General features: G+C 41.0%; 2 protein-coding genes across 2 annotated transcripts; one reads left to right on the top strand and one right to left on the bottom strand.

Moving 5' to 3' along the window:
• The first annotated feature begins 15247 nt into the window (after positions 1 to 15247).
• LOC103697233 (protein NRT1/ PTR FAMILY 4.2-like) lies at positions 15248 to 56246 on the top strand. Its single transcript, XM_039118745.2, has 6 exons — positions 15248 to 15338; positions 15839 to 15935; positions 40781 to 40998; positions 53637 to 54041; positions 54721 to 54809; positions 55343 to 56246. Exons 1-6 carry the CDS (start codon positions 15336 to 15338, stop codon positions 56070 to 56072), a joined length of 1542 nt encoding a protein of 513 aa, XP_038974673.2. The 5' UTR covers positions 15248 to 15335; the 3' UTR covers positions 56073 to 56246.
• On the bottom strand, positions 21930 to 23237 carry LOC149751448 (uncharacterized). Its single transcript, XM_089927006.1, has 2 exons — positions 22080 to 23237; positions 21930 to 21964 (listed from the first exon to the last, which is right to left on the bottom strand). The coding sequence occupies exons 1-2, from the start codon at positions 23024 to 23026 to the stop codon at positions 21943 to 21945; spliced, it is 969 nt and encodes a 322-aa protein (XP_089783132.1). The 5' UTR covers positions 23027 to 23237; the 3' UTR covers positions 21930 to 21942.
• Positions 56247 to 72089: the final 15843 nt, after the last annotated feature.

Genomic DNA, 72089 nt, shown 5'->3' with positions numbered 1-72089 from the left:
TGGGGCGCGAGCGATCCTTCGGCAGCCAGGCGTCCTCTGGCGTCACCGAGGCGTCACCCGCCCTTCCGCCTATTTAACCGGGGGCCCTCCCCCGTCCGCTTTTCTCTTCGCAGGCATCTTCGAGTTTCTCCCTTGCGCTGCTGTCGTTGCCGTCGGACTGTTTGCTCGCCCCTCCTTTGACGCCCTCGGAGCCGTTCTTCCTTCCCTTCCGGTGAGTTGCCCCATTCTTCAATTTAGGGCTCTCCACACTTTCTCCTTCCGTATTAGTGTACTTCAGTCGTTCCGGTCCTTTCCCCCTTCTTGGCCCTGTCCTGACCGTAGATCCACTGGCCATTAGGTATGGACGAAGTAAGAGCGGACCGCATTCAGTCGGATCTGGTCCCCGAAGACCTAGATAGGTTCGTGGCCCGGTACCACCTTCCCGAAGCCTGCAACGTTACGCTCCCGGGGCCTGAGGAGAGGATGTCCCATCCTCCTCCAGGGAAGGTCGCCATAAACGAGGACATCCTTCGGGCCGGGTTCCGCTTTCCCCCCTCGGACTTAGTTGTACAGGTGCTTCGGGGTTTAAGAGTGGCGTCGACGCAACTGGTGCCGAACTCATGGCGCGCCCTGACGGCCTTCCAGGTTCTCTGCCGCATGCACGAGGTTTCCGCCACCCTGAATGTCTTTTGGGAATGCTACGGCCTAAACGGCCACCCCCAGGACAGAGGGTGGTGGTGCTTTGCGGCGCGACGAGGGTGCGGCCTCGTCAAGGAGGCTCCTTCCTCCATCCACGGCTGGAAGGAGCGTTTCTTTTTCATTGACGTAGATCCCTCTTGGGGAATCAGGGCAACCTGGGAGACGCCGATGAAGTCCCCGATCGGCCTATCGAGGTTGTCGAGGGAGGAATCCGATGGCGTCGCCGTCTTGAAGGGGTTGGTTGCCGAGGGCCGGCTCCCCCCGGTGTCTCGCCGACTCCTAACTTTTGAAGTTCTTCCGGCGCTAGGCCGGGCATCCGAGGGTTAGGCCTCAGGAAATTCTTCCGGCACTAGGCCGGGCATCCGAGGGTTAGGCCTCAGGAAATTCTTCCGGCACTAGGCCAGGCATCCGAGGGTTAGGCCTCAGAAAATTCTTCCGGCGCTAGGCCAGGCATCCGAGGGTTAGGCCTCAGGAAATTCTTCCGGCACCAGGCCAGGCATCCGAGGGTTAGGCCTCAGGAAATTCTTCCGGCGCTAGGCCAGGCATCCGAGGGTTAGGCCTCAGGAAATTCTTCTGGCGCTAGGCCAGGCATCCGAGGGTTAGGCCTCAGGAAATTCTTCCGGCGCTAGGCCAGGCATTCGAGGGTTAGGCCTCAGGAAATTCTTCTGGCGCTAGGCCAGGCATCCGAGGGTTAGGCCTCGGAAAATTCTTCCGGCGCTAGGCCAGGCATCCGAGGGTTAGGCCTCCGGAAATTCTTCCGGCGCTAGGCCAGGCATCCGAGGGTTAGGCCTCAGGAAATTCCGCTTGTTAGTCGGCCAAGGCTGGCGCAAGCCGAGGCGACTGGTCGGGGCTTCAGGCTAGTCCGCTCCCGGGATGATCATCGGGTTAGCCTGGCATCCGAGGGCCGAGCCTCGGGGAATTCCGCTCGTTGGTCGGCCAAGGCTGGCGCAAGCCGAGGCGACCGGTCGGGGCTTCAGGCTAGTCTGCTCCCGGGATGATCATCGAGTTAGCCTGGCATCCGAGGGCCGAGCCTCGGGGAATTCCGCTCGTTGGTCGGCCAAGGCTGGCGCAAGCCGAGGCGACCGGTCGGGGCTTCAGGCTAGTCTGCTCCCGGGATGATCATCGGGTTAGCCTGGCATCCGAGGGCCGAGCCTCGGAGAATTCCGCTCGTTGGTCGGCCAAGGCTGGCGCAAGCCGAGGCGACCAGTCGGGGCTTCAGGCTAGTCTGCTCCCGGGATGATCATCGGGTTAGCCTGGCATCCGAGGGCCGAGCCTCGGGGAATTCCGCTCGTTGGTCGGCCAAGGCTGGCGCAAGCCGAGGCGACCGGTCGGGGCTTCAGGCTAGTCTGCTCCCGGGATGATCATCGGGTTAGCCTGGCATCCGAGGGCCGAGCCTCGGGGAATTCCGCTCGTTGGTCGGCCAAGGCTGGCGCAAGCCGAGGCGACCGGTCGGGGCTTCAGGCTAGTCTGCTCCCGGGATGATCGTCGGGTTAGCCTGGCATCCGAGGGCCGAGCCTCGGGGAATTCCGCTCGTTGGTCGGCCAAGGCTGGCGCAAGCCGAGGCGACCGGTCGGGGCTTCAGGCTAGTCTGCTCCCGGGATGATCATCGGGTTAGCCTGGCATCCGAGGGCCGAGCCTCGGGGAATTCCGCTCGTTGGTCGGCCAAGGCTGGCGCAAGCCGAGGCGACCGGTCGGGGCTTCAGGCTAGTCTGCTCCCGGGATGATCATCGGGTTAGCCTGGCATCCGAGGGCCGAGCCTCGGGGAATTCCGCTCGTTGGTCGGCCAAGGCTGGCGCAAGCCGAGGCGACCGGTCGGGGCTTCAGGCTAGTCTGCTCCCGGGATGATCATCGGGTTAGCCTGGCATCCGAGGGCCGAGCCTCGGGGAATTCCGCTCGTTGGTCGGCCAAGGCTGGCGCAAGCCGAGGCGACCGGTCGGGGCTTCAGGCTAGTCTGCTCCCGGGATGATCATCGGGTTAGCCTGGCATCCGAGGGCCGAGCCTCGGGGAATTCCGCTCGTTGGTCGGCCAAGGCTGGCGCAAGCCGAGGCGACCGGTCGGGGCTTCAGGCTAGTCTGCTCCCGGGATGATCGTCGGGTTAGCCTGGCATCCAAGGGCCGAGCCTCGGGGAATTCCGCTCGTTGGTCACGCGCCTGTCGCTTGCCGCTCGACGAGATTTCTCCGTGGCCAGCTACGATTGTGTTTCTCCTCTTCTCCAAGCGTCGCCTGGGGAACACCAGAAGGGTATTAAATGCTAATTGAGGCGTTACCTGGGAAATCGGATCGCCAGTTGCTGCTTGCAAGGAGTGTCAGTTAAGCGGCCGCGATACGCGCGTTCTTCGAGGCGGATGCGGCCTGGGCGCGAGCGGAGATACGTGGGCCGTGGGATACACACCGCCCGGAGTGTTCTGCATGAAGAATGCAATTAAGGAGAACGACGCTTAGGAGATCGTGGGAGGATACGCCTCGAGAGCTGGAACGGCTCCGGATTCGGTGCGCCCGCCTTTATTGGAGCCACCCGCATCGGAACGACCGGGGGGCCACAGTTTGGCTATAAATATAAGTGCAGGCGCGGTGGAGCCTGCCAAGCCGGAGCTATTCAGGTTACCATGGATCGTGGACCTCCTCTCCGGCGTGTGGCTGGGAAACCCCCGCCGGAGGAACGGGAGGCGCGCCCCTCGCGACTTCCGCCAACTAGCCGTTTCATCTGGGATCAACAAGGAGGTTCTCCCCGGCGGAACTCCGCTCTAGGCGTTTCATCCGGGATCACATCCCCCCTCCTTTCAGCCCCGCCTCCCGATTGAGCTCTGCGCCAGACGCTTCATCCGGGATCGCGCCTCCTCGCGCTCTTCTCCCTTGTATTCCTCCCCTCCCCTTCTCCTGGGGAGGACCGAAATATCCCTTGGAGGTGGCGTTTCTCTGGAGGCAGCGGGAACTCCTCCTTCGTCCACTTCTTCTTCGTCCGCGCCGGCTCTTCGTCCTTTGCGTGAGGCGTGGATGGCGCCTCCGGGGAGAAGCACCCACGCCCGTTGGGATTGCAGCTGCTTCGGATGGAGGGTTCGGGGTCCTAGATCTTCAGCTCCATGGAGTCTCCACCCCTTCCTTGTTTTCTTTACTCCCCAATTCCCCTCTGGGAATTCTTTGTAATCACACAAACACACCGTTGTAACCAGGAATTATTGAAATGAAAAGAATTGTACATTTTTCGAACTGTCTTCCTGGCTTTGTCGCTCTACTGGTGATATACCCGCAGGTTGGCGGAATTCCAGCTCCTCGGAATTTCTCGACCATCTAGGGCCTCCAACTGGTAGGAGCCAGGTCGGTTTACCCAGCGAACCCTATACGGGCCTTCCTAATTTGGCGCCAGCTTTCCACCTTCCGCGGGTTGAGATGCTTTGGCTCGCCTTAGCACCAGATCTCCGATTCTGAAAAGTTTCGGTCGGACCTTGGAGTTATAATATCGGGCCACCCTCCGCTGATACATCGCCATCCGAACCTGCGCCATTTCTCTTGCTTCTTCCAAGAGGTCCAGGTTCCCTCGGAGTTGCTCCGAATTGGCCTCGGGTCGGTGCGCGGCGACCCGGGGCGAGGGGAGTCCGAGCTCCACGGGAACAACCGCTTCCGTGCCATAGGTTAGGCTGAAAGGCGTCTCCCCGGTAGGGGTCCGATGCGTGGTCCGATACGCCCAAAGGACATTCTCGAGTTCTTCGACCCAAGCTTGCCCCGTCCGACCGATTCGCGCCTTAATTCCTTGGAGGATTGTCCGATTTGTGACCTCGGCCTCACCGTTGGTTTGGGGATGCGACACAGATGTGAACCGATGCTCGATCCCGAACTCCTCGCAGAAGTCACGGAAATGCTTGTTGTCGAACTGTCGACCATTATCCGAGATGAGGACCCGAGGTACCCCAAATCGGATAATGATGTTTTTCTTCACGAACTTCCGGACTTGTGCCTCCGTGATAGTGGCCAGCGGCTCTGCCTCCACCCACTTGGTGAAGTAGTCGATTGCAACAATCAAAAATTTTCGCTGGGCTGAAGCGACGAGGAATGGTCCGAGGATATCCATTCCCCACTGTGCGAAGGGCCAGGGCGCGGTGATTGGTGCCAAGGGGACAGAAGGGACTCTCTGGACATTGGCGTGGCGCTGGCAGGCGTCGCATTTCCGTACGTGATCCTTCGAGTCCTCCAACAAGGTAGGCCAATAATAGCCTTGCCTCATGATCTTGTGCGCTAAGGACCTAGCCCCCAAGTGCGATCCGCAGACGCCCTCATGGACTTCGCCGAGGACGTAGGCCGCCTCCTAGGGGCGGAGGCACCTTAAGAGGGGGGCGGTGAACGAGGTCCGATACAGCCTCCCTTCATAGAGTACGTAGTGGGCGGACTTCTTGACAAGTCGCCGAGCTTGATCTTCGTCTTCAGGGAGGATCCCTTCGGCGAGGTAGGCGACGAGCGGGTCCATCCAAGACGGCTCCGGATCAATCGCCATCACCGCCCCAGCCTCACCGATGCTCGGGGCATCCAGGGTCTCCAGGTAGATTGCCCTCGACAAGTTGTGGGCCTCTGTGCCCACCAAGCAGGACAACCTGTCGGCCCTGGCATTTTCGCTTCTGGGGACCTGCTGAATGTCGACACTGCCGAGGTCGGGAATGAGTGCTTGCACCTTCCGGACGTAGTTCTGCATGGTCGGGCTCCGGGCCTCGAACTCCCCACGAACCTGTCCGACCACCAGCTGGGAGTCGGTGAAGACCTTCAAACGCCGAATGCCGAGCTCTCTGGTGAGTTCGAGTCCCGTGACTAGGGCCTCGTACTCCGCCTTGTTGTTGGTCACTGGAAATCCAAACCTCAAGGCATACTCGGCTATCACTCCATCAGGACTGGTAAGGACCAGCCCGGCCCCTCCACCCTCGGGGTTCGACGATCCATCGATGTGAAGCGTCCAAATCGGGAGGTCGAGGCTGGGCGTTTCTGGCGGTTTAGGTTCCGCCTCCTGCACCGTGCACTCAGCGAGGAAATCCGCGAGCACCTGGGCCTTGATGGCGGGTCGAGGCTGGTAGCGGATGTCGAACTCACCGAGTTCTACTGCCCACTTCACCAGTCGTCCCGCATTCTCGGGGTTGCTGAGGATCTGCCGTAGTGGTTGATCGGTTAAGAGGGTGACCGAATGAGCCTGGAAATAGGGGCGAAGCCTTCTGGTCGCGGTCAGCAGCGCGAAGGCGATCTTTTCAGCCTTCGTGTATCACGTCTCGGCATCCCGTAGGACCCGGCTGATGTAGTACACAGGCTTCTGGAGCTTTGCCTCTTCCCGAACCAGCACCGCGCTGACCGCGGTTGGGGAGACCGCCAGATAGAGGTAGAGCATCTCCCCTTCTTGCGGCTTGGACAGTAGGGGAGGAGACGCCAGGTATTCCTTGAGCTGGTCGAATGCTGCTTGACATTCGGCCGTCCAGAGGAAGTCTTTCGGGCGTTTTAACACCTTGAAGAATGGTTGGCAGCGTTCGGCCGATTTTGCCACAAATCGTCCAAGCGCGGCGACCCTTCCAGCGAGCTCCTGAACCTCCTTTACTTTGGTCGGAGGGGACATACCTTGGATGGCCTTGATTTTGTCTGGGTTGGCTTCGATACCCCGCTGGTTGACAATGAAACCGAGGAACCTCCCGGCCGAAGCGCCGAAGGCGCACTTCGCTGGGTTCAGCTTCATGCGAAACTTCCGCAAGGTGGTGAAAGTCTCCTCCAAATCCGCGATGTGCTGGTCTGCATGGCGGCTCTTCACCAGCATATCGTCTACGTACACCTCCATGTTCCGGCCGATTTGCTCTTTGAAGATTTTGTTGACGAGGCACTGGTAAGTGGCGCCAGCGTTCTTCAGACCGAAGGGCATTACCTTGTAGCAGTACAGCCCCCGGTCTGTTATAAAGGCAGTTTTCTCCTCGTCCTGTGGGGCCATCACTATCTGGTTGTAACCGGAGAAGGCGTCCATGAAAGACAGCAGCTGATATCCGGAAGTCGCGTCGACCAGTTGGTCTATTCGCGGAAGCGGAAAGCTATCCTTAGGGCACGCCTTGTTCAGGTCGGTATAGTCGATGCACATCCTCCACTTCCCGCTCGCCTTCCGGACAAGTACAACATTTGCCAGCCACTCGGGGTAGCTTACCTCCCTTATGAATCCTGCCTCCAAGAGCTTGTCTACCTCCTGGTCGACCACCCGGATCCGATCCGGGGCGCAGTGTCTCTTCTTCTGCTTTATTGGTCGGTGGGTCGGGTCGACGTTGAGGGCATGAGAAATGACCTCTGGGTCGATCCCAGGTACATCGGCCGCCGACCAGGCAAATACATCGGCATTGGCTCGGAGGAATTCCACCAACCGGGCCCGAGCTCCCGGGTCGAGATTGGCGCCGACCCGAACCGCCCGGTCGGGGCGGCCTTCCTCAAGGGGGACTTCTACCGCTCCCTCGGCCGGCTCCCCGTGCCGTAAGGCCACCTCGTCTCTGGCATCAATGGACTCGACGCTTAGGGCTTCCACGGGCTTCTTCCCTTTGAGGGTTGCTAGAAAACATTGCCGTGCGGTCGGTTGGTCACCTCGGACCTCTCCGATTCCGACCGCCGTGGGGAACCGCATGAGCAAGTGGTACGTGGAGACCACCGCGCGAAGGGCGTTCAGCCCGGGTCGCCCGAGGATAGCGTTGTAGGTCGAGGGGATGCGGACGACCAAGAACCCGAGTCGCACCGTGGCTTCTGCGGGTGCGACGCCCGCAGTCACAGGCAGCTCAACGACACCTTCCGCCGGGACTGCGTCACCGGTGAATCCTACGAGGGGGGTGGACACTTTGTGCAACAACTGTCTGGACAAGCTCATCTTTTGGAAGGCCTCGTAAAACAAAATATCAGCTGAGCTTCCACTATCCACAAGAACACGTCTTACATCATAGTTTGCCATAGTGAGGGAGATCACCATGGCGTCATCGTGGGGAATCTGAACCCCCTTTACATCCTCATCAGAAAAGGTGATTACATTGCCGACCCTCTGCCTCTTTACGACGGCCGTCCCTGACGCTTCCGTCGAGCCCCCTGCGTTCCTCACGGGCCGAGAGCAGCCCCCAGTGATAGTGTGGATCACGCCCGCAACGGGTCGATTCTGCTCCCGAGGCTCCGGAGGAGCCGGGTCGGCCGGACGCGGGTCTGCGGGGGGACGCCGGTCGCTCACATACCGACCGAGACGCCCCCGACGGATAAGAGCCTCGATCTCGTCCCGAAGCTGGAAGCAGTCCTCTGTGTCGTGGCCGTGGTCTCGGTGGTACTCACAGTACCCCGGGAGGGCCTCTTTCCAGGGATCCTTCGTATCTGTCTCGGGGCCGGGAGGTCCTCCCGCCCCTTGATCTCCATAAGGATCTGGGCCCGGGGAGTCAGGAGAGGGGTGTACCGGTTGAAACGTCGGGGCGGAGAACGAGGGCGTGGGGCGCCGTGGTTCTTCGCCGGCGACGGGCTTCTGCGCCGACGCTGGGGCATCGGGCTCCTCCTCTGGCGTGCCTCTTTCCGCCTTTTCTTCCCAAGCTTTTGTGGGATCTCGGCGGCCTCCTTGCTCCGGTGGGCGGCCGCCTCCTCGGCGTCCGCATACTGGTTCGCCCGGGACAACAGCTCTGGGAAGCTCCGCGGCAGGCGTTTGTCCAGGGAGAAGGTGAGTCTGCCCTTCCGGAAGCCACGCTTCAGGGCTGAAAGAGCCACCTCTTGACTCAGGTTCCGGACCTCCAGCGTAGCCCTGTTGAAGCGGGTAAGATAATCCCGCAGGCTTTCTCCCTCGTTTTGCCGGACATCAAAGAGGGAGTCGGAGACCAGTCGCCACCGGCTACTGACGGTGAAATGAGTGATGAAGAGGCGAGTGAACTGGTCGAAGGACCGGATTGAGTCAGCCTCCAGCCCGGCGAACCATGCCCTCGCCGGGCCACGGAGGGTTGCCGGGAAAGCCTTGCAGAGAAGGGGATCTGATGCTCCGTGGAGGAGCATAAGGGTCCTGAAACTCTCGACGTGATCCCGCGGGTCCGCCGCCCCGTCATAGGGCTCGATCGCCGGCATTTTGAACCCCGGCGGATTCGGGGTCCGCAGGATCCTCGAGGCGAGCGCCGGCTGGGAGGAGATCTCTAAGTCGGCGAAGGGATCTTTGGAATGGCCCTTCAGGACCTGGAGTTGTCGGTGGAGATCGTCCACCCGCCGGTCCAGGGAACGCGACCGGTGGGTGGGAGACAAGGAGCGGCGAGAGGAGGATCGGCCGGAGCGCGGGTTCCTCGAGGACTGGGGGGTCTGGGAACGCGCCCGGGCCCGCCTCTCGTACCCCGCGCAGCTCCGGTGGGAAGGTCCCGGCAGAATGGAGCGTGCTCGAGAATCCTCCTCGCGTCGGCGCTCCTCCCCATGGGAGAGGAAGGAATGCGGGGTAAGGAGGACAGGCGAACGCTCAGGCAGCGGCGGCTCCTGAGCCTGCTGCGGCACCCGGGACATCGCACCCTGCAGATTCTGCACCGCCTCCGCGAGGGTGCGAACCTGCTGGGTTAGATGGTCGAACTGGGCGGCTTCGACCATCTGAATGGGCGGTGGGGCGGTGGAGTGTTGCTGAGAGCGTGTTGGGGATGCAGCGGCCTCCCGGCCAGTGGCGCGAGAGGCCCCGCGACCGGAAGCATTGGAAGCTCCACGACCACCTCGCCGTGCCATTACGATCGCTCTGAGATCCGGGCCCTTCCTCTAGCGCCAACTGTTGCTGGTGGTCCAAACCGAGAACGATTGGCACAGCGGTGTGAACGGGGTTCCCTTGGAGTTGGGTTGATTGCGCTCCACCTTCCACCGGGAAACCTGCAGGCAAGCCTCGCACCACCACTGGGGTAGTGGGGGCCCTCCGACGATCAAGTCAGAGGAGATTGAAGCAGAAGGAGAGATAGTAGTAACGGATAAGAGAATACTCTGGAAAACCTTCTTTCGCCCTCCCCCCAGCCCCATATATATCAGGCTGGGGGGTTTTTCCGGGGATTCGTCATCGTGTGGCACGATGGGGCTGCCACTGACATGGCCGTTACAGGGCGTCGTGGGGCAGCGCTGGGTACGGCCCTGGCAGGGCATAGTGGAGCTCCGCTTCGTACGGCTGTTACAGGGGATCGTGGGGCAGCGCCGGATTCGGCCGTTGCAGGGAGTAGTGGAGCAGGGGGCCGCGGCGTGCCTCAGAGGAACAGTCTGTTGTTGTCGAGAGATTGCCGACTCGGGGTCGGATGACTGGATCAGGGGGCAGCCGACTCGGAGTCGGGCTGCGGAGCCGAAGATATCCGACTCAGGATCGGATTGCTGGATCAAGGGGCAGCCGACTCGGGGTCGGGCTGCGGAGCCGAAGATATCCGACTCGGGGTCGGATTGCTGGATCAAGGGACTGCCGTAGTCTTCCTGGGCGCGCGTGCCGGTCACGTGGGGCATGGTGGCTAAATTCCCCCGTAACAGTAATAATTCGACCTGGGTATTAGATACTGAAAGTTCGTTTAATATTTGCAATTTGTTGCAGGGACTTCAGGTCAATGAGATATTTGGAGACAGCGAAAGATTTCTGAACGTTAGAGATGGAAGATCAGTTCCAGTTCTAGCTTTAGGAACTCTCAAATTAGTTTTCAATTCTTATGTAATTATCTTGAGTGATTGTCACTTTTGTCCGACATTTTTATTGAATGTTATTTCTGTAGGCCTTTTGGCCAAGAATGGTTTTGAAATTTTAATAAAAAAGAGTTATTATGAAATCATTATGAATGATGTTACTATAATGAAAGTCGGTGCATGAGTTAAGATGGAATTAACCCCTCCTGGTGATAGGAGATAATGCCCTTGTGTTTAATTTAGCAAAACCTTAGCCATGATAATCCTTGTGAGGAGTCACAGAATTTGTAAAGTTGAAACACATTTTGGATGCACTGTTTAAAGAGTTGACAGAACTCTGATATTATCCTAGGCATTTGGAGTCATAGGGATTAATTATACGGTAACTATAGTCCAAGGGTTCCAGAATATTGCTTTGCGATTATTCGGCCTATCCGGATGTCGGGTACCATTGCTAGAGGATCACTTCGATTAGTACAAAAAGTCGTTCTTGTGCTACCGACTTAGGTTCGAACCTATGGGCTCACACGCATAGAAGTTTCTAGGTTGATCAAATAGCTGATCGACGATTAAGAATCATCCAGGGATACATCGGTCAATTCGATTGACAAATTACCCTAAACAAAAGTTGCAGTAAAATAATTATTGAATTATTAAAGAATTAATTAGCAATTAGATTGTTAATGAACTCAATTGATTGAATGATTGAGCTTAAAGCCAAATTGAATAAAATTTAATTTGGGCTAAATCAGGGTTTGACCTAGTTGGATTGGGTTCGATCCGAGTTAATTAGGCTCGATCCAATTAATCGGAGTTGATCCAATTGGATTGGGCTTGACCCGAGCCTATTAAAAGTTCTTATTTGATGAGGATTCTAAGTTCAAAAATTCAAAAATTGATAAGAAGAAGAATCTCTAAATTTTAGGACCCTAGCTTTCTTTCTTGAAGAAGAAATACATCTCATCATAGTCCCTAAAATTAGTGGTGCCTATCCTCTTTATTTTTGGCTAATTTTTGGCATGAGGAAAGAGGAGGCATGCTGCTATTTTTCAAATCTTCCTAAAAAGATAGGAATCAAATTCTTAATTTGTAGGGACTGCATGGCGCATCAAGTAGGGTGGTGTGCAGCTAAAGTTTGGGGTGTATAAACCCCCTAATTTTTAGTGATTCATGGCACAAAATTGAAATAGAATTTGTTCATCACTTAGCTGCCGATTCACCAGAATTTTTTGAAAATTTTATCAGCCAAATTCGTTGGCTAAAATAGGTGTGAGGCGTGGGGGGTCTTTTGGCTATAAAAAGACCCCCACGCCTAGGGTTTGAAAGATATGGTCTTTAAAAAGAGTTCTAAATTCTGAAAGAAATTCTGAGAGCAGTCGTCCTCTCTCCTTCTTCTCCTTCATCTCCATCCTTCATCCTCTCGAAGAAGAATTAAAAGTTGAGTGCTTCGAGGAAAAAAGTTCAGCCACTGCAGCACCTCTGCGAGAGCTAGCACTCTTACAGTTGTGGATCTTTCTAAAGCGTCGCATGGACTATCCGTAGAGGCCGGATGCGTGTGCGGCTACACAAGGTGATCAAGGCATCATCAAAGTTCTCAAAGTAAAAAAGGTATGAGATCTGATCTCATTAGAAATTAGGATTAGAAATCAACTAGGTTGCTAAAATTCTGCATGACTACATGTTAGATGTAGAATCATGCATACTTATTTAGGATAAATGTTTAAAGTCCTGAATCTATTTTTGTTGTAGAGATATGATATCTAGCATGCATAGGAATTAAATAGTTTAATTCATGCTTCCGCTGTAAAATCATATAAAAATATATGCATGCGATCACTAGGGTTCCCAACACTTTCATCTATAGGCCTTATGCTGATTTGGTGATATCTACTCCTTAGAGCAATCTTTGAGAAGATGGCTGAGATGGCTAGTATATCATGCATTTCATCGAATCTTAGTTTGAAAATCAATACTTGACTGTGATTTTTTTCTAGCTCAATATCCAGTGTGAACTCTACAAGATCTATCCTTCTTGTGGGTGAGTAAAGTAGGAAGTCCACATGGGTTGAGGCTTTTTCTAAATGGAACATTTTCACAACTACCCTTCAACCTACTACTTCAGTTCTTCATGCTCATTGGGCTCTTCCTATAGTATGGTAGGTCAGATAATGGGGTTCCCTAACTCATCCTATAGTGTGGTACGTTCAACAATAGGGCCCCTTTTAAATATGATTATTGTAGACTAGTGACTAAGATAGAGTAGTTTCTACTTCAAAATTATCAGTTTATTGGTCTAGCATTAAAGTGTTATCTATAAATAAGGAAGGATCTTTAGGGAGTCTCTAAATAATTTCATAAAAAAGTCTAGCACATTGCTTTAGTGGCATTTTGTCCATATATTTGTCATGATCTAATGATTGTGGACCATAACTAACCACTATTAACTTAAAATAGTTAAGAAACTATTTTCCCAGTTATATTATTGCCTCATTATTTAAGCATGTTCAAAACTTAAACAACTGACCAATAAAAAATACAATAAGTTAATGATACCAATTCCATTAATTGGTTCTAGTTGCACATTTCTAGAAAAAAGAATTATTCACGCAAAATAAAAAATTTCTTATGAATGAAATTTAAAACAATTATAATGTTTGGAAAGTCAATCTTTCATAGTAGCTTTATTTGAAATGCTATTGTAAGTTAAATTTAAAAGTTAAAAGGCATTAATAGGGTATTTTAGGAGCTTTTCATATTAGTAGTATAAGAACTTGGATCAATGGCAATAGTAGCACATTTCATAGATAAGAGAGTAAGAAGGAAGCCATAGAAGACAAAGATTGGAAAAAAAAGAAAGGTCGAACCTTGAATTTCAAGCTTTGTTTAATTCTAGTTAAGAATATTATCCATCTGAAATAGCTTAATGATTGGCTCTCCTCAATTATGTTTAATCAAATAGGAAATGAATTAAGCTTGATCCTAAAGTTGAGACTCAAAACTAGTTTTGAGACAAATTTTATCAAACCTAATTTTGATCCGGCTTGTATTAATCTCTATGTAAAATAAATATCAAAAATAAAATAATAGTCAACTTTGGAAAATAAGGTAGCATGTCAACATAATAGGTGTATAAATGCTATAATAGTATTGTTGTCATTGCATTAATTTTTGTTGCATTTAGGACCATGTGAACACATGTAGAAAACCAGCGTACTTTTAAATTCAACCTAACTAAAACCAAGATTTTAAATCTCATGGGAAGAGTATGCCCCAATTTCTTCGCAATGGCATGCCTCACTATTCCCTCCTTGTCCTAGCCATGCGTCATGATAGGTATCCTCCCTCTCTCTCTCTTCTTTTTCCTTTATTTCTTTGTTTCTCAATTTGTTTCTTTTTCTTTCTTTTTTCTTTTACTTTCTTCTTTCTTTCTTTCCTTTCTTTTTTTTGGTCTCCATTCCTTATTTTCTTTTTTTCTTTCTTTCTTTTCTTATCCCTTCCTTTCTTTCCTAATTTTTCTTCTTTCACTCCTTTCTCTTTTTTTTACCTTTTCTTCTTATTTCCTTCCTTTTTTTCTTTCAATTTCATCTTCTTTCACTATGTATATAGATTTCTAGGTTCCGACCCCATCCATGTCCTATTTTCTCACAAGAGTAACATGAGACGACTGGGACACCCTCCATGCATTGAGGATTTAAAATATTAATCAAATCACTATTTATTCAAGTTAATGTTTACATGTAATTAGTTGCATTTTTTTGTCTTCACTTCTTTTAAACATGTGCATTATTCAAGTTAATTAACTTTTCCTTCTTTAGTTTATGTGAAAAACAAATGATTGCTTGTTTGTCCATATACTGGCACAAAGCCAGTAACATTTGTGGGCAACAAACACAAAAAATGTGCCTATTTCATTGTTATCACCAACTACTTTATCGTGTCTTTGAACGGTGTGTATCTGTACTATTTTGAATCAGCATCTAACCAATACCAAAATTTAAACCTTTTATATATGTTATAAAACAAAGATACATTCTACCTAACTAAAGTAAAATTATATAACCAATTGACTTAAGATTTTTTTTGGTAGTTCCACAAAGGAAAAAAGGTGAAGAAGAAAACAAAAACAATGTACAAATCATGAGGACTGAGAATAGTTTACACATTCTAATTGACTTTACTTAAGATCAATAGGGTGTTATTTATATGGTTTATTTGCATGAGTATACCAGCATGTATATGATTTCAAAAATAAGTACCACATTTTGAAAGGCCAAACGATAGAGTGAAAATGTTGTCCATGGCTGTTTACATTTTAAAGGGTTTATTTGTGAATTATAATTTATTGGGTGCTATATGCAAACCATCTAGTATAATTACAAAGTGAAATGTAAGGGGTTAAGGTGGAAAAATTCACTTTCATGTTGTTGATGGCAATATTGTCATAGAAATGAAAATTTGAGCATTAGGACATGACATAAAATTGAGTACTATCTAATATTATCATGCATAGATAAAAGTAGGAAAGCTATTATAACCAAAATGTATTTCTCACCACATGCCTTGTGGTCTCCCATTCATTTCCCTTTCTTATTTTTTTGAATATTTCAAATTTGAAAATCCATTGCTCACGAGCAGCCTAAAACCTAGAACCTATGTGGGAGGAACATCGATCAATATAACATCTTATGGGTATCAAAAAGTATAAAAGAAAAAATATTATTCTATTGAATGAATGCCAAATATCGTTCTGCATATTTAAAGAGATAACAATGAGCATGTCAGAATTTATTGCTTGGAGCCACTTTTATACCCCTTTCCCCACCTTTATATATTTGACCCCTGCAATTGTTTCATGTGGCAATCAATCCACCTCATCTATTCAGAAAATTCCTCTTTCTGGTACCCTAACAGGTTAGGTGGAGAACATTAGCATCACTCTTCTCTGACTTCATCTACCATCTCTCTTTTGCCCCCCTTCACCTACGCTTCTTGTCAAGTCCTCGGCGAGGAAAGTTAGCCGTCTCCTTCAACTACAGTCCATCATGGTATAGTTTATGCATACGTTTATATATATATATATATGCTCTTCTTGTATCTCTATGGCAAATCATGAAACGTTTGGTGTTCTTTATCTGAGACATGTCATTTGATTTTTACGATGGAGATGAACGTTTGTTTATATTTTGATTTTTCAAAATCTCAAATTTTGAATAATAAAAATATGTTCTATTTGGTTTGATTCACAAAAGCAAATAAAGGACTCTTATGGTTTAAGGAAAATTGAGATTCTAGATTTGATTATCTTAAAGTAAAAATCAACCTTTTACTATTTGATATTTTCTCTTTTTTTTGTGTTGAAGCTTAATATTAGATTGCCACACTATTTTTCACTAGATATGTACAACTTAGTATCTTGGATTTGTGCGGATGTATATTTATCTATTTATCTATATGTTTATTTATCTATCTATCCATCCATCTTTCTGTGTCTATTTTTTTAGTTGAAAATTCTTTTAATTCCTTTTCCTTTTTGACTATGGTGAAGGAAATGAACGTAGACCATGGTGAATATGTGGATTGGAGAGGGAGGAGTGTCCATCCAAACAAGCATGGCGGGAAAAGAGCAGCTGCTATTGTTTGCTGTAGGTTCTTTTTCTTCGTCATCTATGATCACCTCTATTTAGACTGTTTATAGCTATTAATTATTTTCACCAATATTTATCTTGTTTTTTTCCATGATAAGAGATGCACTACCATCTCACCTTGTCTTGATACTTGAGACAGGGGATGACCCATTAAGATATATTAATCAGGATGTTGGGATGATGGTGAGACGGTCGTATCCTAATACTTATGACAGTAACACATCCTATCATCCCTTAGGACATCCCATTAGGATTTGAAACCATAATTTTCACATATATAGCATGTGTGTATTTACATCATTGTATTATTGTATGAATTTTTTATTCTCTTTTTTTTGTTTCACAACCTCAATTTAGTATTGAAACAAAAATTGTTATTAACTATTCAACCCCCAATTTAACTGTACAATATTTTATTGAGCAGCTAGGCCTACCAAATTCAAATTAGAATTGGCCTTGCCCAATGAATAACCTTCACTTGATCCAAGAAAGTATAAAATTTGATTTGGTTACACCTATATGCTAAGAGAAATCCAGGCAGATGAGATCAGAATTTTAGTGTTAGTTCAAAAGCATGCATATGATGACATCAAAGCTTTAGATTTCTAAAGAACATTTTGAGGGTGCGTTATGTGAAAGTTCATTATATTTGATTTGAATGCTAACAAGAAGCCCAAGTTCTAGTCTCCATCTAATATTTTCTAATGTAGCAACTTAGGCCAAACTGGATGTTGTAGTCCAAATAGCAATTATTTAACACCTGTGAATTACCCACTTGATCTATCCTGTTTTCCTGTAACATTTTTGGTTCCTTTGGATCCTATTCTAGGTTTTGCAAGCTACATCTATGTTATGTCCTATCCTTGGACAACATTCTCAAAAGGACTAAGAGTGATACAGTCTATTTCATACCCACAATTGCATTCAAGTTCTAATATTACTATAATCCTACCCTGTTAATCAAGAAGGGAATGGACAGAGTTCTTAGTTGATAAATAACAAATATCTTCTTCCAATACTAGTTCTAATTAATGAAATCCATCAGCAATCCTTTTGGTGGTTCACTGGTTTAGAGGTGCAACTTATATACTTTCTTATATATAGATATATTATACTAAAGTTTTCATGTATTACATCCACCCCCTAAAAAAGTTTCGTCCTTGAAATTGACATACCCGAGTCTTCAAAAATTTTGGGGCATTTATGCCTCTTTTCATCCTCTAGATCCCAAGTAACCCTTCTTAGAATGGTCATTTTTGCAACTTGACATATCAAATGGTATGACACGGCAACACCTAGTCCTTGTCCACAATCCTCAAAGGGTGCTCCTCACATGCCAAGTCCTCTCTAAGATATGAAGGTCCAAGATCCATAACATGGCTTGGGTTTCCTCACCACAAAAACATAGAAAAGATCATGCACAATAGCTAGCGTAGGTGGCAAAGGAACTCTATAAGCTACCTCACCAACTCTCTTGAATATCTCAAATGGATTTACAGACTTGGGACTCATTTGCTCAAATGATCACCCACCAGAAACTATAGTTTCTGTTTCCTCTCATCCACAAAGCTTTTCTATCTAATGCGAGCTACAGGAAATCCTTCTATGATTAGCCAAACCTTTTTCACCATTTGTTATACAAACTCATGCCTTAATAACCTTTTCTCCCCAACATCATCCCAACAGGTAAAAAATCGACACTTTCGGCTATATAATGCCTCATAAGGTGCCATATGGATGTTAGCCTTGTAACTATTTTATAGGCAAATCCCACCATGAGGAGTATGTTCACCTAATGAATCTTTCAGATCAATAATACAAGCCCTTAACTTATCTTTCAAGATTCAAATAGGTCTTTCCAATTGAAGATAGGTCTTTGGGGGAAAGCAGCACTGAAGTTTAGCTTAGTCCCTAAAGCCTTGTTCAAGTTTTTTCAAAATTGTGATACAAATTGTTGATCTATCAAGATGCTTTGTAAAATATTTAAATCACATAAAAAGAAAATCTAACAATTATAATAAAATAGTGGTAAGAAAATATCTGGCCTGTGAGGTGTGAGAGGCACGCCAAAAGACGCACTGTCCTAAAACCGTTGTTGCCTCCCCACGTGCAGGTATTGGCGGTCAGCGACGGCTCCAAGATACAACCCAAACGGCTCACAGCGGGCCTAATCTACAGTGCACGTCTGTAGTAGGCAGATTACCTAGTCTATATCGGTTGCCCAATAATATAGAAAATTGTAAAAGAAAGAATGGTGGTAGAGAGAAACAATGAGAGGAAGAAGAAGGGTTTTGTATTGTATATTTGTTAGATGCAGGGAATGGCTCTTTTATAGGCCTTGTGTAATCCAACCATAACGGTTGAATACTTATGGCCTCATTAAGGCCATAATGAAAGATAATGGGAAGTTTTTGAAACTTCCAAATGGAATTTGAAATACTTAAATGTTACAACAACTCTTTTAAAAATTTGGGGTTACAAATCTTTTTTATTTACACCTCTTTAAAACTTTTCAAAATTCATTCAAATTCCAACAGTCCCCCACAAGTTTCAAAACTTTATAAAATCATATACATATATATAGAGAGGAATTTGGGCAGCTTTATACTATGCAATGGGTGCAGGTGTCTTCCGGACTTGAACCTACACTTAGTGTTGACAGTTCTAACCTGAAGGATCATAGTGAACTAAGTCTTGAACTAGACCTTTTGGACCAGATTTTAACATGCCACACACATAGTATTGATATAGACTTGGTGCGGGTAAGCGCTATTTATGGCCATGCGCTGAATCTTGATTCTCATGAGAGTTATTAGAGAACAGCCCAATTCTCACAGTCGCGGCCTCACGACAACTCTCATTTAGGTGAGTCCTCCAAGAATACATGTGACCTGTATCCTGCAAGAGTATGCCTGCCTTGGGCTTATTCAGGGTAATACCCTTCCTTAATGTCACATATCAAAGCACTATTGCCATAGGGATGAGCAGGAGACTCTCTCCTTAAAAGTAGTGCTGAAATGAGTCACGCAATATGGATTGTTTCTACCCATTGAACCTTCTTCATGGGATCTCCAATCACAAAGGTTGGGTTACCTCCCTAGGTGACTCCCTTATGGGCTTAAGCCCATCCCCCTCGACAAGTCAATGATAGCTCTCTTAGAAAGAGCTTTGGTCAGCTGATCAGCTATATTTTTCTCAGACTTTACAAATTCCAAAGACACAATATTCTTATTCAATAGGCTTTTAACTGATTTATACCTCACTTGCAAATGCCTATTCATTTTCTTATTGGTATGTGCTTGCCTTACTAACTCTATTACTGCCTTACTATCACAATGTATGGAAATGGCAGGTATGGGTTTATTAACTAAAGGCATGTCAAGCATCAAGTTCTTAATCCACTCAGCCTCAGAGCAAGTTGTATCTAAAGCTATTAGTTCTGACTCCATAGTACTGCGAGAGATAATAGTTTGTTTCTTAGATCCCTAAGATATTGCTGCTCCACCCAAAAGAAATACATACCCTGAAGTGGACTTTACATCCATATTGTCTGTTATCCAATTCGCATCACTATACCCTTCAACTACATTCGGAAATCCCTTATAACACAATGAGTATTCCAAGGTTCCTCTAAGATATTTAAAGACTCTCTTTAAAGCAACCCAATGATCTTTGCTAGGATTATGAGTATATCTACTAAGTCTCCCAACAGCATATGCTATATCAGGCCTAGTTTTATTTGCTATGTATAACAATGATCCAATCATTTGTGAGTACTTCAGTTGAGATACTGGTCCACCATTATTTTTCTTCAAATGCACATTTAGATCATATGGTATTGATATAGATTTACAATCAAAATAATTAAATTTTTTTAACATCTTTTCTATTGTACTGGTTTGATTAAGAGTAATTCCATTAGGTGTTCTTTCCAACTTCATTCCTAAAATTACATAGGCTTCTCCTAAATCCTTCATGTCAAACTTTCTAGAAAGATAAGACTTAACATCATTTACTATCTCCAAATTTGTCCCAAATATTAATATATCATCACCATAAAGACATAATATCACATGTTCTCCATTACTCTCTTTGTAATACACACACTTATCATATTCATTAATCTTAAAGTCATATTCTAAGATCACTTTATCAAACTTCTCATGCCATTGCTTAGGAGCTTGTTTTAAACCATACAAGGATTTAACTAACTTACAGACCTTATGTTCTTGACCTTTAACTACAATACCTTCAGGTTGCTCCATATATATCTCTTCATTTATGTCTCCATTTAGAAAGGCAGTCTTAACATCCATTTGATGAATCACTAGATTATGCACTGATGCTAAAGCAACTAAAATTCTAATCGTAGTTATCCTGGATACAGGTGAATATGTATCAAAGTAATCTATTCCTTCTTTTTGTGTAAAACCTTTAGCTACTAGTCTAGCTTTGTACTTGTCTATGGTTCCATCAGGTTTTAACTTCTTCTTGAACACCCATTTACACCCAATAGCTTTATTTTCAGGAGGTAAATTAGTTAACTCCCAAGTGTTATTTTGAATAATAGACTCTATCTCACTTTGTATAGCTTCCTTCCAAAATGGAGCATCTAAAGAAGACATAGCTTCCTTATAGGTAGTAGGATCTCCTTCTGTTAAAAAGGTATAAAATTCGTCTCCAAAATTTTTCTCTATTCTAGACCTTTTACTCCTTCTTAACTCTAATTGTGTTTCTGGTTCCTTAAATGCATTTGTACTAGTGGAAGGTTTATCATTAGTAGATGATTTATCTATTACTTGGTGTGAAATTTTATTTTTATAAGGAAATATATCTTCAAAATAGGTAGCATCTCTAGATTCTATAACTGTGTTATTTGAAATTTCACTAATCTCAGAGTTTATAACTAAGAATCTATTGGCACTACTATTTTGAGCATACCCTATAAAGACAGCATCTGTAGTTTTAGGCCCTATCTTCTTTCGCTTAGGCTCAGGGATTGCTACTTTAGCTAAACACCCCCACACTTTCAAGATTTTAAGATTAGGTGTTCTTTTCTTCCAAATTTCGTAAGGGGTCTTATCATTATCTTTCACAGTTACTCTATTCAATATGAAACATGCAGTAAGAATTGCTTCTCCCCATAAATTCTCAAGTAGTCCAGAACTTATCAACATCGCATTAACCATATCCATTAAAGTTCTATTCTTTCTTTCAGCTACTCCATTAGATTGAGGAGAGTATGGCGGAGTTATTTCATGTACTATTCCATATTCCTCACAGAAGATGCTAAAATTAGTAAGGGTATACTCACCTCCTCTGTCGGATCTGAGTTTCTTAATCTTTCTTTCTAATTGATTCTCTACTTCGGTCTTATAAATCTTGAATTTATTAAACACCTCATCTTTAGTTTTTATTAAGTACACATAGCAAAATTTCGAACAATCGTCTATAAAAGTCACAAAATACTTATTTCCTGCTCTAGTAGGTGGTCTGTTCGAATCACATACATCACTATGTATGAGCTCTAAGAGTTGAGTGTTTCTTTCTACAGACTTATAAGGCCTTTTAGGTTGTTTGGCTTGTACACACACTTCACATTTATGCTTAAAGTTTAGATTGGATTTAGGGACTAAATCTAGATCCATCATTCTTTTAATTTTCTTTAAGTGTACATGTCCCAATCGTTCATGCCATACATTAGAAGATTCAACATTGAAAACACTTGAAGAGATAACTTTAACTTCTGAAAGTACATTTAATTTAAACAACCCCTCACTAATAAATCCTTTCCCAACAAATACATTATTTTTTGAAATTACAACTTTATTGGATTCCATAACAACCTTGTATCCTTGTTGGACTAAGGATGACCCACTAACTAAATTTCTTCTGATTTCTGGAACATGTCGCACTCCTTTCAAAGTTAAGATCTTTCCAGATGTCATCTTCAAATCTATGTCTCCAACTCCAAGCACACGTGCAATAGAGTCATTACCTAATGTTACACTTCCTCCACTTGATTTCTGATAAGTTTTAAAATAACCATGATCAAAACAAATATGTACATTAGCTCTAGAATCTAACCACCAATCTTTATTTCCATAAGTAAAATTAATAGAAGAAGAACTAAAGTTATACCTAAAGGATGGCTCAGCTGAATTCTCTTGATCCATCAACATATAGACTTGAGCCTTTGGATCTCTTTGATAGTGATTTGACTTGGGCTTCGGCTTATACTCCTCATTCTTCTTGAAGAAGCAATCTTTCGCCATGTGATTAGTTCTCCCACAAACAAAGCATAGCCTTTTCTCACTTCCTTTGCCCTTGAATGTTTTATTATTATTATTATTACGGTATTGGAAGTTTTGGTTTTGGTTAGAACGATTGTGGAACCTATTATTTTTCTTGAAGTTCTTACCCCTATGTTGGAAATTATTTCTCTTGTAAAAATTCTTAGTATTATTTTCAACTAGGTTCACCTTAGGAGTCTTTTCATCCTCTTTCTTAGTATTGGCTCTATGTTTTTCCTCAACTCTAAGAGAGTTTATGACTTGGGTTAAGGTTAACTCTCCTTGTTTATGCCTAAGGGTCCTAGCAAAATCATTCCAAGATGATGGCAACTTATCTATAAGACATGAGACTTTAAAATCTTCACTAAATTTGGTTCCCTTTTTCTCAACTCCTCTCAGAAGTTCTTGATACTCATAAATTTGATCTCCCACTAGTTTATTGTCTACCATTTTATAATTATTAAAATTTGAGACAGTAAACCGATCAATGCCAGCATCTATCATCCCATATTCAGCCTCTAAAGCATCCCAAAGTTCTTTTGCACTTGAGGTAGTGGCATGATATACATCATAAAGATGGTCAGACAAAGCACTAAGTATTCTATTATAGCAGTGGTACTCTACTTGCTCATTAGTCATTTGTGAAGGTAACTCTTGATTAGACCGTAGTTCCTCTATTGCAGATACAAGTCCTAACACAGTCAACCAATATTTAAGTTGTCTTTGCCACCTACGAAAATTTTGTCCACTAAATTTTTCAGGCTTAATACTATTAGCTTCTTCCATATTTGCCATTCTAAATTTTAAACTCTAAGTTTTTAAAGTTTAAATAGGGCAGTAGAGTATTCAACTGTGAGGAAAAATAATAACAATAATGTCACTAATGAATAAATTTAAACAAGATGTTCCTAAGAGTATCTCTTAATAATATACTATGTAACAATAACTTTACTAATAATTGTAAAGGAAAACAACCCTAATGTCACCAATTAGATTTAATACTTATATCTTCACCAAAACTACTTTTTTTTTTAAAGCAGTAAACTATTTTCTTAATTAAAAACAGTAAACTATTTTTTATATTAAAACAATAAACTGTTTTTTTTAATTAAAACAGTAAACTGTTTTTTTAATTAAACAGTAAACTGTTTTTTGTTGAAACAGTAAACTGTTTTTTTTGTTGAAACAGTAAACTGTTTTTTTTTTTAATAACAGTAAATTGTTTTCTTTGATTAAACAGTAAACTATTTTTTTTGATTAAACAGTAAACTGTTTTTTTTATTAAACAGTAAACTGTTTTTTTTTTTTATTAAAACAGTAAACTGTTTTTTTTTTGATTAAACAGTAAACTGTTTTTTGTTAAAACAGTAAACTGTTTTTTTTATTAAAACAGTAAACTGTTTTTTTTAATTAAAACAGTAAACTATTTTTTTTAATTAAAACAGTAATCTGTTTTCTTGATCAAAACAGTAAACTTTTTTTTTATTAAAATAGTAAAACAGTAAACTTTTTTTTTTAAATTAAAACAGTAATCTATTTTCTTGATCAAAACAGTAAACTTTTTTTTTATTAAAACAGTAAAACAGTAAACTGTTTTTTTTTTTAATTAAACAGTAAACTTTTTTTTTTTATTAAGCAATAAACTGTTTTTTTATTAAACAGTTTAATATCAAAATTGAGAATCTAAAGCTAAACTATATATATATTATTATTTAAAGTGTATTCAGCAATGATTTCTATCAAAGATGAACAAAAACAGTGTTCAACTATGCATCTTGCAGAATATATAAACATATAGATGAAACAATATAACAACGGTTTTAGAATGTTGATCTATCAAGATGCTTTGTAAAATATTTAAATCACATAAAAAGAAAATCTAACAATTATAATAAAATAGTGGTAAGAAAATATCTGGCCTGTGAGGTGTGAGAGGCACGCCAAAAGACGCACTGTCCTAAAACCGTTGTTGCGTCCCCACGTGCAGGTATTGGCGGTCAGCGACGGCTCCAAGATACAACCCAAACGGCTCACAGCGGGCCTAATCTACAGTGCACGTCTGTAGTAGGCAGATTACCTAGTCTATATCGGTCGCCCAATAATATAGAAAATTGTAAAAGAGAGAATGGTGGTAGAGAGAAACAATGAGAGGAAGAAGAAGGGTTTTGTATTGTATATTTGTTAGATGCAGGGAATGGCTCTTTTATAGGCCTTGTGTAATCCAACCATAACGGTTGAATACTTATGGCCTCATTAAGGCCATAATGAAAGATAATGGGAAGTTTTTGAAACTTCCAAATGGAATTTGAAATACTTAAATGTTACAACAACTCTTTTAAAAATTTGGGGTTACAAATCTTTTTTATTTACACCTCTTTAAAACTTTTCAAAATTCATTCAAATTCCAACACAAATATGATACCTCTGTCTGCCACAATGGTTATAGGAATCCCATAAAGTTTCACAACATTTTTTATGCATAATCTCGCAAGTCTTTCAAGATTGAGGCCATCTCAGATAGATAGAAAGTGTGAAAACTTCACCATTTAAAACCACCTAAACTACATCATCTGCACTAGAAGTCTTGGGTAATCCTGAAACTAAATCCATGGTCATATACTTCCACTTCCTGATACTAAATCCATGGTCGGCATTTGGAGAGAAAAATCAAAGAAATACTCCCACGGCGAGTTTCGATCAAGGCTGGATCTCCAGTGGGGTGGATGGGGCGATGGGAGGAGATCTAAATAGAGCTCCGTCCGATGACTTTAGGAGGAAGAAGACTCCCCTCCCACTTTGCATGTCTCAATTTTTTTTCCTTTTCTTTTCCTCATTTGGGCCAATCAAATGGACTAAGCCCAATTCTTGTTGGGTATTACATTCTCCCCCGCACCCCCCACAAAAAAAAAAAAAATTGTTCCCAAAATTTTTCATACTCGTAATTTCAAAGAACTAGAGGTATACTTTTTTCCAATTTAAGTCATAACACTAATCAAAATTATTGTTTCAAATCAATTGCAATTCAGCATGCGTTCATTCCTATCCCACCAACATACCCACATCAAATCTTGGTCTCTAAAGTTACGCCCCAGATTCGGATCATGACACGGCCGTGCTATTGCAAACCTTTACCCGCAATAACATGCAGCCACTTCAAACCTTCAAATCAATTATGAACAATTAATTTCATGAATCTCATCAAATATTTCATCAATAAGGATTGATACAGAGCTTATAAAAATATCAGCATTTAATATTCCATTTTTTCCATAACCCTGAAGCATGTGATGTTCCTTGTTCTTAGCATCTCCTATTCATCTGTAAGAACATAAATAAATGGGTATAAGCTATAAAGCTCAGTAAGTAACCATGCATAATCTTATCTGATCAAGCATAATATTTTTCATACTAGTGCATTAATTTAAGAAACAAACAGTTGTAACAAAGTAAGCATTTCATATAAACAAACCAGTCATAAAACTATGCATGTTCATTTATGCAACTTCATAAATATGGGCTATGCATCATAAAACTTTTGCAATCATCCCATACTTTGAAATCCATACTTCCTATTATTCATGCTTTGAAATCCGCACTTTTCATAATTCACGCTTTGAAATACGTGCTTTTCATAATTCATGCTTTGAAATCCGTGCTTTTCATTATTCATGCTATGAAATCCGTGCTTGTCATTATTCATGCTTTGAAATCCGTACTTGTCATAATTCATGCTTTAAAATTTGTGATCTCAGATAATAGTGCAGCTATGGTCACTATTATTACCGTGATAGGGCCATAATCTTTACCAACTATAATTCCCCGTTAGCTGGGCCTAAGCCAAGCTATTATAACCCGCCAGCGAGTGCCGTATGCCGAGCTACTATAACCTGCTGGCGAGGGTCATAATCATTGCCAACTATTGTTTCCCGTTGGCAGGGTCTAAATCCAGCTACTATAACCCGCTGGCGAGGGCCATATGCCGAGCTACTGTAACCCGCTGGCGAGGGCCATAATCTTTGCCAACTATTGTTCCCCAGTGGCAGGGTCTAAACCAAGCTACTATAACCCGCTGGCAAGGGCCATATGCCGAGGTACTATAACCCGCTGGCAAGGACCGTACATAGCAATCTGAGAGTTTATAAACTATATCATGCTTTTCATGAATCTTATCTCATAGATACATTAGAAAGTGAATGATGACATCATGATGAATAAAACTCATGATCATGCTGAAAACTTTATTTTCCATACATCTTTCTACATCATCATAATCATGTGTAAATAATATAATAATCATGATGGATGCTATTTATCCAAAATCATGCAATCATTTGTTAACACATGCTTGATCCTAATTTTGTGAAAGCATAAATAATCATATACAATTTTATAATCAAATACTCACAAGTATTTGATAAAACATAAGATTATATTAGGGTTACTTACTTTTTTCACAATTCATATACACAATTCAAATTGCATAAATAATATGTGTTCATCTTATAAAACGTGATACATGATCCATAATAAGATTAAGACAGGTTACTTACTTTAATTTGCTCACCAAATATCAATTCTCCAATACCAAGCAAGATCATTAAATTACATATCACTTGCACATTTAATTTCTATTTATTTATAATCTTAAAGTCATTTACAGCCCATCCATAGGACTCAATTTCATTTTCGGGTCCATAGCCTAATTCAATTTCTGGTTCAGGCCCATGGCCTAATTCAATTTCTGGTTCTAGTCTGGGTCAGCTTCTGGTTCAGATCTGATTCAACCTCTAATTCAGGTCTGATTCAGCTTCTAGCTCAGTTAATTCTGGGTTTGAGAATATTAGGCTCAGACCAGGGTCCAGTCCGGCCTCGGGCCTTTAAAGCCCGGTTCCTTTGAAGCCCACCGCCGGAATCAAGCCCAACTCGGCCCATAGCAATTATTATTATTTTTTTTCTTTTTTTTCCCTTCTTTTCTTCTTTTTCTTTCCTTTCCTTTTCTTCGTTTTTTTTTCTTTCTTCTCCTCCCTTCCCAAATCTTCTTCTCCTTCTTTCTACTTCTCTTCCCGATCTCCTCCCCCTCCTCTTCTCCTCTCCTCCCATGAAGCAAGAGGCTCGACGGAGTGCTCGGGAGGAAGCCTGCCCGAAGCCGGTAGCACTGCGGCCAAACAGCAGCGCCTGCGGCGGCCGCGGTCCTACCTGCAGCAGTTGCTGCTGGATTGCCCCACAGCGGCGCGACGTTCGCGGCGGAATCCGCATGCCGGGCCCAGTGCATCGCATACGCCGGAACAGGATCGGGTAGATTTCAAAATTTTTCTGAATCAAAACGATTCAGAACCCTTTTGAATTAAGATGGGGACTAAACTAAGATCTAATAATTAATTATGAATTGTTAAACTACCAGAAAATCAGAAATATAAAAGTTCAAATGAAGATCTCATCTTCACCTTTGTGCGGGTAGAAGAACACCGCAACCGATGATCGTGGTTTGGTTCCTTGTAGCCGCACAAACGTCCGGCCTCTACAAGTATCCACACGAGGTTGCTGAAGATCAGAGATGGGGCTTCACCGGGGTGCTAGCTCCTTGCAAAAGCCTCTCTTGGATGTCGAAGAAGAAGGAAGAAGAAATCACAAGGATCCCACCTTGTGCAGCCTTCAAAAGGAAGAAGAAAATCCTTCATTGTTTTGATTCTTTTCTCTCCCTTTTTGCTGATTTAAAAATCCCCAAAAACATAGCCTTGCTGCCCCACGCCTGGGAGAAGAGCTCTGATTTTTCTTGGGGCGTGGGGCTCCCGTTTTATAGGGTTCAAAACCCTATGCGCCAGGAAACCTATTCCTAAAAGGTTTCCTGGTGCCTTTCTTTATTGGCGGGCCCCTTGATTCTTGAAAAGAATCAAGGGGCTCCGGCTCACAGCAAAGAAGGAGAGGGGGCCACGCCCCTCCTTTCCCTCTTGGCTGCCCCCTCTCGCCTATTTTGACTCTTCAAAATAAGGCATCAAGAGGGAGGCTCTATTCAGGGAAAAAGACTGAATTAGGTAGGGTTTTTTAGGGATTCGATCTAGCCAACTCTTGACTAGAATTTGAGTCAAATTTCTTTGGGTCAGACCCAACATAATTTGACTCAATTAATCAGCAATAATAGACTTAATTATAATCTAATTATAATTATTTAATTCTTCCATTTAACTCACTAACTCTTAGTGGGTTATTTCGAACATCAATCTTATTGACAATTGATATTGTGATTCTAAATCACAATTCGACAATCCTAATAATCAGAACCTCTAATGTGTGTGACCTCATAGGTTCTAATCTGACTGGTAATGAGACATATTGAGATCTCCATCTCAATATCACTGAAACACCTTTCAGTGGACTGAAACACTTTCAGTTCTACTCGTCAGGGTTTACCGATCATCAGGTAAATTTCCGTGAGTCCCAACATCCACAAGTGACACCTAGCAGTATGTAGTGGCAACCCAGTAGAATAGAATAATGAACCTCTAGGTGCAGTTATCGTATGATACAGTCCTACTATCGTGGATCCCTACAGGACGGAGGTCATGGATAACTCGTCAAACCCCATCGTCTGTCATATGTCAAGATTTATTCGACTTAAGTTCGAGAGTGGAAAACTCTTTCTCCACTATGCATACTGCCCCGGTCGAGGTCTTACGAACTCAGTCTTATAAATCACATAGGATCTCTCCTTATCTATCAAGGTCGATAGATTCCATATAGGTGCATACCCTACTCTTACAGTGAACCTACTGCAGCCAATCTATACTGCATGGACCCATATGTCTAGAGACCATGTATATGTGCAGTCAAACTACAATAACCTCACTGTGAGTAGCTGAAGCACCACAGGTCAAAGGACCAGTCACACTACTGCAACATCAAGCAAGTCACTGACGAGTGGATAGACATCCAAGTAACTTCTTGTCTTGGTCACGCTCAGTACCCTTGTTCTCTAACAAGCATATGCACTATCACTTCAGTATCCCTACACTGTGGACTCGAATCTCGTCCATCCATAAGGAAAGCGATCTGTGCACTGATCTCATCAGATCGATCACCGTCCTCGTGATGATCCATTGATCAGGAGCATTTAGAAATTAATCACTAATGACACATGGCTCAAATTTTCAACTCTTGAGAATATGCGTCATCATCTTATTAATTCCTTGGACGATTCATGGACACATAAGAACATGAATGAAAAGAATGCCCAACTTAATAAATTCATAATAAGGTCAAGTACAAATTTATGTCCCAGAATAAAATAATGCATCAGCCAAATTGGCTTCTAGGGCATACTTCTAACAGTTGCGGCCCGGCTGGCCACTCTCCTCCTCCCCCGGCCACCCATCGAGGAGCGGAGGAACCGGCCGAAGCCGGTGGTGCCCGCGTAACACACGGCCGACACCCACGGTCGGCCCGATGGCGTCCATGGCCAAAACAGGGAGATTCCCTTCGGCTCTTCTTCTCTGACCACTTCCGGCTGAGATCAAACCGGTTCCACCCATGGGAACCGGATTTGCACAAGCCGAGGGCCCTTCCATGAATTACAAGGTAGGTATGCATTTTAGGATTCTTAGATCTAGGGTTTTAATGGGAGAGGAAGCCATAATCGGGTGAAGGAGAAAGATCAGATCACAGCCGATCACTGGTTTGACCTTTCCCCTCCCGCCTCTTCATCCTCTTCCTACCCTTCCTCCTCTATTAATTATTTCCTAGCTAGATTAGATCTAACCTAAACAGGATACAAATCATGAGGGGGAGAGGGGTTTAAGGGTTTACCTTGCTCCGAGGAGGAGCCGAGAAGCTCTTTCGGTAGCTTGATCGTCCCCCCCCGGCTCGGCCTCCTACTTTGACGGCGTCGCTCCCGATCCGATTCCTTTGCACGGAAGGAAGAAGGGTGAGGAGTAGTGAGAGTGCAGTCGATGGAGTCCCTTACTGAGGACTCCATGGGCTTTTATAGCCCTCTATCAAGCTCAGAGCAGGTGGTGATCGTGGCTGTCAGGCGGTTATAACCGCCTCAACAGCTGCCGATCTCCGCCGCCTTTCCTTCCAAATTTTCAGACCCGAAATTTACATTCTTCCTTCCTTAAAAGAAATTTCGTCCTCGAAATTTTCTTATACCTTAATTCTTAAGCAAATGAAGATACTTAGTCGTTTATCTAATAATCCACTAGGCTTCCACTGTGCAACTCTAGTTGAGCCCAACATATCTAAGGCTCAGTCTCAATTTGTATTAACTCTAATTTTTTCATTTAAGTGAAAGGATTCTTAAACATAACATTATAAGAATAGCTTTCTTAAGAGAGCCGACATCACATAAAGATTGGATCAATTCTTATGGTGTGCATTATAGAGAGTTAGAAACCCAGATGATACAAAGGGGTCAGAAGATTTACAATCAATTGACACATAGCCTTCATGGAATTATCTAAAATGATACTTGTCACTATTTGGTCACTCGTACCAGCATTCTACTAAATAAATGCAAAAGCTGAGCTCCTGGTTCAGTAGGTTCCGAGTCGTTCTTTTTATTTGGACAGTCCCGTGCCAAATGTCCATGTTGACCACAAATGAAGCAGTCCCATCTTCTTAAAACAAAGCCCCCTACGAGTCTTGCCACAGTAGGTACAGGTCTCAAATCTCTTCTTCTTATTTGTATTACCTTTAGGGTTCCATGGCCTGTCACTCAGACTTTCTGTCATCTTGGGTCTCTTCTGGTCACCCCTTTCTTTTTCTGATCTCTTCAATTCGGCTTCCAATTTTAGAGCCCTTTCCAATACATCCTAATAACTTATGAAAATCAGAGCGGCCAATCTGGACCTGATCCTATATCTCAGATCATGTTCAAACCTATTAGCTTTACTTATCTCTTCCTCCATAAACTGAGGACAAAACCTACCCAATTCATTGAACTTGCTAGCATATTCCAATACTGTCATACTCTCTGTCTATTTTAGGGCCAAAAATTCATTCTGTTTCACCAATCTCACCGGCTGGGGGAAGTACTGATTGTAGAATTTACCTTTGAATTCCTCCCATGTCAGTTGTTTACCATTTCCTTGAATGGCAGCCTTCATAGCTATCCACCAGAACTTGGTGTTTCCTCTGAGCATAGGAACCGCCAATTTGACTTTGACCTCTTCAGAAAATTGTAGGGCATCAAACATCTCCTCTATCTCTCGAATCCGGATCTCAGCAGCCAAGTAATCAGCCCCTCCCTCAAACATTGGAGGATGCAGCCTCCGAAATTTCTCATAATAGGTATCGGTGGATGACACAGGTCGGAAGGAGAGCTGTGTCTGCTGCTGCTGCTAAAGAAGCTGTGCCACCACTTAGCATACCCCAGCAAGATCTGCCTGAGTGGCTACAACGTTTGGAGCTAGCCCAGCTGGCATATTGGCAACTTCTTGGGATGATGCTTTCACTCCTTTTCTTTTATAGTTAGCCAGAACTTCATTCTCGCTATCACTCATCGTCATCTATCAAAATATAGTATTAATCATTATCCATTTCATCACATTATATATATATATATGTATTTAAATATATATATATATATTTCTTTTATTATTATTATTATTTATTTATTTATTATTTAAAATATCATTATTGTCCATACTTTGATTCCAATTATATGAAAGCTAACTTAGCTACCCATTCCCATAATTATTTTTAAAGTTTTAAATCAAGGTTAAACCTATTGCTCTGATACCACTATATGTCATGCCCCGGATTCGGATTATGACACGACCGTGCTATTGCAAACCTTTGCCCGCAATAACACGCAGCCACTTCAAACCTTCAAATCAATTATGAATAATTGATTTCATGAATCTCATCAAATATTTCATCAATAAGAAAAGCTTATAAAAATATCAGCATTTAATATTCCATTTTTTCCATAACCCTGAAGCATGTCACGCTCCTTGTTCCTAGCATCTCCTATTCATCTGTAAGAACATAAATAAATGGGTATGAGCTATAAAGCTCAGTAAGTAACAATGTATAATCTTATCTGATCAAGCATAATATTTTTCATTCTAGTGCATTAATTTAAGAAACTAACAATTGTAACAAAGTAAGCATTTCAATAAACAAACCAGTCATAAAACTATGCATGTCCATTTATGCAACTTCATAAACATGGCTATGCATCAAAAACTTTTGCCATTAGCCCATACTTTGAAACCCGTACTTGTTATTATTCATGCTTTGAAATCCGTACTTATCATTATTCACGCTTTAAAATCCGTGCTTGTCATTATTCATGCTTTGAAATCCATGCTTGTCATAATTCATGCTTTGAAATCCGTACTTGCCATAATTCATGCTTTGAAATCGGTATTTATCATTATTCATACTTTGAAATCCATACTTGTCATTATTCATGCTTTGAAATCCGTACTTGTCATAATTCATGCTTTGAAATTCGTGCTCTCAGATAATAGTGCAGCTATGGTCACTATTATTACCCGTGACAGGGCCATAATCTTTGCCAACTATTATTCCCCATTGGAAGGGTCTAAGCCAAGCTATTATAACCCACTGGCGATGGCCGTACGCCGAGCTACTATAACCCGCTGGCGAGGGCCATAATCTTTGCCAACTATTGTTCTCCGTTGGTAGGGTCTAAACCAAGCTACTATAACCCGCTGGCGAGGGCCATATGCCGAGCTACTGTAATCCGCTGGCGAGGGCCATAATCATTGCCAACTATTGTTCTCCATTGGCAGGGTCTAAACCAAGCTACTATAACCCGCTGGCGAGGGCCGTTTACCGAGCTACTATAACCCGCTAGCGAGGGCCATAATCTTTGCCAACTATTGTTCTCCGTTGGCAGGATCTAAACCAAGCTATTATAAGCCGCTGGCGAGGGTCATATGCCGAGCTACTATAATCCGCTGGCAAGGGCTATACATAGCAATCTGAGAGTTCATAAACCATATCATGCTTTTCATGAATCTTATCTCATAGATACATTGGAAAGTGAATGATGATATCATGATGAATAAAACTCATGATCATGTAGAAACTTTATTTCTCCATACGTCTTTCTACATCATCATAATCAGGTGTAAATAATATAATAATCATGATGGATGCTATTTATCCAAAATCATGTAATCATTTGTTAACACATGCTTGATCCTAATTTTGTGAAAGCATAAATAATCATATACAATTTTATAATCAAATAGTCACAATTATTTGACAAAACATAAGATTATATCAGGATTACTTACTTTTTTCACAATTCATATACACAATTCAAATTGCATAAATAATACATGTTCATCTTATAAAACGTGATACATGATCCATAATAAGATTAAGACAGGTTACTTACCTTAATTTGCTTACCAAATACCAATTCTCCAATACCGAGCAAGATCATTAAATTGCATGTCACCTGCACATTTAATTTCTATTTATTTATAATCTTAAAGTCAGTTACAACCCATCCATAGGACTCAATTTCATTTTCGGGTCCATAGCCTAATTCAATTTCTGGTTTAGGCCCATAACCCAATTCAATTTTTGGTTCTGGTCTGGGTCAGCTTCTAGTTCAGATCTGATTCAACCTCTGATTCAGGTCTGATTCAGCTTCTGGCTCAGTTAATTCTAGGTTTAAGAATATTGGGCTCAGGCCAGGGTCCAGTCCGGCCTTGGGCCTTTAAAGCCCGATTTTTTTGAAGCCCACCGCCGGAATCAAGCCCGACTCGGCCCATAGCAATTATTATTATTATTATTTTCTTTTCTTTTCCTTCTTTTCTTCTTTTTCTTTCCTTTTTTTTCTTCTTTTTCTTTTTTTTCTTCTCCTCCCTTCCCGAACCTTCTTCTCCTTCTTTCTTCTTCTCTTCCCGATCTCCTCCCCCTCCTCTTCTCCTCTCCTCCCATGAGGCAAGGGGCTCGACGGAGTGCTCGGAAGGAAGCCGGCAGCGCTGCGGCCAACTGGCGGCGCCTGCGACGGCCGTGGTCCCACCTGCAGCAGCTGCGGCCCAGCTGGCCGCTCTCCTCCTCCACCTCCGGTGGAGGACATGGGGCATGGTCACCCATCGAGGAGCAGAGGAACCGGCCGAAGCCGGTGGTGCCCGCGTAACACACAGCTGACACCCACGGTCGGCCCGATGGCGTCCACGGCCAAAACAGGGAGATCCCCTTCGGCTCTTCTTCTCCGACCACTTCCGGCTGAGATCAAACCGGTTCCACCCATGGAAACTGGATTTGCACAAGCCGAGGGCCCTTCCATGAATTAAAAGGTAGGTATGCATTTTAGGATTCTTAGATCTAGGGTTTTAATGGGAGAGGAAGCCATAATCGGGTGAAGGTGAAAGATCAGATCACAGCCGATCACTGGTTTAACCTTTCCCGTCCCGCCTCTTCATCCTCTTCCTACCCTTCTATCTCCAAGCTAGATTAGATCTAAGCTAAACAGGATACAAATCATGAGGGGGATAGGGGTTTAAGGGTTTACCTTGCTCCGAGGAGGAGCCGAGAAGCTCTTCCGGTAGCTTGATCGTCCCCCCCCCCGGCGGCTCGGCCTCTTACTCCGACGGCGTCGCTCCCGATCCGATTCCTTTGCACAGAATGAAGAAGGGTGAGGAGTGGTGAGAGTGCAGTCGATGGAGTCCCTTACTGAGGACTCCATGGGCTTTTATAGCCCTCTATCAAGCTCCAAGTTGGTGGTGATCATGGCTATCAAGCAGTTATAACCGCCTCAACAACTGCCCATCTCCACTGCTATTCCTTCCAAATTTTCAAACCCGGGATTTACATGTGTTAACACATGTATTGCTATATCTTAATCCTTGTGAATACTTCCATAATTTGAAAGTTTATAATCCTTTTTTTTTTTGACAGTTAATCAAAGAATGTTATGCAACCACTTAACCTTATCCTAGCAACATAATGTCATCTAATAAAAGCAGTGGGTATGACTAATACTCGAGTTAAGCAATAATTAAGAATAAACAAATGGAACTAGATTAATACCTATCACTAATGCATCTTGTTGTGTGAGAGTATAAACCCTTCCTTGGGTCTCGGGTTTCTAACTTCCCCTCTTATTTTGTTCAACTATCTATTCTCCTTCCTTTGTTTTAGGTGAATGAACTTTTGCTCTTTTGGGTCCTCACACTCCGAAGAAAGTACTTGTCATAAAATGCTTCTCAAAATCTTTTCCAAGTGAGTGGCTCCTTGTCTTGTTTATATTTACATTCCAACATCTGCCATCAGTTGAATAACTCATCTTGCAACATGTATGATGCATAAAGTATCTTCTCATTCTCACATCATTTCTAAACAATGAATGTTTTCTTCATCTCTATAAGCCAATTTTCAGCTTCCAAAGATTCCATAATCTCCTTAAAAGCTAGTGGGGTCAGCTTCTTGAACTCTGCAATATTATTGCGCTATTCCTACTACTCCCCATGTTCTTATTCTTATTGTACTTGATGTTGCAGGTGCATTTGTTGTTGTTGTATCTATTGTTGATGGAGCAACTGCTGCTGTATTTGCATTATACCAACTGAGGCTTGCATTATTTGGGCTAAGCCCTATTCTATTGTTCTACCTGAGTGTTCTTAGTAGGTTCAATGATTCCCTCCTGCTGAGGAGTGCTGCTGACCCGCTGGAGAGTATTGCCATCCTGCTGGTTTGGTTCCTCTCTAGCAACACCTCGAGCAGCCTTCTTCATCTGATGTGGAGGGATCATAACCTATATCCATCATATATCAGCAAATCCTTATTAGTTAGTTATAAGTTTATTAAGATAACTTATGTCGCAATCATCATAAACTAATGTCCTAATATCCCTAGTGTCTATCCAACCTACACCGTCCTTATGTCTGATTCTAAGACTTATAGTTCATCCACTTATGCTCTGATACCATACTAATTGTCATGCCTCCAACTTGAGATCGCGAGTTAAAGGTTGCGGCAATTGCTGCATACTCATAAGAAACTCTTCTCAGAAGCTTGCAAAGCAACTCAACATGATATCATATGCAAGCAGCAGAATAAATTTAAATAATTAACATTCAAAACTTTAATTTAAATAACTAAATCAAAATTAATATATCATAAAAATAATAATAATATAAAATCTTGCATCAACTATAATAAAATCTTAATCTAAACTAAAGATACTAAAAATTCTATCTCTAGTTGCACTTCCATGGTAAATCTCTAAGCTAAGCTAGTTCTTTGAATCTATAAAAATAGTAGAACATAGAATAATAAGCTAGATAGCCTAGTAAGTGATGGACACTTTAACTAGATGAATCAAGCAATAAAATAATTAATAATATGCTAAAAATAAGCTTGCAAAGTACATCAATTCAAAATCAAATCTAAATACTATCCAATCATTTCAAATTTTAAATTTTGTTCACAAGTTAATTTCTTTCAAAAGCATCAATTTTATCTTGGCAACTATAAATTATAACTATATTTATATCTTGTGATTGGGCCAGAATATGATCTCAATAATAAGCAAAGTGCCAACATATAATCTCCACTAGTAAGGTATCAATATGCCAACATATAACCCCTCTTGACAGCATATCGATGGGTCAACATATTACCGCTATTGGCAGGGTACTAACGGTATAACCTCCATTGGCAGGGTATCAATAACCTCCACTGGTAGGATATCGATGTACCAGCGTACAACCCTACTTGTGGAGTACTGATGCATAATCAGGCTGCAAAAGAATCATGAAACAAAACTCTCTTTTCATAAAATCAGTTTCATATTCCAAATCGAAAAACACATACTAAACATCCAGTATCGAAATCAAGCAATAAAATCAGTACCTTCTGTTGTGGGAATAAAAAGTCCAAACTTAGTCCCACATCGACTAGATAACGAAGAGGTCTGCTCCTTAAATGGAGGAAGGCTACCCCTTTCTCTTCAGAGACGCCTTTTGCAGGGCAAAACCGTGAAAGGGAAAGAGACTATGAAACCCCCCTCAAAGCAGACAATACCTCTGAGGAGAAACAGTCGCTTCCGCTGTTTGAGACCGATGGGGACTGAGCTCTAGGGTCCGGGGGATACCCTCGGCCTCATCAATGGTGCTTTCGTTGAGAGCCCTTGACCTCGGCACAGACCCCTCCACTGGGGGAGCTATGTTGTGGGAATAAAGGGTCTGAACTTAGTCCCACATCGAATAGATAGCGGAGAAGTATGTTCCTTAAATGGAGGGGGGCTACCCCTTTCTCTTTAGAGGCACCTTTTGCAGGGCAAAACCGTGCGAGGAGAAGAGACTATGAAACCCCCCTCAAAGCGGACAATACCTCTGAGGAGAAGCAGTCGCTTCCGCTGTCTAAGACCGATGGGGACTGAGCTCTGGGGTCCGGGGGATACCCTCGACCTCATCACATTCGATCATGCATCAATTAATATTCCATAATAAAATATATTCAACAAATAATCCCATGCTTCCAATTCATAAATACAAATAATAGGATCAAAATTCAATGACAGAAATATTATATAATTTGCTAATAAATTTAGAAAAAGAATTATATGCGAGCACTATCTACCTGGCAGATCTAATTAATATCGAAAATCCCTCCTAGAGACTAATATTCATATCTTTTCATCAAAATTTTATCATGATTATTCTAAACATAAATATCCTAAATTCTAATACCCGTGCAGGGCTGATCAAGCGAGAGTGCCCGACATCTCAATTGATCTGATCAAGGCAAAATTTATCTAATCATGTTCGAACTGAGATACAGGTGGTTCAATAGAAATCGAAGGTGACCAATTCTAACGGTATATGGCAAGGGCCAGGGTGGGGATTGGCGGCCGACGACAACCAGTAGCGAACAGTAAGGATCTAGCCAAAAATAGAGGTACTGCCCCTTAAATCATGAAAATCAAGTATCCCGAGGCTAGAGCTCCGACCAAGGCACAAGGGACAGGAGGAAGGCCTCAATGACAAGTGCCGGTGGTGCAAATAGACGAAATCAGATGAAAAAGGGTTGATTTTCCAAAAATAGGGAAAATAGAACATCTCCTTTCTTGCCAAAAATTCGGCAATCACCCATCAGAATCGAGCTTCTAATGGTCATGAAAGAGGGAGAGAAAAGTTAGTCAAAGGTTGCGAGGTTCTTACTGGCTTGTAGCGACAATTGGTAGCAGCAACGACACTGATAGCGGTCAGCATTTGAGGAGAAAAACTGAAGAAATACTCTCATGATGAGCTCTGATCAAGGCTGGATCTCCGGTGGGGTGGACAGGGCAATGGGAGGAGCTCTAAATAGAGCTCCATCAAGGTCAGAATCCACCCCAAGGTCGGAATATGTCCGACGACTTTGAGAGGAAGTAGAGTCCCATCGGGAGTCTTCTTCCCACTTGGCATGTCTCAAGCACGTCATTTTTTTTCTTTTTTTTCCTTCCCACGCCAACTCTCAGATCTGGGTCGGTCAAATGGACCAGTCCTAATTCTTGATGGGTATTACAATATTGTAATAAAAAATCTATTATATTGGAAGTGGAATTCTCTATGGTTACCTTCATTCTCACCAAGACTCGGACTTACGTGGCCTTAGTCCCATCTGCTCAACTTTCATAGACTAACCCACTCAAAGTTTTTGCCTTACATGGCAAATTTTTGGGAAGCAGAAAAACGCTTCGAAAAAGATTTTTGGATAGTATAGTAGCATTTGATAAAAAATTTAGAAGCTATTTTGGTTTTATGAGAAAAGATCTAATTGAGATTAGCTCCTTCGTAGATGCTAGCCTAGACGAAATCAAAGAGTGGCAAGGAGACCCAGCCACCGTACATAGGCTTGTTCATTGTAGGCTTCTTGGGAGATGCCCCTCACATGGGCTTGTTGTGGGTGCCCGTCCTGGTACAACGTGGAGACCCAGCCACTCACTATTTTTATCCTTTTAAAACTCAAAAATTCACATCTGGCCAAATACAGCTCCCTTTTGAATCATATCATTATTCCGGCTAGAACACTGTAGGAATAGCTCATCAGTCAACTTGGAATAAAATCCTAATATTTAAGGAGAACATATAAATCTTTGTCATGCTAGGAAACCGTGGCTATGAACCGAAATGCTCTAGAATTGTTACAATGAATCTAAACTTCCATTGATACTAAGTATTGTTTAATACATGGACACTATCTTTAATTCCCTCGTAAGAAAGGATATAAATCCTAATACCCTTATTTTCAACTAGAAAAAAAAACAACAGTGGAATCACAAATTATTAAAATAATGCCAATAAAACTAGGAACGAGAATGATTATCAAGAAATTTTAATACAACCTACTTACTCCTAAACAAAGCCTAATCGCAAATCGGGTGAAATCTGAACTCTTCATCATAAATACAATTTGTAAACTTTCTTTTATACATATTAAAAGTTTTCATATGTTTTATAACTCTTATGCAACTCTGGAAGAAATACAACATTTCTGCAATTACTTGCACATGATTGGTTCTTCCTCACGAATTTAATTTGAACATGGACAAGAAATTTTGGGGGTTTAGATTACCATATTATGCTCCTTGTTATCATGAAACTTTGCCACCATTTTAGCTAATACTGAATGCTAAAAATATTACCACTTATAATTACCATATTCTTGTCAAATGAAAAAATGTCTAGGGTCATCTTAAGTTATCATCTCCAACATTTGTATTTATGTATTATTTTATTTACTGCAATTATTATTGGATGGGTTATTGATCTTCAGCCATCTTGACTGGAAGTTGTTTACTAACATGAACACGATTAGGAAGGGTTAACCAGAAGCCTATTAAATGTGTAATGCACATTCCAATCATATGAATAACATAATAATTATACAAGCATACATCTTCTTCACAAAGCCATTTATCATGAAAATGGATTTATGTCAATTGATTCAATTGACAATCTAATATATAACATCTTAGAAGGATCTTGTCCACTAATTAATGTGTTTATGGTACCTAAATTAATCAAATATATTTAATTAAAACTCATGGCTTCTTTATTTTTTATTTGTTTTAACTACGGTTTTGAATCAGTTTGTTTCTTAACAATTAACAAATAACTTTGGATGCCATCCTTACTGCTCATTTATATCCAGTAAATATTTATCACAGTTGTTAAGGTAATCTGGTTCTCCGTAAGCATTGCCAATTGTTTATAGTAAAGAAATTGTATGTAGAAACTATATCTTATAGCACATGCATATAAAACTTCAACTAATTCATGTTTATAATGTCATTCTTGTCCTACTGCTTTTTTATGTAAATGAAATTCCGTTTCATCACACACACACACACACACACACACACACACACACACACACACACATATACATGCATAGACATACATATACATAGATATATGCATATCTATGTATGTACCTATGTATGTGTTTTTGTATATGTATTATATATTCCTATCATATATTGGCTAAATCTCTTTGGCATTTGTTGCAATCTAGAATAACTCAATATTTATAATCATAACGGGTTATGATGCCATTTTTCTACTATTGCAAATGCAGTGATTGAGATACTTGAAAACATGGTGTTCATTTCAAATGCGTCCAACTTAGTCACCTACTTCTATTCTTATATGCATTATTCAGTAGCGGAATCTTCCAACATGGTTACAAATTACATGGGAACTTGCTTCATCATAACCTTGCTAGGTGGATTTATATCTGACTCTTTTCTTCCAAGGTTTTGGTCTATTGTCATCTTTGGAATTGCAGAATTATTTGTAAGATTTCTCAACTCTCTACTTTTTCTTTTTGTTACATTATTCATATAAGCTACTAACTGTTGCAATATGATAAGTTAGACAAAGTATTTCTTTTGTTGAGTTTTAGTAATCCTTAAAACCCCAGCCTACTAGTTGGGAAATAAAATGCTAGTGAATAATAGGTACATTGCAATGCTTCGTGACATGTTTTTTTCCTTAATAAAGGTTCCACGGCATCTACCTAAAGTGATAGTATAGTAGTTTTAAATAGTTTAATTGAACGATCCACTTTAATGGACCGAGGTGGCATGTTCCAATTTTTTCAAATGCTTCTGCTATTCAATAACCAAAGTCCATGCATGCACTCATAATCTAAGCATGATAAGTTTATGTACGTGTTGTAAAAATTCAAAAGTGAATACCAATCCAGCAGATAATTATCTCACTTATTCACATTAATTACATATTTATTGATGACAAACACAGTAAAGTTTCAACCAACCAACCATAAGTATATTGACTGATTAAGTCACTCAACACTAAAGAAGAGAAACTAGAATTGCAGAACTTCCATGGGCATCTTGTTGGAGGAAAGAGCAGAGGAATGGACGAAAAACTAATTTTAAGAAATAAGGCAATCTAGAAGCAGAGACTATTTGCTACAATAAACTTTCACTAATAAGAGCGTGAAATACAAAGTCTTCAGGACATTCCAATCTAGATAAGTTGCAGAGCTACTGCTACCACAGAAGACCACTCTTTTTTTTTTTTTGGTATATGTATATAAACTGCCGAGCAATGCAGTCTTAATACTATAGAAAACTAATGACTCTTAGACTACCTAAAAACAGTTTCAGAACAAATCCAGCTAGATGTGCAACTTTCCATAGTCTTTGGAAATAAAATGGTCTTTGAAATAACAAAGAAGACGCCACCAAGGTGGTAGCCTAGTGGTACTCAGCAGAATTTCTATCCTCATGGTCCTAAGTTCGAGTCGCTGCGGCAACGCTTCTTATACCTCTAGTAGCCGGGGTGGTGCCAGGTGTGACGTACTCACACGTGGGACTCGAGCTAGAGCCCAGAGGGGTAGCTGAGTCGGGCCCACGGGTGGGAAGGATATGAGTAAAACCGGTCAGGGTGCCCAACACACGGCCATTTCTGCCTGCATTGAACATTCTCCTGGCGGAGCGGGGGCCCAGTGAGGGCTGCTACGCGGGGATGGGCTTGTCTCTTCAAAATAAAAAAAATAAAATAATAATAATAAAAATAACAAAGAAGACTTTGTCAAACATGCTTCTGTATTTTCTAGAAAATATCTTCTCTGATAATTACAAATTAATTCTCAACACCCCCTCTTAATTTGTAATTTTCAACTATTTCTTGAATTGCTTAAGCTTCTCAAAATTTAATACTTTGGTGAATATATCGGCTGGTTGATCACACATGTCTATGAACTCTAAGCAAATTTTTCCCTTGTTAACCAAATCACCAATGAAATGTTGTCGCAGTTCAATATGCTTTGATCTGACATGAAAGACTGGATTTTTCATTAAACTATGGCTGGCAAGTTGTTGCAATTAATGGGAGTAGGTTCTGAAGTTCTTAGTTGCAAATCTAAAAGAATTCGTCGTAACCAAACTGCTTCACAAGCAGCTTCAGTTAGCTGTTGTATATTCTATTCCGGTAGATGATAATGCAATAGTTCTCTGCTTATTTGAACTCCATGAGGTTACCTTTGTGCCAAGGCAAAGGATATATCTTAATGTGCACCTCCAATGATCTAGGAAACCAGCCCAATCACTATTTATGAATTCAAGCAAATCCATGCGATACTTTTCTTGTGAAATAAAAATCTTCCCTTTTGATTGTTTTGCTTGAATTCCGAAAAAGCATTTCATAAGCCCCAGATCTGTCTGTCATCTCATATTCTTTCATCGTAAGATTCTTAAATTCTTCCACCATTTTAGCATTCGTGCCGGTATAAATCAAATCGTCAACAGAAAGACAAACAACCAGAAAATCTATTATACCTCCTTTCTTCACATAAAGTGGTGGTTCAATTTGGCTCAGTTGGTCCATTTTGATGAAAATATTTGATGTTGCTGCCGATAAAAGTTGTTTTCCTTTTCTTTCACTGCATAGCCTTGAGATTGCTCGACGTATACCGTTCCGAGTTCAACAACAACTCTCTCTCTCTCTCTCTCTATCCCGCTCTGCACTCTCTAGAATTTTTTTTTCTCTACTGCCACTTCCTGTTCACCAAATATCTCTCCATCTTTTCTAAATTCTTCTCTGCTCCTTAGATATTTCAGATCTCTCCTCAAAATCTTCCTGCACCTCCATTACAAGATCAACAGCCACCACAAATCATCACCATCATTCCACAAGTTTTTTCTTTACCTCTCTAGACTCGTCTTGCACTGTCATTCTAGAGTCAGAGCAACCATAATTTTGGCTGCCATGGCCAGCTGGACACCACTAAATGGAGTCGTCCACTGACCTACGTGTGCGTGAAGGAAGTCTAGGTCTTGGCGTGTGTGAGAGTGCCATGGAATGCAGCCAAGTGAGGGCTTCATGCTAAGTGTTTTGAGTGTGTCGCACTCCAATTAGTGAACAGTGCTGGTTAGAATTATGCAAACTAATTTGTAAATTAATTTTAATAATTATTAAATTATTTATTTCTCCTTTATATATATATATAAATATTTATTTGTTTATTGGGTATTTTGTTGTGACATTAGATGTTCATATGATATATATGTTGAGTAACATTGTAGAAGAACCATACAAATGATTAATGAATCATAGGCGCGGAGTGGTGGTCTTTTGGTTCCTTATTAACTTATATTGTTTTAGGTCGAGTTACACATTTTAGGCTTATACTCGCTGTGCCGCTATATAAATAGGATGATAGGCTCCGTCACTGAGGTAAAGACCTTAAGCAGATGAGTGGGTGCACTGTAAGAGTACATGCACTAAATGAGATCCAAATATGAATACTTTCTGAAAGTGATCATTGATGTTGAGAAGAGTATTCAGTACAATTAGTTTATATGTCCTTAAACCTGAGAGGTCTATTCAGATATATTTGATATGTTCTTGTGTTTTGACTGAATCAATTATTGATGATCTTCTCAAAATTAAATATACAAATAAAGTTGGGTCTAGTGCATCAGATAGATTTGTATAGATGCTCAATAAGGAATCCACCAGCCTCAATTTGAGATAGTATATTCATTATGTCTGTATGAGGTTGGACCGAAAGAAAAATGAGCTAGTGAGATTTGTAAAATTAAAATTATTATTATTATTATTATTATAAATAAAATATTTATTTGTGAAATTGTTTTAGAAAAAAATTTTGGGGTCCAACCGAATTTACAGAATAAGAATTAAGAATTTTATAAGGCAGAAATTTAATCTCCCATTGAAAGAGGCAGTGAGCGTGGATCTCTTGGGAGGCAACATGCTTGGGTTGCTAGTATTTTTTTCACCCTGTTCGTTGTTTTGCAGGATTTTTTTCTTAATTTTCTTCCGATGTTAGGAAAGGATCAGAAAAATACTTTCTTCAATGCTCTCCTATTTACTTTCTACATACATCGCTATTTAGAAAAGCTAATTTTACATCCAACTGAAATAATTGCAATTCCAATTGGGCTGCTAAAGAAGGAACAATGCAAATTGTCTCCATGTGTACAACAGGAGCAAAAGGTTTCTGAAAATCTATCCGAGGCTGTTGAGAATATCCTTTTGCTACTAATTGAGCATTATGCTTTTGCTTAGTGCCATGTTCATTGTACTTGACCTTGTAAATCAACTTTTGTCCAACCGCCTCTTTTCCATTTGGAAAATCTACCAACTTCCAAGTGTTATTTTTCTCAATTATAGCAATCTCTTCATCTATTGCTTTGGTCCATACTTTCTCTTTTGCAGCTTCCCCATAATTACGTGATTCATAACCAAAGAAAGCAATATCACAATATTCATGAATATCTCTTAAAAAGCATATCTTTTGAGGTGGTGACATGGAATCTGCAGCTTCTTCTCTTGAGGAGCTGGTTCTTGATGGGCTCGCTTCATGACTTTGATTTGCATTTGACCTTAGTTAAAGTCTAGGAGCATTTTGAATCGCTGGTTGAAAAACTTCTGATGTTCCGGGAGTTTTAGTTACTTTATCTTCACATTTTTATGCTGCCAATTCTTCAAACACAACATCTCTCAAAAGCAACAGTCAGCTGATTTGTCTCTAGATTAAAAGGTTGATAACCTTTGGATTTATTACTGTAGCCAATAAAGATATATTTTTCACTTTTGTCATCAAAATTGACTCTACTTTGAGAAGGAATAAAAGCATAGCCAATGCATCCAAAGACTTTAAGTTGATTCACCAACGGCTTTTGATTATGCCAAGCTTCAAAAGGAGTTTTGTTGCAGACAACTTTTGCTGGAGAGCAATTAACAATATAACCAACTATGCTAACAGCTTCACCCTAGAATTTATTAGGAAAGCTCTTTCCTTTTGACATACTTCTTGCCATTTCATTGATCATTCGATATTCCCTTCTTGTCGTGCCATTTTGTCGAGGAGTGCACCAAATAGTGAGCTGTCTATGAATTCCTTCTTCTTAGAGGAGGAATTTTTCTTAAAAATCAAGGAAAAAATCCTGCAAAACAACGAATAGGTTGATAGAAACACGAATCTCACCTCTAGAAACCCAAGCGTGTTGCCTCCCAAGAGATCCACGCTCACTGCCTTTTTCAAGTTTTTGTGGCTCTCACAACTTTTGCATGACTTCTTTCTTATCATATGGTTTTGATAGCCAACCTTAGCTATTTATAGCTACCACATAAAATCCTAGGCAATGATATACGTGGGATCGTTAGGGATCTCTGTTCTCAGCTGTAGGAACACTGAAAAATAATTTTTCACAAAACTCCTTATATTCTTTTAATTTTGAATTTTAGGCTTCCATCAACACTTTGCAATTAAAACCTCCGAGAACAGTAGATTAATTTTGGTGAAATCCCTTTTGCTTATAATTTTTGTTTATTTATCCTTCCACCATACTATATTCCACATAAGCCAATAGGATTGGAAAAATATCACTGATTAAATTTCTGGCTTACATAATTCTTAATTCTTATTCTGTAAATTCAGTTAGATCCCAAAAATTGTTTCTAAAAAAATTTCACAAATAAATATTTTATTTATAATAAAAATATAATGAAAACGATCTTTACAAATCTCACTGGCCAGTTTTTTTTTGTTTTGGTCCAACCTCATACAGACATATTGAATATACAACCTCAAATTGAGGCCGATGAATTCCTTATTGAGCAGCTATACAAATCTATCTGGTACACTGAAGACCCAACTTTATCTTTATATTTGATTTTGAGAAGACCATCAACAATTGACTCAGTCAAAGTATAAGAATACACCAAATATATCTGCATAGACCTCTCAGGTCAAAGGACATATAAATTAATTATGCTGAATACTCTTATCAACATCAGTGATTACTTCCAGAAGATATTCATATTTGGATCCCGTTCAGTGCATGTACTTTTATAGTGCACCCACTCGTCTGCTTAAGGTCTCTATCTCAATGACAGAGCCTATCATTTTATTTATATAGCGGTACAAGGAGTGTAGGCCTAAAATATGTAACTCAACCGAGAACAACATGAATTAACAAGAAACCGAAAAACCACCACTTCGCGCCTATGATTCAATAATCATCAGTGTGGTTCTTCTATAATGTTACTCAAACTAAATATACCATATGAATATCTCATGTCACAATAAAATACCCAATAAAAAAATAAACATATATATGAAACGAAGATATAAATAATTCGATAATTATTAAAATTGTCTTACAAAATTAGTTTCTGAGGGCATATATCTAACACTTCTTTACAATAATAAAGAAATGGCTTGTAGATGAACTCTTCTCCTCGATCAATTTTGAGAGTCTTCAATTTGAGGCCACTATATACTTTTGCAAAGGCTTTAAATTGAAGGAAAATAGAGAAAGCATCTAACTTTTGTTAAAAAAAAAAAATCCAAATCATTCTTATATAATCATCAATAAAACGTAAGAAGTATCTTTAATTACTCAGAGATAGAATTTTGTTTGGTCCGCATGTATTATCATGCAGCAATTCAAGAGTATGAGCTCTCTTTGATGCCTGGGGAAAAGTTAATTGATACATCTTTCTATATCTTTCCACATATATAGTTAAAATTCGCCGTCTCAGTGTCGGACCCCATACCAGTACTATGCTAGTACTATATTTGTACAGTATGGTATGGTATCTTTTCGGCATACCGAGTGTTGGTATGCCATTTAGTCTGAGTATGGATACCTAACCGATATAGTATGGTACGCTTCGTATCATCCGGTTCGACCAGTATGGTGAACCATACATACAGCCCATACCTCAAATGCCAAAGATGACACTCATCAATATGGTCACTTTGAAGAGGCATGGTAAGAGAGAATACATTATTTGGATTCATTGCAATCTTTGCCACCATAAGTTTATTTTTCTTACCAAGGATTGTGCAATTGTCATTATCAAACAACAATGGGTATTTTTTTTCGCAGCAATTATCCAACACTGAGAAGGTTTTGAGCTAAATCAGGCACATAGAGTACATCATGAATATATTTTTTGTTACCTTCGGAGCTACGAACATCGACTCCTTTTCCTTTCATATTGTGCATCCTCTCATCGCCAGGCTTAACTTGAGAGGAGAAGTTGCTATCTAGCTGTAACGACCCAGGATCTCATCCAAAATGGCTAGCCGGAAGGTATTGTTTGGGTTCCTTGATCCTGTATAAGTACCCAAGATCTACCCAGCAAATAACCGATGTGGGACTAAACACACGCCCGCACGGATCCTCACATACTCCCCTCGTTCAAGCCCTGACGTCCTCGTCAGGCTAAGGGTTCAAATCCATTCGAATCTAATCACAAACACCACGATCAGCCCGTGGTCAGCTCCAATAGATCTATGCCGCAGTGTCCCCTAATCCACATAGGTTATGGGCCGGGTCCGCTCTGATACCATTTATAACAACTCAGGAACTCACCCAAAATGGCTAGCCGGAAGGTATTATTTGGGTTCATTGATTTGGTATAAGTACCCAAGATCTACCTAGCGAATAATCGATATGGGACTAAACACACGCCCGCACGGATCCTCACATACTCCCCCCATTCAAGCCCTGACGTCCTCGTCAGGCTAAGAGTTCATATCTATTCAAATCTAATCACAAACACCACGATTGGCTCGTGGTCAGCCCCAATGGATCCGTGCTGCAGTGTCCCCTAGTCCACATAGGTTATGGGCCGGGTCCGCTCTGATACCATTTGTAACAACCCAGGACCTCACCCAAAATGGCTAGCCGGAAGGTATTATTTGGATTCCTTGATCCTGTATAAGTACCCAAGATCTACCCAGCGAATAACCGATGTGGGACTAAACACACGCTCGCACGAGTCCTCACATACTCCCCCGGTTCAAGCCCTGACGTCCTCGTCAGGCTAAGGGTTCAAATCTATTCAAATCTACTCACAAACACCACGATCAGCCCGTGGTCAGCTCTAATAGATCTGTGCCGCAGTGTCCCCTAGTCCACATAGGTTATGGGCCGGGTCCGCTCTGATACCATTTGTAACAACCCAGGATCTCACCCAAAATGGCTAGCCGGAAGGTATTGTTTGGGTTCCTTGATCCTGTATAAGTACCCAAGATCTACCCAGCGAATAACCGATGTGGGACTAAACACACGCCCGCACGGATCCTCATACTAGCTCTACAAACATCTTCTGATTTCTTGTCATATGACAACTGCAAACACTATTCATAATTTCATATACCAAATATTTCGAGATTCATGCTTAGCATTCATACGAGAGAAAAATAACCTTTCGGGCCTCATTCCTTTCCTTTTTATCTCGGTTCCACCAATCTCAAAATACCACCAATCTCTTTGAGAATGGTTTGGGATTCTAGACTTAGTGCATTTAAAATGACAATTCTTAGATTTATGACCATATTTTTTGCAAATAAAACCGGAAGAATCGGAGTTACCAGATTTTTGTTGTTGCTAAAGTCCTCTTCTTCCTCTTCCTTTGCTACGACTTCCAATCTGATTTCCACGGCCTCTTCCTCTTTTCTGAAATGATCCCCCTCTTCGCTCTTGCTCTCATTTTAAACATTTTTTTTTCTGTAATGCCGATTTTAGATTGAAAAGTTTTCTCCATTGGCTAGCTTGTGAATCTGTTCAACTTTTGTTTATGGGCTTCAAGAGATCCAATTAATTCATACATTGTATTTTTTGAAAGGTCTTTTGATTCTTCTATTGCAGCAACCACATGTTCAAATTTTTGTGGCAAACTTCTAAAATTTTTTTCAACAACATTATTCTCAGGAATAGTATCACCACAACTCTTTTTTTTTATTAACAATTTCAATAGCTCTTAAAGAAAAATCTCTAACAACAACTTCACTATCTTTCATTTACAAATGTTGGGTATCCCTCCTTATGAGTGAGATCCACTCTCATATTAGATCATAGTAGTTGAAGACATTTATAAAATTCATCACCATGATATTTCCTGCAACCCAAGTAGAGGGGAAGAATCCCTCTCTTGATAAAAAAAGGACAGAGCACATTTCTACGTAGTGTCTTGCTAAGAGAGGAAGTAGAAGAAGTTCTCTTCTTTTAAGAGGTCTTGGCAAGGGTTAGAGCAAAAGGAAGAGAGAAGAAATCAAAGCATTTGTCATTAGATTTGTGAAGCTCATCCACAACTCCAACATTAGCAGGGGCATCTTCAAAGATTTCTTGGAAGGCATCAAGAAAATTATTTGGTGAGATCTTTCCATTGTCTCTTGTTATCCACCTTTTCTCTTCGGTGATGTGGTATTGTGCAAACCAAGAGTGTTGCCGCTTGATGTGGTGATCCTCTAGTTTTGTCTGGAGAAGAACAAATAAACTGTAATGCCCAAATCATTGATAGTGGAAGATTTGGGCCAGGGCTTGGCGCCCTGTTGTTTTTCCCCTTCACATTGGAGGGGTTTATCATGTAAAAATTCTTATGCCTCTTGTGTTTGTTGAATTGTCTCCTTGATTTTATTTGGGTTATACTATTGCTCACTATAGAGGGAAAAAAATATCGGTTCCACCGTTCTATTGTGCTATCTTTCCCCAACAACAAATTGTCAAATTCTCTCTATATTATGGCTTTATGGAGATTGCTTTATCTGAGCCTTGAAACTGATTTTTCAAAATGTCCCTTGCGTCTTTTGCTTTTCTCAATTCCAAAAATTCTAGGATACATGGATTTGCTTACCCCTTGCTGGATTATCCTCAAGGCTATAGCATTTCTATTCACATTTCATAAATTCTCCCTATATTCTTTCTCCTTCACTTTTATCCAGGCATATCGTCCAGTTTGAGGCCGTTCTTCATCTCCTTCTTCAATCAAATCCCACAGATCTTGAGAGATGAAAATCATCTCCATTTGGGAACTCCAGTAGTTATGGTGCTCTCCATCAAAGATAGGAATTTGACTTAAAAGTGTATGAAAAGAGAGTACTACCAGTTGCTGGAGCCATTTTAAACCATACTCTGATACCAAATTTGGTGGAGGAAAGAGCAGAGGAATGGAGGAAAAACTAATTTTAAGAAGAAATAAGGCAATCTAGAAGCAGAGACTATTTGCAGAAATTTTTTTTTTCATTAATATGGGGCTAAAAAATACAAAGTCTTCAGGATGTTATCATTTAGATAAGTTGCAGAGCTACTGCTCCTGAAAAAGGCCATTCATTTTTTTTTTTTTTTTGATTTTTCTGGTATATGTATATAACCTGCTAGGTTGTGCAGACTTAATACAATGGACAACCAATGACTCTTAGACTACCTAAAGATTGTTCCAGAATAAATTCAGCTTGATGTGCAACTTTCCGAAGACTCTGAAAATACAAAGTTCTTTGAAATAACAAAGAGGACTTAGTCAAACATTTTCTAGAAAATATCTTCTCTGAAAATTACAAATTAATTCTCAACATGTCTTTGGCATTCCATTTGCTATAGAGACTTAGTTTAAAAATCAAGCAACACATGTATTTTACATTCTCGACATAGCAATTAGTGAAGGGATCCCTGTAAATCTTATTTCTAGTGGTGCCTGTCGCACAGTGGTCCAATTTGAGAATAGTCATTAAAATGTGAGATTGCTTTTTGGGGCGACCACCCTCCGAAAGATTTTTTGCCAAATTTATACTAATCCCTCTTAAATGAATTCTGCTGATATTTTTTTTTTAAAAAAAAGAGCATGGTTAGTTTGACTTAGATAAAGCCCAAGACACTAAAGTCCATAGGCTGATTGAAAATCACTGAAATCTAAGGGAAAATTTTATTTATCTATACTTTTTGAAAGCCTTTAAAAGCATTTTTTTTGGTTCATATAACACATAAAGTCAATTTATCCTAGCAATCCAGGATAACTAATGAAGTAACTATGACACCATAAATTGAGAAGACATTTCAGTGATGCAAGCTGCATGAGCTATAAAGAATTTTATTTAATTGCGAGCATCTAACATTTTAAATATTTCTAATCTGGAAACTGAACTTTCGTTTAGGAGGGGTATTACCACACATTGGCAACGAAAATTGGTTGAAAGAAAAAATGATACTTTTTACAACCCATAATTATTCTTCTAAGTCTTGGTAGGTAGTTTGGAGGAATGAATAGTCTAGAATTGGCTGAATTACTAGTCTTCCTACCCTTATTTCTGGGAGAGAGAGCCTTTAGCAAGGATAGTGGTCTGTGTAACTTTTAGGGAATCCGACAATTTTCTGGGACCCACTTAACAATTCATCCAACTAGTATAGATGATAAAAATTGCACATGAGAGATAGGTCTTATCTCTCAGGGACCCACTAAAAAAATTTCCAAGCTATTCCTGGTAGGAGAAAAAAATTCTAACAACCTCCCAATTAACCTTGTCATAGGTCGTGTTATGGCTTTCAGCTTACAAAAAGCATAGGTAGGTCTTAATTAGAGCAATCTATTGAAGCATGGGTTCCTAGGATTTGATAATGATGTCTTGCATGACCCTCCCTTGATCAAAGGCAAATTGAAATTAATTAATAGACCTGAAGGAACACACTCTAGAATAATGCTAAGCTAACTTGGAAACTGATAAATCCTGAAGAATCAGGACTAACAGTTGTTTAGGTGGTGAAGCACCATGTGCCTGGGAAGCACAGCTCCTATAAGCAAAATTCCTTACTATTTAGAGTTATTCATCTGCTTTTGTGTTAATTTAGTATAACTTTTCATTCTATTAGCGAGCAAATATGAAATGGTCCTTTGTACATTAAATGAAGCTAATTGATTCTTCTTGAGGTAGGAGGGATTATTCCTTGTGAATATGAAGGTGATCAAAATAAAATTGAACTCCTCAGTTTTGAAGCAAGATCTTGTTTTGTGATAGCCCATTTTTCTTGTAGTAATCACCTTTAAATCCTTCTAGACTGACAGATTTATTCACATCATCCTAACCAGAAAGAGTAGTGATTGTGATTTCAACATCCATGATTCTCATTTTAGCCAATCGACCTTTTTCATTTTTTTTGAAAAAATATTTTCATATATTCCTATTTACAATGACAGAGTGTAATCACTATATGGTTTTTTTCCTTTACTACTTCTTCTGCCAACAAAGAGCAGTAGTTGTGGTTTCTTCCACTGATTGGGTCTCTCCCTTCACTACCCCCATGGGGATGGTATACAAGGTTCATAATTCTCTCATACCAGTTTTTGTGTATAAACCAAAACTTCTTCCCAGATGGTAATCTTAATTTGGATGACTTAATCTCTTATGCTATCACTTTTCCTATAGCACTTGCTGCTCTAGCTAATAGTCCACATTCTTCAAGGACATTAGGACATCTGATCTTAATTAAAAGGTTGTTCAGTGGATTAAAATCATCAACCTCTTCATTCAAATTCAATATTTTAGTTTCTCATTTGGTCAATGCTCTCGCAAGGGTGAATTCTTTTTGTCAGCAGCTCCAGGATGAATTCTTCAATCAGTTCAAGATTTTGTTGAGCAAATTGTTAGATACTCATCCCATGGAAGAGTTCTGGTCTCCATGAATTATCTAAAAAATAAAATAAAATCCACATGAATAATTTAAACATTATGTTTTTTTTGGCAGGAACTTGCAAAACAAATGCAATGCCTTGTGAGATCCTTAGTAGTGTGATCTTCACCCCATCTTTCTTTACTTGGGCCACAGGCACTATAAAAATAAAGTTTAACGTTTATGTGACATAGGCTGTAATTTTTCATAATCATATTCTTTTCAAGATTGGGTATGCATACACATGTTCACTGACTAGAATTATAGTTTGGAAAGACAACATATATTTGTGTAAAACATAAATCTAAGTCAATTTATGGTCTGCCTATCATCTTTTTTATGACTGACTATGAAATTCTTTTTCTTTTCCAGCAGTCTAACCATGTATCCTATATTTGCTATTATTGCAATTTGGATGAGCACTAATTATGCAACAGGTATATTCTACAAATTAGTACTAAAGGATGTATCATTGTGAAATAGGGACTAATCATTTTAACAATTCAAGCGCGCGAAGAATCATTACGGCCTAGTGCAGGACACAGACCTTCAAGCTTACAAGCAGCCATACTTTATGTGGGGATCTATCTCATGGCCTTAGGTGTAGGAGGTGTGAAGGCAAACTTACCAGCACATGGTGCAGACCAAATTGATCAAGCAAAGAAACACCTCATTTCTAGCTTCTTTAATTGGTTCTTCTTTTGCCTCTGCACTGGTGGCATGCTGGCAGTCACATTCCTAGTATGGGTGCAAGAGAATGAAGGCTGGCAATGGGGCTTAGGAGTTTGCACTATCGCACTCTTTGTTTTCATTTTCATATTTTCTACATGTTGCAGATATTATAAGAACAAAGTACCAAGTGGGAGTCCGCTTAGCAGGATTTTTAAGGTAAGTTATCAATAAGCATCAAATATACTAGACTCTATTATCTGTGTTCTTTCTCGCATGCTGTACTGCCGTATGTACATACATACATACGTACATACATATACATATACATGTACATATTCTTGCATGCTGTACTATAGTATGTACATACATACATACATACATATACATATACATATACATATACATATACATACATGTATATGGATAATAGAGAAAGATGTTACGATTACATCTCTATGGAATATCTTACCTAATACCTGGGTCCCTTATTATATGTACAGATATTATACTAAACATATGAAAAAAGTTGAAGTGATATGGGAATGTAAGACATCTTACAGAAAACAGACAAAGACATGTTTATATACCCATTTTTTTGCATGTATATGGATAACAGACAAAGATGTTATGGTTACACCTAAATGGAATATCTTACCTGATACATGGCCACTGCTTATCTTTACAAAAATTCTATTATGCATGCCAGAGAAGTTGAAGTCATATTGGCAAAGCAAATTCTGTTATATATACACATAATGTCTCATGCATATTTGTAGTTGTTCTAACAGGGAGTTGTCAGAATTACTCAGCTCGTGCATAATTCAGTACGTTGGAGAAATCATCTTATCAATAATGCATTTGTATTTCATTTGGTTACACATATTGGAATGTGCAGGTACTGTTTTATAGTGCTCGCAACCGGTGCATATCGATGCAAACACCTAATATGGATGGGCCTAAAGGAAAATGCCACAACAAGTTCAGGCATGAATTCTACTCTCCTATTTATTTTAACATTTGTTATTTCATGACATACGTGACAAAGTAATGGTGATAAAGTTAAATATTGACCACACATACAAGTTTAACTTTCATACATATGAAATTTGTGATCAAAATACTGAAAGAAAATATAGTTAACATTGAAATCTTATTCTACATTCATCTTTATATTACTTTTTTAAGTTCTACATTCTTTGGACTCTTATAAGGAGACAAGAGACTAGGCCTTAACTGACTGCAGAGTAAAATCTTATATATATATATATATATATATATATATATATATATATAGTTAGGAACTTTTGAATTGTTGAAAGTAAAGGTTAAAGAGTCATTACTTTGTTAGTTTATTAAAAAATGAATTTATGTAAAAAATCTTTATCTTTTAAAAAATAATTCTAATTTATTTAAAACCATCAAAAAGGAATATAAACATGCAAAGGTAGAGAAAAAAATGATATTATGTTACATTCCTTTGTAACAAGTTAATGATAAATAGGTAATTGATATTGCAGGTTTTTGGAGAAGGCAACTTTTGGTGGTCATGTTACCTCTATACAAGTGGAAGAAGCAAAGTCTTTCTTCGGCCTCCTAACAATCTTTGCATGTACCATCATGATGAACTGTTGTTTGGCTCAACTTCAAACATTTTCAGTGCAACAAGGACAAACCATGAGCACTGCACTTTCCCATGATTTCAAGATCCCTCCAGCTTCTCTTACAGCAGTTCCCCTTGTAGTCATGCTCATCTCCGTTCCTCTATATGACAGAATTAATGCCTTAAATATGAGCAGGCTAAGAATTACACCACTCAAACGAATTGGTGTTGGCCTAATGCTAGCATCAGTCTCAATGGCTGTTGCTGCACTGGTGGAAGTTAAAAGGAGACAAGCAGCAACAGATGGCACTGAATTAACTGTCTTTTGGCTGGGTTGGCAATACTTACTTCTTGGAGTTTCAGACATGTTCACTTTGGCAGGTATGCTTGAATTCTTCTACTCTGAAGCACCAGACACGATGAAAAGTTTGTGCACATCTCTCTCATGGTGCTCAACATCAATGGGGTACTTCTTGAGCTCTGTGCTTGTCGCAATTGTTAATTCAGCAAGTAGGAGATTTGGATCAGGAGCATGGTTGGGTGGTAATGATTTGAACAAGGATCATTTGGAGTTATTCTATGCTCTTCTCGCTGTGCTCAACTTCATCAACTTTCTGAACTATATATTTTGGGCAAAGTGGTATTAAGGATTACATGACTTGAATGGATAAATGTTATCTCAACTCTTATGACCTGATGTTGTCATATACCTTTTCTTGCAATAATAGTGACCTCTTTCTGTATTTTCATGAACATCTTCATTCTGAGGCATATGTATTTCCATATGATTGTTTAAATTATTTTCAATCTTTCAGTCCTTTGATGAGATTGTATAAATGACTTCCAGTAAATTTCCTTATGGTTAGTCAAAAAAAAACTCTTTGAGGTGAGAGGTGCACCAGGATCTCTACTAGCCGAGGAGAACGAGATGTTCAAGGTCGCAATTGAAATATCTGACAGTAACATAGTTATTTTTATTATTAACATGTACTTAGTTTATTGTATTTTAGATTCTCAGGATACAGAAAACTGAAGTTCTTTAAAAATCAAATTTTGAAATTTTGACTTTGATATTGACATAACCACCCCGATAATCCTTATAGAGGAAAAATATATAGGATAAATTACAAGAAAGTTCAATGAAGATGATCGCTTTAGATGATCAGCTACTTTCTGTGTTTCTTTACATGATCAGATTCCTGACATCTTAATAGGACGTTTTGCCTCTATTGTGCACGTACACCATGGGGCTCACAGTTAGTCTCCCAGATAACCCAGCATCCTCTGTGGTCTATCCTTTGCACTGCAGCGAGTTCGTTGCATGTTTGTTTTGATAGCTATCTCAGCATGCAGCATTACTGAGCATGCATCTCCTAATGCGGGTCCGGTGAGTCTGGATCCTCCGCAGTGCATGTTTTATATCATAAAAAGTTATAATATTTAAATGAATCCCACATCGCTCTTCTTGAAAATGGATGGTTGTCATGAATCTCAGAAATAGAGTGTCTGTCACATTGGTTGGTACGTTGAGACATAAGCAATAGTCAATGGTTTTCGAGTTGGATGACATGGCAGCTAACTGCACGGTCCTCTACAGTACAAAACCCGAGGTTCCGGATCCATGTTAAGAATGACATGTCATTTATATTTCTGGGACCATAATGACAATAGAATGCTTGGATTGTGGTGGCGGGGACTTCTTGGAAGGTTAGACGAGCATTATAAATATATATTACCGCACCTGTCCGCTACCGCGGGCATCCATGCCCTAACAAAAGTTTTATATAGGATGCCACTCAGTTAATATAGCGCACATGGCGCACTCCCTTTCATTAAGTGACATTAGTGATTATCGTAATAGAATACTAATGTGACATTTAGAATTGTTGTTAAATTTGAAATTTAAAAAGGTTTTTTTTTAGCAACATTTGCAAATGCCATTGTCTCCACCCCATCTCAATAATTTAGCTTGAGACGGTGGGTAAGTGTCATATGGACAAAATTAGATGAAATAAAGGCAGATAGAATTCACGTGACTTTTGTTGAGCTGGATAGGACTCAATCACAAAATGTCCCATCTATGGAGGTGCAGGTCGAAGAGGTAGAATTCGGCCATTATGCTAAGAAGTAGGCTGATAAAATCAAGATTTGATTGTAATCAATCACAATATAAGTTAGATGGCTTGCAAGAGTGATCGAATTAGTATTAAATATTTAAAGTGCCAAAAACCACACTATAAGCTGAAAATAGAGAAGGCTAGCACGAGCATATTGGATGAGCCAAGACTAATAGGACATAATTACTAGTTTGATAATTGATACAGAACTATGCTAATGAATGTACGTAGTAGAAGGACAACTGACGTCACTTACCAAAATCGCGAGGAATAAAGGCTAGACTTGGGTAGTAATCATCAGAGTAGGCTGTTATTGTGCTTAGTATAAATAAATGGAACATTTTGTAAAGGATCCTTCAATAATCCAAAATACATTTTATCTCATTGTAGTTCTTAATATGCCAGTAATTTCTACTTAGGAGTAGCTGTAACTTACAATTTCTATTACCGTAACCCAATGCTATACCCCTATCGCTATCCAAATCTATCTCCTTTGAATGATGGTATGATGGTGATAAAAGTTCTTGAATGTTAAGATATCTGGACCTACATTACTCTCGATCCTTCCTTCAATTATTATCTTTCTTGTTGATCCAATGTTACTGGCATACCCACACGCACCTATTTATCGTAAACATTTAAATTGTCACCTTGTTCATCAGTCAACAAGTTTCTTGGCATACATAAATGGGACAAGGAGGAAAAATAAGTTTCGTAGCATACCCGATGGGATACAGTGTAGCTACTGCAATATTGCTAAAGAGATGATGGATGTTATCAAGATGATGTTGATTCATCTCCTAGTAGATATTCTTCAGAAAGTAGTTATACAACTTCAGACTTATCTGGAGAAACATAAGTGCAATTTATTGGGGATGTCCTCATACCAAGTGGCTACCATATTGAAGTTGTTTGTGGAGCGAAATAGGGTGGCTCTGAAGATAATAACAGAACCTTGATTTTGGTATTGAGGATTAGAGTTCTTAATCACGATATATTGCAATGCAAACTATGGGTAACTTGGTTGATTAGAAAATCAAAGAAGGTAAATCAGTCCATCAGGTTTTCTATACGCAAATGGCATTCTTCTATATGCAAACGTCCCAGATGGACATGTGAAAGTGGTTTTCTCTTGATCATCGGGATACACGGCTACTTGGTTATATCCAGAATAACCATCTAAGAAACAGTAGAAACCCTGGCCGGCTAGCCTTTCTAATATTTGGTCAATAAAAGGCAAAGAAAAATGGTCCTTCCTAGTCATGGAGTTAAGCTTTCTATAGTCGATGCAAACACGCCAGCTAGTGGTCGTGCGTGTGGGCATCAATTCTCCTTCTGCATTTTCAACTACAGTAATGCTTGACTTTTTTGGTACTACTTGAGTAGGACTCACCCAGTAGCTATCAGAGATAGGGTAAATAATTCCGGCATCTAACAGCTTCACTACTTCTTTCTTGACTACCTCTTTCATGTTAGGATTGAGTCTCCTTTGCATTTCATGGATAGGTTTCGCATCTTCTTCTAGGTGAATTCGATGCATGCAAATGGAAGGGTCAATTCCGTTCAGATCGGTTACGGACCATTCAATTGCATGTTTGTGTTCTCCGAGCACACTCAAAAGTTGACTTTCCTGTTTGTCAGACAGGTCAACCGCGATGATTACAGGTAGGATGTCTTCTGGTCCTAGAAAAGCATACTTAAGGGTTACTGGAAGTGGCTTTAACTCAAGTTTGGGAGGGGGCTCGATGGAGGGGTACAGTGGTGCACTAGAAAGGGTAGGAAGAGGTTCATATCGGATTCGCCAAGGATGAAAATTTGTGGGAGACGAATTGTCGAGCAGGATATTGACTTCTTCTATGGCCTTGTCTAAATCAAAGTTATCAATATCAAAATGGGCTAAATATGCTTCCAAAGGGTCATCTGCCAGAATATAGGGAAGGACTTCTTCTACAAGATCGTTCATTTTGTCTATTAGGAAGCACTCATCTTTTCTTGCGGGTTGATTAGAGGTGTGGAATATATTTAGTTTGACCTTCATGTTCCCAAAAGATATGTCCATCACCCCAGTTCTACAATTAATACATGCATTGGCTGTAGATAGAAAGGGACGACCAAGAATCATAGAAATCTATTTCTTAAGATTCGGCACATGTTCCATATCAAGGACGATGAAATCGACTAGAAAATAAAATTTGTCTACCTAGACTAGGACGTCTTCAATTGTTCGTCGTGGTATTTTAACAGATCGATCAGCCAATTGCTGGAACACCGAAGTAGGCTTTAATTCACCTAATCCGAACATCTCATAGACTGAGTAAGGAAGAAGATTAACACTTGCCCCTAAATCTAATAGTGCTCGATCAATAGAATTGTCTCCTACCACATAAGAGATGGTAGGCGCACCAGGATCCTGAACTTAGGAGGGGTTTTGTGCTGGAGAATGGAGCTCACTTGTTCAGTTAGGAAGACCTTTCTAGGCACATGTGTCCTAGATTTTCGTTTATGGGTACAAAGGTCTTTGAGAAATTTGGTATAGGATGAAACTTGTTTTATGGCATCAAGAAGATGGAGGTTGATTTTGACTTGTTTGAAAACCTCCATTAGTTCTTCCAACGAAGTTCCTTTCATGCAAAAGGGAGAAGGTGCATTCAGACATTGAGTCAAATGGGCCTTCGGTGTAAAAGGTGTGGTCGATACAGGACTAGATAGTGACAAAGAAGAGTTTGGATTCTCCTTAGGCACAGTCATACTTCTATCTTCATTTTCCTTATGTTCTTTTCTCCAACCTTATTGTCCACTACACGTTCGCTTCTTAGGGTAGTCACGGCGTTTGTTGGTAACCCGCCCATGCCGCAGAAAATTAAAAAAAATTCAGATGCAGCGGAAGTAGCATACACGGGATCGACGTTCATCTCATGAACGTTGTTCAAAAATCTTTCGTAGATAGATTAGGATTAAAAACTTTTTAAACCATTAGGAAGATTAGATCTTCACCTTATGCGGGTAGATGATCACCGCAAACTGAAGTTCGTGGTTTAGGATGAAGGTTCGCTTGAAGCCGTTCACGTGTCCGGCCTCTACGGGTATCCACACGAAGCAGAGGACCAATCCAAACGCTCCAATCTCCCCGGGGTGCTAGCTCCCTTGCAGAGATGTGTTTTGATGGCTGATCTCCTCCCTTTCTTTTAACTCTTGAATGTGCTTGGGAGGAGGAAGAAGAAGGATGAATCTTGAAGAAGAATCAAAGCCTGACTGCAGCCCTTTTCTTTCCCTTGTGTTGGAACCCAAACGGGAGAGGAAGGAGGGGCCGCCAAGAGCTTTTTCTCCCTTCTTTGCTTGCGGCTGAAACAGAGGAAGAGAGGGGGCGTACGGCCACAAGGAGGAGGGCTTCAATGCCCTAGCTGCTGCCCCCTTCTTCTCCTTAAAAAGGATGTGGAGCTCCTAACATTTAGGAGCTCCATATTAGATTCCTTAAGAGGGGCGCCGGCCCCTCTTGTGTTGCCGCACCAAGAAGCAAAAGGGGGAGGGGCGTGAGCCCCTCCCTCTTGTGTTGCCCTAGTCCTCCTCTAAGGAGGATTAGGAGGCCCCTATTTGGTTTAGTCATAATCTCATTAGGCTTTAACCAAATCATGAACCATTTGGGTTTAATCTAGGTAAGTCCTAATCCAATTAGAACTCAAATCAATTATGACTCAATTGAACTCTTCAATCCTAATCCAATTAGGAGTCTTGTTAATTCATTAGATTAATAATTAATTAGGATTTAAGAAATTCTAATCCAATTAGGATTTATTCAATTTTAGTCCTAATCCAATTAGGATTCTAATTTGAATCCGAAGTCCTAATCCAATTAGGACTTCTAGGAATCCTATTCTAAGTAGGTGATAAGTGCTAAATAATGTATAAATTTATCTACTTTACATGGCACTTATTATTATTGTTATGCATATATTTTAAATTTAAACATAAGACAATGTGTTTTCCCTCTTCATTGCATTATTAGAGGTAATCCAAGTTGGTTTAATTTTCTATATTAGTTTAGTCTAATATGTGTGCAGGTCGAGTCAACCCATTTCACAAACTAGTCCCAATCTATTCCATGTGTGGACTACTTTCTCCCACATGTGCATGAAGCTATCCATTTCTTTCTCCACGTCATATTTTCCCGTGTGCATCAAGCTTCCCAACCTAGCAAAATAGAGGCCTCTCCCATTTTCTCCATGTGTCCAAACTTCCTCTATTTTAGATTCAGGACCAAGCCCTTCCAACCTACCCGAGTGGACCCCAACCATTTTTCAAAACAAATAAAAAAAATAAAAAATAAAAAATAAAAATAATATAAATATATATAATAACTCTCACGCATTCATCTCCCACTCTCTTCCCCTCCCTGTTTTGGAAGATCCCGCGTGATCCCCTCCTCATTCCTTCCCCGCGCGATCAAAGGATTTCCACCGCCCCAGCATTGTCGTCTTCTCCTAATTCTCCTAATCACTCCCTTCCGTTTACAGCCGCAGCATCCCAGACCGGCCGCTCGTCCCAGCCCGTTCACTGTTCATCTTCTTCCTCCCGCAGTGGATCACAGCCGAGAATCAAGTCGCCACTCGTCGATTCTCCCGTTCCAGCTCCTTCGCCATCGACCGCGTGCGGCATCTCCTCTTTCGGATTTCCAGCTCCATGCCGTGACAGCTCCTCCCAAGCATCGCGCCCCAGCTGCTCGTGAAATCAGCAAACCTTCCGCATCAGCCCTCTTCCTTTTCTCCTGCAATGCAATTCTTTCAGCGTCCACGGATCTCGCCCAGCATTCAACCACGTTCGCGATCAGTATTCCCGGATTTCTTCCCAACTCCTCCAATCCGGTGGCAGCTAGCTGCATTAATCTGGCCATTCAACTCGGCGTCCACCGATCACGCTTTAATCCCGACATCCAGCCATTCGCCGTACGCGATCTGCCCTCCGGCATCACGCCCCAGAATCAGGCCCATGACCTCTTTTCCCTTCCTGAAAGAGCACCCCAAACGAGTATAAAGAGAGGAGGTTGGCCATCGGCTGAGGGGGGGCGGGGTGGAGGAAAGAAACAGGGGAACCCCTGTTTCGGTGAAGAAAAAGAAGAAGATACCCGAGAGGGAACCAAAGAAAGAAATAAAAAAGAGAGAGAGAGGGGGGGGGGGAGAGAATATTTTGTGATATTTTGGGAATAATGGGAGGTGAAGGCTTTCATTTGAAGATGGAAGATCGTCCGGAAGCCATGCTCGGCTAAACGTCTAGTCTAGGGCTGGATGAAGCCCTAGCAATGTATCAGGGCATTGTAGTTCTTATTTTCTTTATTATTTTGGAGCTTGTTTAAATTCTTATCATCAATGAAAATTTCTTTTATGATGTTTAAACTTTGAGCATGCTTTTTGTGGAGTGATTGATTATAACCCTATTTGATTTTGATGAGCTCAAAGCATTTGAGTATATCTTATGTTATACTGATGAATTCAATCTAGTGTTTCAGTCAAATACTTGTAAATTTATGGTTAAGTGTCTCTAGATTTGGTTCAATACATTTTGGATAAGTAAAGAATTCAATTTGAACCAAAGTCTGAGACTCGAGTCGACTCCGGAAGATTACGAGTCGACTCCAAGCGTATCAGAAGCACTGGCACAAGCTCGAGTCGAGTCCTGGACATTAAGAGTCAACTCCGACTGAGAACAGACAGCCAGACAGAAAGATTCATCTCAGAACCTGTCAACGAGTCGACTCCTGAAGAATTCGAGTCGACTCCAATGTTTGTCGAGTCGACTCCAGCGTAGTACGAGTCGACTCCAGGGAGTAACAGACAGAAACACGGAGAAGCTATTTTGGACTCTGAGAGCCGAGTCGACTCCCGAAGAACTCGAGTCGACTCCGATGGTTGGCAGGTCGACTCCTAAGGAAGCAAGAGTCGACTCCCAGAGAAAAGCAAGACAAAAAGTCAGAGAGCCAATTTCAGACACTGAGAGCCGAGTCGACTCCCGCAAAGTCCGAGTCGACTCCAAGGCAGCGCAAGCCCAAAGATAGAAGACTCTATTTTCATCTCTGAGAGCCGAGTCGACTCCGAGACAGTTCGAGTCGACTCCGAGACGGCACAAGTCAACAGACAGAAGATCGGGATTTCAGGCTCTGAGTGCCGAGTCGACTCCCAGAATATTCGAGTCGACTCGAGTGAGCAAATTTGAAAGCAACATCTCTGGATTCCTTAGAACGAGTCTCTCCAAAAGTGCCAGGTCAGCTCCAGACATTGGGGAGTCGACTCCAGGTTCAGTCGAGTCGACTCCAAGTCAAGACAGCACTTTAATTCAAATCCAGAACAGCTGCCGAGCCGTCTCCAGAAAAGCATGAGTCGACTCCTGCAACAGGCGAGTCGACTCCAGATCGCGCGAGTCGACTCCGATCCCAACGGAAACATTGTCAGGAGTTGCAGAACGTGCAGAATGGCTAGATCTTGGGGTCTAACGGCTAGTTTTCTTGAGAATGGCTTAAATAGCCACAGAGAACTGTAGCAAGGGAGGGAGTGACATTTCATTCAAAGAAAACAAGTAATCTCCACCTACCAAAGAATTTCAAAGGGAATACATGTGAAAGAAGGAAGAGAGGCATTAAACTCCATCCAACCAACTTTTCCCAGCATTCAAGAAGTCTCCGTCAGTCATCAAATCTTCTAGACATTCACGTGGAGACTCCGAGTTCGAGAAGCCCTCCTCTACATCTTTATAAATCTGTTTGAGGGCTCCTAACTTCTCTCTTATTAATATCGCTGAATATCTGCTTGTTAAGAAGCTTCCTTTTTCTGTTTGTTTTCAAACCATTTGTTTCTTACTTGATTCAATCAGGGGATTGAATCAAGGGTTGTAAGGTTTGTTGGTGAGCCTAGGTTAAAACCAACGGTATAAGGGTTTGATTGTGATCCTGGAAAAACAATCGGGTGGTTCTAGTCGGTGAGCCTGGGAAAACCGACCGAGTTCGTTGTGATCTCGTAAAACAACAAGTTGGGTTGTGAACTTGTAAAACAACCGGCTGTAATCCGAGGGGTTATAGTGAATTCCCATGTGAGGCTTGGGGAGTGGACGTTGGAGTAAGGGTTAGCTCCAAACCACTATAAATTTGCTTGTGTTTGTGATTGCTTTATTGTCTCTTACTTTCCCTTCATCCACTGCATATAGCAACTAATTAAATCACTTGCAAAAAGTTTTAATTAGTTACTCACAAACCTTTTAATTGCAACAAATATTTTAAAACCCAATTCACCCCCCCTCTTGGGTTGTCTATCTGGGCAACAAGTGGTATCAGAGCCGGAACTCTTTTACCAAAAGAGTAAAAGATCAAAATGACAACCCCATTTGGATCTTCTCATATTGAGGGCCAGTCTACCCATAGACCTCCATTCTTCAATGGATCCGACTACTCATATTGGAAGGCTAGGATGAGAATATTTATCCAAGCACAAGACTATGAGATGTGGACCACCATACTTAATGGACCATACATTCCATCAATTTTTGTAGAGGGTGTTACTATACCCAAACTTGAAAAGGATTGGAATGACAATGATATAAGGAAGGCACAACTAAATGCCAAAGCAATGAATGTGCTTTAGACAGAAATGAATTCAATAGAGTCTCTACTTGCAATTCTGCAAAAGAGATTTGGGATAGACTTGAAGTGACCCACGAGGGCACAAATCAAGTAAAAGAATCTAAAATAAATATATTAGTTCATAAGTATGAATTATTTAAGATGGATTCCAATGAAACTATCACTTGCATGTTTACTAGATTTACTGACATTGTCAATGGCCTAAAAAGCCTTGGCAAAAATTATACTAACAGTGACCTTGTCAGGAAGATTCTTCGTTGTTTGCCAAGATCATGGGAGGCCAAGGTGATGACAATCCAAGAGGCCAAGGACTTAAACAAGCTGCCACTCGAGGAGCTTCTTAGATCCCTCATGACGCATGAGCTAACAATGAAACAACACAGTGAAGAAGAGTCCTCTCACAAGAAAAAGGTAATAGCCCTCAAATCTGTTTCTACTAACAAAGATTTATCTTGCAGCAGCAGCAGTGAAGAGGAAGACAATGAGGGAGATGATGATGAGGCTCTTCTCGTGCGTAAGTTCAGAAAATTCATCAACCGAAAGAAGTCCTTTCATCAAAGGAGAGGCCCCTCAAGTTCCTATGGAAATAAAAGCAGGGGAAAGCAAAACTAAGAAAATAACCTGTTTTTGCTGTGGAACAATAGGACATCAAGCTAATGTGTGTGATTATAGAAAAGGAAAAACTAAAGGAAAAATTAAAAGGGTTTGAGTTCCAAAAGGAACCAATATTACTAACCATGAAGGATCCAAGAAAATTTGGGTACCTAAAATTGTATGATTTTCTTGTGTAGGAGTGTCTTGCAGCCAAGGTCGATAAAAACTGTTGGTACTTGGATAGTGGTTGCTCAAGACACATGACGGGTGACAAAGACCAATTCTTCACCCTTGAGCCTAAGAAGGGAGGTGCTATGACATTTGGAGACAATAACCAAGGTCACATCATTGGTATAGGTAAAGTACAAATCACCCCTTCAACCTTTATTGATAATGTTCGATATATTGATGGTCTTAAGCATAACCTACTTAGCATTAGTCAATTGTGTGATAGAGATTTTGATGTTCTGTTCAAACCATCTTTATGCATCATAACCAACTCAATTGACAATAGTTTAGTATTTAAAGGAATAAGACGTGGCAATGTGTACGTAGTAGATCTTGAGGATCTTGCCAAACATAACCCCTGTTTAGTTGTTAATGATACTAAGGATAATGATGCAAGTTAGTTATGGCACCATAAGTTAGGTCATGCAAGTATGGATACAATATCAAAACTAGTTAAAAGAGATTCCGTGATAGGTTTGCCAAAACTAAAATTTGAGAAAAATAAAATTTGTGAAGCTTGTCAATATGGCAAACAATCAAGGAACTCCTTTAAATCCATAAATTGTGTCTCTACCTCTAGACCTCTTGAACTACTACACATGGATCTATTTGGACCAACTAGAACCACAAGTCTAGGTGGAAACAAATATGGTCTTGTTATTGTAGATGATTTTTCTAGATATACTTGGGTCATATTTTTAGCTCATAAAGATCAAGCATTTTCAGTATTTAAGAAATTCCATAAGGAAGTAACTAATGCTAGAGATGCTTCAGTCATAGCTATTAGAAGTGACCATGGAACGGAATTTGAAAATCATCTATTTGATGAATTTTGTAGTAAAAAGGGAATAACTCATAATTTTTCTGCACCTAGGACACCACAACAAAATGGAGTTGTAGAAAGGAAGAATAGAATCCTAGAGAAAATGGCTAGAACCATGCTATGTGAAAGTAACCTCCCTAAGTAATTTTGGGGAGAAGCCATTAATAAATCATGTCATATATTAAATAGAGTTTTATTGAGATCCATTATAAAGAAAACACCTTATGAACTTTGGAAAAATAGAAAGCCCAAAGTAAACTATTTTCATGTTTTTGGATGTAGGTGTTTCATTCATAACAATGGAAAGGATAACTTAGGTAAATTTGATTCTAAATCTGATGAAGGTATTTTTTTGGGGTATTCTACAACAAGTAAAGCTTATAGAGTTTTTAATAAAAGAACCCTTTGATAAGTGCTAATTAATGTACAAATTTATCTATTTTACATAGCACTTATTATTATTGTTATACACATATTTTAAATATTAACAGAAGAAAATGTGTTTCCCCTCGTCATTTCATTTTAATAAATTATTAGAGGTAATTCAAGTTTGGTTTAATTTTCTATATCGATTTAGTTTAATGTGTGTGCAGGTCGAGTCACCCCATTCACGAATTGTCCCAATCTGTTTCATGTGTGGATTACTTTCTTCCACATGTGCATAAAGCTATCCATTCCTTTGTCCACGTCATCTTTTCCGTGTGCACCAGGCTTCCCAACTTAGCAAAACAGAGCCCTCCCAACCTACCCGAGTGGACCCCAACCATCTCTCTAAAAAAAAATAATAATAAAATTCACTCACGCCCGTATTCATCTTCCGCATCATTCTTCTCCTCTTCTCTTCCCCTGTTTCGGACCATCTCCCAGCTCAGCCGTATCCTTCCCTATCCTTCCCAGATTTTCTCCAGTATCCAAGCCAATCCAAGCTTCCCAGATGAATCCTCATGCGATTCATCATCCCCCGTATCTAGCAAATCTCCCAGGCTCAAATCCACACGTTTTTCCTTTGCTCTAAAACAAAGCTCATCTCCCTCCCAGCCGACCCCAATGCAGCACTGAAACAAGGGAGATTTCCAAATCGACCCAGCCTCCCGATTCTCGCCATCACCGTCCGCGTCTCCTCCGGATTCAAGATCCCAAATCCCGGATGACCCCGCCTCTTCATCCCGCGATGCAATCCAGCGAATCAGGCGTTCGTCCGAAGCGTCTTCAACGCATCCATGGCGCAATTCAAGTCTGCAGCACATCTCCGGCCATCCGGATTTCCTTCCACAGCCGAGGCGTCCCAGATCTCAGCTCCTAATCGCGACCAGATCAGCAGAGATCGTGCCGGCACGCCTCACGTCTCCAGCCAGCCACGCATCAGGCATCCACCTGCATCCCCGCCTCCTCACAGCTGCCGTTCCGAGCGAGATCCGAGATCAACGATCCACTCCTAGCAGTCAAAATCCCAGCATCTCCGCCTCTTCCTCCGCCGGTGACGCAGCTCGCAGCCGAGATCTAGCTCCGCCATCAACCGCGTGCGTTCCGAGCCGCATCAAGAGCCCAGCCTTCTTTCCGTGATCCCAGCCTCCTCCGCGTCCGGGCATCCCGTGATCTCACATCCGCATCTCCAGCGCGCTCTCAGTGGATCCATCAAGGGGGAGAATGGGTATAAAGAGGGTGGCCATCGGCTTGGAAAGGGGGGAGCTTGGTTGAGGAAAAACAGGGGAGACCCTACTTCGGTGAAGAGAAGAAGAGAGCCGAACCAGAGAAAAGAAATAAAAAAAAAGGAGAGAGAAGGGGGGAAAGAGAATATTTTGTGGCATTTTGGGAAGAATGAGAGGGGAAGACTTTCATTTGAAGATGGAAGGACTTCCGGCCACCATGAGCGGCTGAATCCTGGTTTAGGGGTTTGATGAAGCCATGGATGAGTATTTGTGTTGCATTTCTTTGATTTTTAGCGTTGTAAGACAATTGCATACTCAATGAAATTATGATCTTAAATTGTCTTGTTTAATTTATGTAAGATGTTTATCTTGTAGAAAGTCTTTGCATGAATTAATCTAGTTTATCGAAATTGAATCCAATACCTGTGGTCTGGAAGAGATTGCTATGCAACTATCAGATTTATCTTTGAAAAATTAATCATCAGATGAATCATGCTAAATAGGACAGACCATGCCTATCCTTAGAAAAGATGGTTTGTGCCAGGCTTAGATGACTCATACTGTGGGTTAGATTTCAGCTTTTTGTATGATTGCCCTAACTTGTAGTTAAGAGCAATCAGATCATACACGCATCTAAGTCATTGAAAGCATTACACTTACGAATCCATCGGTGGATTCTAGCCCTAAACACCTCTCTCCATAGATAATTCGTACTACTACACCCATATTAATTCTTATATTTTTATCATTTACTCTAGCTTATCCTTTTTGAAATATTTATTTAATTAGAAAAAATAACTTGTCTCCAATCCCTGTGGACCGACACCCGTAATCACTATCCTACAGGATACGTGCTATTGCGTGGTTTTATTTTCAAAATTGAAAGAACCGATCAATTTTTGGCGCCGTTGCCGGGGATTGCTAGCATAGTTATTTTTCTTATTAAAAAAAAAATTTAAAAATTAAAAAAAAATTCTTTAAAATTTTTTTCTATTATTGTTACTTTTCTTATCTTCTTTTTCTCCCTTACTAATTTTTATTTATTTTTTTTATATTATTTGATCAGGAATCGAGGAAAAAAATCTGGGATGATCAAAAGGAGAACTGCCGGAAAAGAAATGCTGTAGAGGTTTGAAAAAAAAAATTAAATTGCTGGAGAAATTCCCTTTGGTAACCTCTAAACTTTTCTTATTTAAATTAATTATTGGTTTGAAATTTTGTGGTGATTGTTTGATTTTAATTATAGCAAAATTGTGAATGCATGCTTGATACACATACACAAATCAATTTGCACATAGTAAGGGCAATCACCCCAACAAGATAAGAGCCGGATTTCATCACCGGACTCTTGCCCAACTTAGGTGAACTCAATCTCACATAGTGTCATCTTTAATTAAAATCAATTAGACATTGGCTCCTAGGGACATTCGAGCTCAATAGGACGAAGATCACCGAAAGTTGTACCAATTTCGCTCTGTGGCTTAGTTGATGTCTAGGCAAGCTTTGTCCCTATAAGGGAGACAGTTCATCTGTTCGAGGCAAGTGGGTTTTAAGTGGGACCTTTGCGAACGCATCGTGACCCCTCCACTTACCTGGGAGCTTACCTGGTCAACTCGGTTCATTAGACCGGATTGGAGGCTTAGGTGCCCTCTTCAAACTAGTTAGGAGCTGTCTAGTGATTTTAGGACAAAGACTAGGATTGATATGCTTTTCTCTTTTATTGCATGCTTGATTGATCGAGTACTAGTGTATGCACGGTAGTCGTTCTAGAGTACAAAACCTATTACCTTTTGACCCTGAAATAGAACGAACCCTTAGGAACATTCGAGCTAAGATCAAAACATTAGGATCATCCCCACCTTTTAAGATGGCTGAAGAACAACCCAAACTTCTGAGGGAGTACTTTACTCCCACTATTTACACTTCCCCATCTTGCATTCGATTACCTGAGGTAGTAGCTGTACAATATGAAATAAAGTCTAGTGTGATCCAAATGCTCCCATCTTTTTATGGGCTCACCAATGAAGACCCATATAAACACCTAGATGAATTCCTTGAGATTTGCACCACTGTCAAGATTCAGAACTTCACTGATGATGCTCTGAAACTTAGATTATTTTCCTTCTCCCTTAAAGATAGAGCCAAACAATGGCTGAATTCTTTAGAAGCCAACTCGATTCGTTCTTGGGATCAAATGCAACAAGAATTTTTTAAAAAATACTTTTCTATAGGAAGAACGAACCAGTTTAGACGTGCCATTACAAGCTTCTCCCAAACCGAGGGAGAAGAATTTCATGAAACTTGGGAGAGATTTCGTGACCTAATCCGTAAATGCCCACATCATCAAATACCTAAGTGGCAGCTAGTGCAATGCTTCTATGATGGATTGACTGAACGAAACCGTCATATGATTGATGCTGCATGCGGGAGGACTTTCATGCTTTGAAATGAGCATGAAGCATGGCAATTATTTGAAAATCTTAATGAAAACTCCCTCCACCATGCTTCATGTTCTCGTCAAGCACCCCCGAGTTCTCAAAGAAAAGGGACCATTTGTGAAATAAGTCATTCTATGGACCTGTCTAGCAAGGTAGATGCATTGTCCCATAAGATTGACCAACTGATGATAGGTGGGCATTACATGAACTCTTCCCAAGCACAAGTGTGTACTATTTGTTCTAGCCCATCCCACCCTATTCATGAGTGCCCTTCAGCGCCCCAATTCTCCGAACTCGTGTAAGAACACATCAATGCTGCTCAAACACAGCCTAGACCGGGTAATGACCCATTTTCCAATACATATAACCCGGGATGGCGAAATCATCCAAACTTTTCTTGGAAGCAGCAAGCTTCAAACACAACCCAACCATATTCCCAAAATTTTCAAAATCCTCAGAATTTTCAAACCCCACAAAATATTCATCCCTACCGTCCCTCAATTCAATTTCAACACACTCCTCCTCCACCCCAAAGAAACACAGCCTTTGAGGAGAAAGTGTTGAACGCCCTTCAAGGTTTGGAAGCCATTACACAATTAGTGCACTCTCATACGCAATCAATCGCCAAGCTAGAATCCCAAATGGGTCAACTAGCTAATGCACTAAACAAGCGAGAGGAAGGAAAGCTTCCAAGCCAACCACTAAGTAATCCTAGGGGACAATACATGGCTCAAGAAAATCAACTAAATGCAATTCATCATGAACAAGCCAATGCTTTGACTACCCTAAGGAGTGGACGTGTAGTAGACAATAAGATTGGGGAGGACAACAATAAGGAAGATGAAGAAGAGGATAGAAATGTGTCAAATGAAAAACCTTCTTCTTCTTCTTCACCTAGTCCACCTTCTGCCAAAACTCATATCCCAAAGGCCCCATATCCTGAAGCTCTTAATTCACCCTCTCCCTTTGGAAAAAAGGGAACTTCACTAGAGGAAATAATGGAGGTTTTCAAACAAGTGAAAATCAACCTTCCGCTTCTTGATGCTATTAGACAAGTTCCCTCCTATGCCAAATTCCTCAAAGACCTTTGCATACAAAAGCGAAAATCTAGGACACATGTGCCTAAAAAGGTCTTCCTAACTGATCAAGTGAGTTCTATTCTCCAACACAACACCCCTCCGAAATTCAAAGATC

The sequence above is a fragment of the Phoenix dactylifera genome, chromosome 13 (assembly GCF_051530095.1).
Source record: "Phoenix dactylifera cultivar Ajwa chromosome 13, Ajwa_hap1_PhDact_Kaust_v1.1, whole genome shotgun sequence".
Taxonomy (NCBI): Eukaryota; Viridiplantae; Streptophyta; class Magnoliopsida; order Arecales; family Arecaceae; genus Phoenix; species Phoenix dactylifera.
Note: the sequence above shows the minus strand (reverse complement) of the source record. Positions and strands in the feature narration are given on the sequence as shown.

Excerpts from the sequence above, each read along its gene's own strand:
- LOC149751448 (XM_089927006.1), bottom strand. The coding sequence starts at position 23,026 with ATGGCAAATATGGAAGAAGCTAATAGTATTAAGCCTGAAAAATTTAGT. Across the intron at positions 21,965-22,079 it reads TCAGCTGAGCCATCCTTTAG|AAATCAAGTGGAGGAAGTGT; the intron begins GTATAACTTTAG and ends AAAACTTATCAG.
- LOC103697233 (XM_039118745.2), top strand. Across the intron at positions 40,999-53,636 it reads TTGGAATTGCAGAATTATTT|GGACTAATCATTTTAACAAT; the intron begins GTAAGATTTCTC and ends ATTGTGAAATAG. Across the intron at positions 54,810-55,342 it reads AAATGCCACAACAAGTTCAG|GTTTTTGGAGAAGGCAACTT; the intron begins GCATGAATTCTA and ends TTGATATTGCAG.